Here is a 72,089-nt window from a genome sequence, read left to right as displayed (position 1 = left end):
TAATATTATTATCACTGATGATGTATTCGTTAAGCACTCACTGATTATTATGACATTTTTTAGCATTAACTCTGCTATTATTATGGTATATATTAAGCACTCACTATAGTATTATTATTATCGCATTTGTTAATCACACATATTGTTATCATTATGGCATTTGTTAAGCACTCACTATATTATTATTATGGGATTAGTTAAGCACTTAATACATTATTATTACAACATTTGTTAAGCATTTGCTATATGATTACTATTGTGGTATTTGTTAAGCACTCACTATCTTATTATTATGGGATTTAATAATAATAATAATAATTGTTAAGCTCTTACTATTTGCCACTAGGCACTTTTCTAAGTGCTGAGGCACTGTTCACTCACTGTATTATTATTATAGCATCTGGTAAGTACTCACTATGTTATTATTATGGGATTTGTTGAATAGCTAACGAAATTATTATTTGGACAAGCACTCACTATATTATTATTATGGAATTTGTTAAGCATTTACTATATTATTATGATGATATTTGTTAAGCACTCACTATGTTATTATTACATTTGTTAAGCAATTATTATATCCTTATTATGATGACGATATTTATTAAGCACACACTATACCATCATTATGACATTTGTTAAGCACTTACTGTATTGTTATTACCGGTGTGGAATCTTCTCTGAGGATGAAGGACAAGTATCAATCAATCAATGGTATCTACTAAGGAATTAAGTGGTTAATACAGTGCTCTGCACATGATAGGCACTTAATAAATACCATTGATTATAATGCAGAGCACTGTACTAATCGTTCAAACGCTTAGTACAGTGCTCTGCAGACAGTAAGCTCTCAAGAAATGCGATGGAATGAATGAATTCAATACAACGGGGTTAGTAGTTGTGATTCCTATCTACATTTAGATTGTAATCTGCATGAGGGACAGGGACGGTGTTTAATCTCCTACCTGTGTACTTTCTCCCATCATTTATTATTTATTCTGTTGTATTAATGTATTGACAAGCAGCGTGGCTCAGTGGCAAAGAGCCTGGGCTTTAGAGTCGCAGGTCATGGGTTCAAATCCCGGCTCTGCCACTTGTCAGCTGTGTGACTTTGGGCAAGTCACTTGACTTCTCTGGGCCTCAGTTACCTCATCTGTAAAACGGGGATTAAGACTGTGATCCCCCCGTGGGACAACCTGATCACCTTGTAACCTCCCCAGCGCTTAGAACAGTGCTTTGCACATAGTAAGCGCTTAATAAATGCTATTATTATTATTATTATTATTATTATTATTATTAATGGAGCTCTAACTATGTTCAGAGCACTACACTAAGCGCGTAGTTCAATTCTCTGCACACAGTAAGCACTTAATTAATTAATACAATTACGACTTCTACTCTGTACCTGAACGTGACTTCCAGTACTACTGGTTCAGTGAATTGTCCAAACAGCACTTAGAATAGCATTTGAGGCATAATAAACGCTTAACAAATACCATGAAAACAAACAAACAAAAGAACTGCAGGTGTGCCAGGAGATTAGCAAAGGCCTGGCAGGAAGTGCAGTGTCTCAGGTGGTTTCACTCTTGTCTCTGAGGTCCTTGGCTCTCCCTGGACTAGCACCCCAACTAGTAAAAGCGGTGGAGGCGGGGGGGGGGAGCACACAGTGATACAACGATGCCCCGCAACACCTCCCTACAGAGAGGGATAAAACAACCCACCCTCTCTATGGCTCGACTTTTCCAGACTCTCGTCGAACAGAGAGGAGGTGAAAATCAGAGATTTGCTCTTGGGGTTCCAACATTCGTAGAAGAGGAGGCTGATGAGATTGGACAATTCAACCCCTACCATCTCGGTGACTGGTATGTGAGAACTCTACGTGCTATTCTATCATTTGTCAGGTTGTCAGGAAAAGTGTTGGGTGTGAAGTTTAGGGACTACAGCGGAGAAGCAGTGTGGCATATTGGAAAGAGCCCGGGCCTGGGAGCCAGAAGGACTTGATTTCTAATCCCAGCTCTGATCTAATCTGTTCTGTGCCTCAAGTACCTCAACTGTAAAATGGAGATTAAGACCGTGAGCCCCGTGTTGGACAGGGACTGTGTCCAACTTGATTAGATTGAATCTTCTCCCGTGCTTAGTATACTACCTGGCACATAGTAAGTGCATAGTAAGTAAGAAGCAGCGTGGCTCAGTGGAAAGATCCCGGGTTTGGGAGTCAGAGATCATGGGTTCTAATCCCGACTCCGCCACTTGTCAGCTGTGTGACTTTGGGCAAGTCACTTCACTTCTCTAGGCATCAATTCACTCATTTGTAAAATAGGGATTAAGACTGTGAGCCCCCCGTGGGACAACCAATTGGAAGAAGGGAGCAAAAGATGGATATAGATCCCATTCAACTGCTCAGATCCCTCTCCTCTCATCTAATCATCTATCCATTCATCCATTTATTCATCCATGATCGCAATTCATTGAGCACATCTTGTGTGCCAAGTGCAGTAGCCAGCTTTTTGGAGGCTTCATGACCTGCTCCACCCAGAAGACCAGAGTTCGGGGCCCCTCAGACCCACTCTGTCCTAGTGAGAGTGACCATGGTGGAAGGGGGTGGAGGGACAGGGAGGGACAAGGAGGTGGATGGAAGAGTCTGAGCCAGTCGGGGGAAATGCTCACACTCAGGAACTACGTTGGTGTTCAGACAAGGGCCGTGTCCCCTGACCGAGCAGGGGGCTTGCAGGACGGGGGCACTGTCAACTGCAGTGACCCCAACCATCAAAACCCCCTCCATCCTGATTGGCTTGTATCCAACCCAGTGCTTAATAGAGTGCCGGGCACATAGAAAGAGCTTAACAAATACCATTATTTGTTACCACCAATCCACTGCCCAACCATGGCTACCAGGCAGCTGCCTGTTGGGGTTTGGCACTGTGGCATAGCCTTGACAGTTTGGACGAGCTTACATTCTACCCAGGCACTCTGACAGTACTCTGCATACAGTAAGTGCTCAATAAAACGATTGATTGTATTAATGAATGACTCTTAGGCCCATGCTGTTTTCACTAGATCACACTATTTAACTTCACAAGTCACAGCACTGACAACACGTTCACTCTCAGAAAGGAAAAGTAACAAGTCGGATAAACGTTATTCAGAAGATTTAAGGAATACAACACAAGAAGGGAATTTTTCCACATCATGTGAGACAGATAGATTTTGGAGTGCTTCAGTGGTCTGGGAAGGAAAAATACTTTTGCTAATTATGAAGGTTAAATGACTCACCCAAGAGAAGCAGCGTGGACAAGTGGATAGAGATCAGGCCTGGGCGTAAGAAGGACCTAAATGATAATCCCGGCTCTGCCACGTGTCTACTATGGGACGTTGGGCAAGTTATTTCACTGCTCTGTGGTTTCAGTTCCCTCTTTTGGAAAATGGGATTGAATATCGAGCCCCTTATGGGATATAAACTGGGTCCAACCTGTTAGCTTGTATCGACCCCAGTGCCCTCTGAGGCGGGATTATCGATCACACTGATTTTACCGGACAACCCTTCAGAACCTGAGAAAGCCTCTTTCAGCCAGATAACTGTTCACATGCGCACCTCTGTAGGGTGCCTTAGTGATGTGAGAGATGACAACAGCAACACAAGGTGACTGGTTTTTTTCAGAGAAAAGGGTGGGAAATTCTCCCCCTTATGACTCTCCCTATGGCGGCCTTCATGTCCTGGTTCCTCAGGCTGTAGATGTGGTGGTTCAGGGTGAGGGGCACGACGTTGTAGAACACGGACACCAGCAGGTCCGGCGACAAGGGGGAACCTGACGGGGGCTTCAAATAAGCACAGAAACAAGTCATGACAAAGAGAGTGAGGACGAAGAGGCAGGCAGGCAGGCAGGTGGAGAAGGCTTTGGCCCAATCCTCAGAGGCCGGCATCATCAGCACGGCCTGGAAGATGAGCATGTATGAGATGACGATAGAGACGAAGCAGACGATGGCTAATGCTATCCCGACGGTCACTCTCACGTCAATGGTGAAGTGGCCTTCGGGGCAGGTGATCTTCAGCAGGGAAGGGACGTCACAGAAGAACTGCTGAATGACGTTGGAGATTCAGAAGATCGAAGCTGAAAATAGGATCCCTAACAGGCCTCTGTACATCCTGGAGGCGGCAGCCATCTTCTCACAGGCCCCTTGGTCCCTGATGGCCTCGTGGTGCAGTGGGCGGCAAATGACGGTGTAGCGGTCACAGGACATCGCCATGAGGACAAAATACTCCTAAGGGGCAAACAGGATCACCAATAAGAGCTGAGCCACACAGCCCCGGAAGGAGATGGAGCTGTTATTAGTCAAGGGGATGGTGACAGATTTGGGGACGGGGACGGAGATGAGAAAGAGGTCGAGGACAGACAGGTTCCTGAGGAAGAATTACATGGGGGTGTGGAGTCGCCGGTGGAAGGCAGCGTCGACGACGATGAGGAGATTCCTCGTCAGAGCCTCCAGGTAGACCAGGAGGAACAGCGCAGCGTGGACCAGCTGCAGCTCCCGGACCTCCAAGAAACCCAGCAGTAGGAATCCCGTCACCGTGGAGACGTTGGACATTTTGGGGAGGCAACATTGACCTTCTGCAGTGGATGAGGGAAGAGACAAAGTTAGAGTTCATGGATGGGATGAGGGAAGAAATTGACAGGATATTTGCTAGTGATTCTCTATGGAGAGGAGACAGAATTCAAAATGATCTTTGAGTTCCTTATCCGGCGGCGAAAAAGAAAGGTACAGATTTTCACAGTATCTTGGTGGATTTAAAGGGACTTCCTGATATTTTCTCCCCTCCTCCACCTCAACAGAGTTCGTACACGTTGTCTTGGTGGATTTAAATCCTATCCCGTCTGGACTACTGCATCAGCCTTCTCTCTGATCTCCCATCCTCGTGTCTCTTCCCACTTCAATCCATACTTCATGCTGCTGCCCGGATTGTCTTTGTCCAGAAACGCTCTGGGCATGTTACTCCCCTCCTCAGAAATCTCCAGTGGCTACCAATCAATCTGCGCATCAGGCAGAAACTCCTCACCCTCGGCTTCAAGGCTCTCCATCACCTAGCCCCCTCCTACCTCACCTCCCTTCTCTCCTTCTACAGCCCACCCCGCACCCTCCGCTCCTCTGCCGCTAATCTCCTCACCGTACTTCGTTCTCGCCTGTCCCGCCATCGACCCCCGGCCCACGTCATCCCCCGGATCTGGAAGCCCTCCCTCTGCCCATCCGCCAAGCTAGCTCTCTTCCTCCCTTCAAGGCCCTACTGAAAGCTCACCTCCTCCAGGAGGCCTTCCCAGACTGAGCCACTTCCTCCTCTCCCCCTCCGCCCCCTCTCCATCCCCCCATCTTACCTCCTTCCCTTCCCCACGGCACCTGTATATATGTATATATGTTTGTACATATTTATTACTCTATTTATTTATTTATTTTACTTGTACATATCTATTCTATCTATTTTATTTTGTTAGTATGTTCGCTTTTGTTCTCTGTCTCCCCCTTTTCGACTGTGAGCCCACTGTTGGGTAGGGACTGTCTCTATATGTTGCCACCTTGTACTTCCCAGAGCATTTAGTACAGTGCTCTGCACAAAGTAAGCGCTCAATAAATACGATTGATTGATTGATTGATTTAAAGGAAATTACTGAGATTGTCTCCCCTCCACCACCTCAACAGAGTTTGTAGGCACATCCCTGCCCACATCGAGTTTACAGTCTGGAGGGAGATCTTTTTCTATCTTCATCTTTTCGTCTTCAACCCTCCTCACTGCCTGAACCTGTTCGCTGCTTCCACTACCCAATAATTTGTGTGTGTGTGTGTGCGTGCACACACACTTCACACATATAGAAACATGTATGCACAAAGACACACAGCTTCTAACACAGGGAACCTGATTGCAGCAGCTCCTGTAAAGTGGGAAATGAATTCCTTTGGTCATAGTTGTTGAGCACTTACTGTGTGCAGAGCACTGTACTAAATGCTGGGGAGAGTACAATAGAAGCCTAAACCGACACAGTCTCAGCCAACAACGTGCTTACAGTCTAGAGGAATAACGGATTGTAGCTGTGTTGACTTTAGTGAATGCCTGATCATTGGCTTCAGTGCCATCGAGCTGTTCCAGCTCCTCTTCTCATTATCTGCTTTATTCAACCAACCCTCCAAAAAGAACCTTCTTAGTGTGACTCGCTTTCAACACTTCCTCCTCCTACCTCTGGCTTCCACCCTTCCTTTAGCCTGGAAATCCACTCCTTTGAAATTCCCCAGCCGGAATATACCCCACTCTCAAAAACCCTCTGGAATTCCATCTTCTCAAAGAGGATTTAGCTAATTCACTTCTTTCTACCGTCTGTCAGTGACCGTCTCCAGACTTAATGCATCCGGAGACTCTCGGGATATGATACTGAAGGTAAGATACATTACTCTAGACTGTAAACTCCTGAAAACATGGAAACATGGACCGGAAAAATGCCTACCAACTCTTTTATATTCTATTCCTCCAATCATTTAGTATAGTGCTCTGCACACAGCAAGAGCTCAATAAATGTCTCTGATTGGTTTACTGATTAATGTCTGCTTCCCCCCTAGACGGTGAGCTCCTTGTGGACAGGGAACATGCCTACGAACTCTTTTATAGGGTACTCTCCTCAGCACTCAGGATAGTGCTTTGCACACACTAAGCACTCAAAAATATGATTATCAAGCACTAATAATAATAATGATAGTATTCTTTAAGTACTTACTGTGTGCCAAGCACTGTTCTACGCACTGGGGGAGATAGACGGTAATCAGGTTGTCCCACCTGGGGCTCACAGTCTTAGTCCCCATTTTACAGATGAGGTAACGGAGGCCCAGAGAAGTTAAATGACTTGCCCGAAGTAACATAGATGACAAGTGACAAAGTGGATTAGAACCCACAACCTCTGACTCCCACGCCTGTGCTCTTTCCACTGAGCCAGGCTGCTTCTCATCCATGTATCTATTGTTCCATTCTTTTCTCCTCCCAGTTGTAAGTGACATTTTGCTTATCTAGCCAATTAGATTGGGAAGTCTTTCAGGGCAGGTATCATGCCTTTTACCTCTCTTTTTATGGTATTTCGTAAGCTCTCATTAGGTGCCAGGCACTGTAATAAGCTCTGAGGTGAATCCAAGAAAATTGGGTGGGCCACAGTCTCCGTCCCACACAGGGCTTACAGTCTCAGTCCACATCTTACAGACGAGGGAACTGAGGCACAGAATAGCAAAGTGTCTTGCCCCAAATCACCGAGAAGAGAAGCGGCCTGGCCCAGTGGAAAGAGCATAGGCCTGGGCTCTATTTCCAGCTTTGCCAATTGCTTTCTGTGTGACTTTGGGCAAGTCACTTATCTTCTCTGTGCCTCAGTTCTCCTGTTCTCCCTTCTGCTCTGACTGTGAGCCTCATGAAATACAGGGATTGTGTCCAAACTGATTAAATTGCCCAGTGCTTAGAACAATGATTGATATATAATAAATGCATAACAAATACCATTAAAAAATAAAAAAGAGGTGGAGCCATTATTGGAACTCAGGGCTTCTGAGTTCCAGCCCATGCTCTATCCACTAGGCAACAGTGCTTCTCTCCTGTATCTGCCCAAGATTTGGTAGGGGGAGTCCTGTGAGGAGGAACTGGTAATGAAGCATCTGGCTGGTGCAGTCTCATTCATACTCTCTTGTCCGTGCCCGGAGGGCTGAGCTGTTGGTTGAAATCACCACGGCACGGGGCTGACGACATACCATAACATCCTAGCCCGGCAGCCATAGTAGCCAGGGTTTGGGGGGTTGATGGAGCAGGCCAGGGTGCTAACGTAGGAGCAAATGTTTTCTCTCCGCTTGTATACGGAGCCCTGGTTCCAACTCCACCTTGGACCCCGGGCATGAACAACTTCCCATAGTGACCGTCACACTCACATCGATTAGCCAAATGGTCCCTCCCTATCCCTCCCCACCCCTGGTCACTCTCACTGGGGCAGCGTGGGCTGGGGGACCCCAAACGCACTCTGGTCTGGGTCGGTCCCCCCTCTTCCCTCGGATTCCTGGATGCAGCGGCCAAGGGGGGACAGCGAGGAGCCGGCAGCCCCTCTCTGCTCTCCCGAGGACACTGAGATGCGCTCTCCAGATGGAGTACCCGTCCCCTTAGATAAAGCCGCTGCTGCTCCGAGGGGGGTCCCCGGAGGACCGGATCACGGCGGCTCTTCCCCACAGTCTTTGAGTGCCCACAGAGATGAGGATCCGATAGTGGCACTTGTCTGCGGGGTTCCCATGGCAACATCATCCTAACGGTTCCTGCTGTCAGTGACCATCTGGGTCAACGGGTGGGAACTTCAGCCTCTTTCTCTGTTCTTCAATGGTACCTGTTAAGCACTTACTATGTTTCAGGCACTGTAACTGCCTGAAACTGTAAAACCCCATTTTACAGATGAGGTAACTGAGGCACAGAGAAGTGAAGTGACTTGTCCAAAGTCACACAGCTGACAAGTGGCAGAGTCGGGAATAGAACCCATGACCTCTGGTTCCCAAGCCCATGCTCATTCCACTGAGCCATGCTGTTTCTCATGTTATTGACTGTCTCCCCCTTCTAGGCTGTGAGCCCGCTGTTGGATAGGGACCGTCTATACATGTTGCCGACTTGTACTTCCCAAGCGCTTAGTACAGTGTTCTGCACACAGTAAGCGCTCAATAAATATGAATGAATGAATTAATTAATAATAGCTTTCTGTTTCAACTCTGGGGATTGGAGATGCATCGTGGTAAGGAGAATAGGCACCCTAGCCCATTTGGTTAGTCATGGTTGTATCCAATATTCAGATTGACATGGCAAAAAAAGGACCCCAAGATTTCATTCCAGTTCTGACACTGAATGGCTGTGTGTCACAGGCACCTGTAATGCTTTTGAAAAGTGTAAGCTCCTTTTGTGTAAAGAATGTACCTTGGACTCCTGTTGTACTTCAATTTGGTTGATTGATTGAGTGATTGAATTAATACTTAAATATTGAAGTATATTATACAATAAATACTAATAATAGCAACAGTAGGAGTAGGAGAAGAAATCATAATGGTGTTTATAGAGTGATAACTGAGAGCAATGCGTTAGAAAAATTCAACCTGTACCCCTGCTCCTAGCTTCTGGGGCTTTTGATTTTAGGATCAAAATTAAGTCTAAAATACCCTTCTGCATCTATCCCTTCAATTTTATTCAATAGTATTTTTAAGCTCTTATTATGTACCAGGCACTGTAGTAACCACTGGGGTGGATAGAAGGTAATCAGGTTGGACATAGTCCATGTCCCACATGGGGCCCACAGTATTCATCCCCATTTTACAGATGAGGGAGCCCAGAGAAGTGATGTGACTTGCCCAAGGTCACACAGTAGACAAGTGGCAGAGCCAAGATTAGAAAACAGGTCTTTGTGACTCGCAGGCCCGTCCTCTACCCACTGCTGGTGGTAAATAAAGTGCAGGGATCCATCCCCAGACATAGGAACTAGATTTGTGTACCAGTCAAGAGCAGCTGGATAAAAAACTCTTCTACCAAACTAGTCAAAGCCATTGAAAATAGTCAGTGTTCAGGAAGGAAACGCCTCTAAGAACAAATATCTCGGATCTTTGCTGCAGGCCCAGTCTGTATAGAGTCAATCCACGGGGAGAGGAATAACAGGGTTAGAGTATTGAGTGAAACTTTCTATCTATGGAGAAAGACTCATTCATTTATTCATTCAATCGTATTTATTGAGTACTTACTGTGCTCATAGCACTGTACAGGACCCGCCCCATCACCATCTTCACTTCCCTGTTCCGCAAACTGTAATAATAATAATAATGACATTTATTAAGTACTTACTATTTGCAAAGTTCTGTTCTAAGTGCTAGGGAGGTTACAAGGTGATCAGGTTGTCCCATGTGGGACTCACAGCCTTAATCCCCATTTTACAGATGAGGTAACTGAGGCCCAGAGAAGTGAAGTGACTTGCCCGAAGTCACCCAGCTGACAAGTGGCGGAGCCAGGATTTGAATCCATGACCTTTGACTCCAAAGCCCGTGCTCTTTCCACTGAGCCACGCTGTTTCTCTGCAGAGTCATCTGCAGTGCTCTGTACTACGAGGTCATCATGAAGCACAGGACCTGTCTTGAGATGGCAGTCGGGTCCTGGCTTATCGGGGGAATGTTAGGAGTCTTCGGTTTAGCTGTGACATTCTCCCTAGCTTTCTTCCGGTCCCATGTGATCACACAGTTTTTCTCCAACGTCCTATCTGTCATAAAACTCTCCTGCTCTAAAGCCTATGCAGCCTTCAAGTTGGCTGTTGCCATTGGTGCCTGTTTCAGTGTCTTCTGCTTCGTCTCCATTGTAGTTTTATTCGTGCGCATCTTCTAGGCCATGCTGAGGATGCCGGCCGCCGAGGGTCGGGCCAAAGCCTTTTCCACCTGCCTGCCTCATCTTGTCGTCGCCACCGTTTTTTTTTTTTCTCCACGGCTGCCTTGTCCCACTTAAAACAGACTTCAGCTATGAGGAGGAAGCTATTTCAGAACCTCAACAGACAATGACAGTCCAATGACAGTCCAATTGTATTTATTCAGCAGTTACTTTGTGCAGAGCACTATACTCTGCAGATGGCTCTGCAGAGAAGCAGTGTGGCTCAGTGAGTTTGGGAGTCAGAGGTCATGGGTTCAAATCTTGGTTCTGTCGCTTGTCAGCTGTGTGACTTTGGACAAGTCACTTAACTTCTCTTTGCCTCAGTTACCTCCTCTGGAAAATGGGGCTGAAGACTGTGAGCCCCACGTGGGACAACCTGATCATCTTGTATGCACCCCAGAGCTTGGAACAGTGCTTGGCACATAGTATTCACTTAACAAATGTCATTATTATTGCTAGTAGTAGTAGTAGGATGGCCAAGTATCGGTCATAGGACATCACCGTGAGCATAGAGACTCTGTGCCAGCAAATAGAACCACGAAGAAGACCTGGAAAAAAAGCAGCCCAGGAAGGAGATTTCTCTAAGGTCGTTCAGGGAGTTGAGAACGGATTTGGGAATGGTGATGGAGATGTAGCAGAGGTCGAGGATGGACAGGTTTCTGAGGATGAAGTACATGGGATGTGGAGGCGCTGGTCGAGGGCGGCGACGGCTACGATGAGGAGATTCCCCTTCAGGGCAGCCAGGTAGACCAGGAGGAACAGTGCGGCATGGACCAGCTGCAGCTCCTGGATGTCCAAGAAACCTAGCAGGGGGAATCCCGTCACCACGGTGAGGTTGGCCATTTCCCAAGGATTGCTGAGACCACATACAAAAACAATGAGGAGGAGGCTATTTTAGAACCTCACAGACAATGACAGTCTAATCAATCCATCTATTGTTTTTATTGAGCAGTTACTTTGTGCAGAGCACTATACTAAGGAATTGGGAGAGTTTAATATAGCAGAGTTGGCAGACATATTTGCTGCCCACGAGGAGTTTACAGGCTTGAGGGGGAGGCATACATTGAAATAAATTACATAAGTGCCGTGGGGATGAGAGTGGGAAGAATAAAGCCTGCAAATCCAAGTGCAATGGCAAGGCAGAAGGAAGAGAAAGTACGGGAAATGAGGGCCTATTTGGGGAAAGCCTCTTGGAGGAGATGTGATTTTAATAAGTCTCTGAAGGTGGGGAGAGTGATGGTCTGTCAGAGTTGACAGCAAAGCCTAGTGGAAAGAGCAAGAGCTTGAGAGTCTGAAGGACCTGGGTTCCAGTCCTGGCTCTGCCGCTTGCCTTCTGTGTGACCTTGTGAAAGTCACTTCACTTCTCTGTGCCTAAATTCCCTCATCTGTAAATCGGTGATCAAGGCCATGAGCCACATTTGAAGCAGAGACTGTGTCCAACCTGATAACCTTGTATCTACCCCAGCGCTTAGGGAAGTGCTGTTAAATACGATTATTTTTATTATTATTATACGAATAGGGAGGGAGTTCAAGGCCATTGGAAGGGCATGGGCTAGGGGTCAGTAGCCAGATAGATAAGACCGAAATACAGTGATTAGGTTGGTTTTAGACGTGCCATATATGTGGACTGGGTGACTACGAGAAGCTGCCCCTCCTAACCTTCAACCTTCAGGCAGAAGGAAACAAAAATCAATCAGTCCATCAAATATCTCGAGCACTAACTACGTGCAGAGGGCTGTGCTGAAAGCAACCAAATACATTTTCTCTCACCAGATGTAGCGTCCTATTTCATGGCAAATCTGGGGTAGAGGAGCCTTTATCTCCCATGTGAGCTTAACCCTCATCTCGTTGTCCGTGCCTGCCCTCTCAAAGGACCGTGTCTAATATAGCCACCATTGATCTCTTCCTCAGAACTGAGCACGGTGCTCTTCAGATAGTAGGTGCTTAGGAAACATCACTGAGTGGCAGACATTACCAGCTCTGACCATGTTTCCCCATTCATCAAGAACAACCAGTAGTTGTCCATCCACCTATGTGTCCAACAGAAACTTCTCACCATCATCTTTAAAGGCTCTCAATCACCTCACCCCTTCCTATCTCACCTCGCTACTCTCCTACTACAAGCCAGCATACACACTTTGCTCCTCTAATGCCAACCTATTCAGCTTACCTCCATCTTGCCTCTCCCTCCAACGACCTCGCATCCGTGTCCTGTCTCTTTCCAGGAATGTCCTCCCGCCTCATATCCAACAGACGTTCCCTTTCCCCACCTTCAAAGCCTCATTAAAATCACATTTCCTCCTAGAGGCCTTCCCCCGATTTCCTCTTCTCCCACTCCCTTCCGTGTCGCCCTTCACTTGAATTTTCCCTCTTTCTTCACCGCTCTCGATCCCACAGCACTTATGTATCGATCCAGAATTTATGCATTTCTATTAATGTTTGTCTCCCCTTCTATCAATCAATCAATCAATCCTATTTATTGAGTGCTTACTGTTTGCAGAGCACTGTACTAAGCGCTTGGGAAGTACAAGTTGGCAACATATCGAGACGGTCCCTACCCAACAATGGGCTCACAGTCTAGAAGGGGAGACAGAGAACAAAACAAAACATATTAACAAAATCGATCGATCAATCAATCAATCAATCGTATTTATTGAGCGCTTACTGTGTGCAGGGCACTGTACTAAGCGATTGGGAAGTACAAGTTGGCAACATATAGAGACAGTCCCTACCCAACAGTGGGCTCACAGTCTAAAAGGGGGAGACAGAGAACAAAACCAAACATACTAACAAAATAAAATAAATACGATATGTACAAGTAAAATAAATAAATAAATAGAATATTAAATACGGACAAATATATACCTATATACAGGTGTTGTGGGGAAAGGAAGGAGGTAAGGCGAGGGGATAGAGGGGGAACGAGGGGGAGAGGAAGGAGGGGGCTCAGTCTGGGAAGGCCTCCTGAAGGAGGTGAGCTCTCAGTAGGGCCTTGAAGGGAGGAAGAGAGCTAGCTTGGCGGATGTGGGGCGGGAGGGCATTCCAGGCCAAGGGGATGACGTGGGACGGGGGTCGAAGGCAGGACAGGGGAGAATGAGGCACGGTGAGGAGATTAGCGGCAGAGGAGCAAAGGGTGCGAGCTGGGCTGTAGAAGGAGAGAAGGGAGGTGAAGTAGGAGGGGGCTAGGTGATGGAGAGCCTTGAAGCCGAGGGTGAGGAGTTTCTGCCTGTTGCTTAGATTGATTGGTAGCCACTGGAGATTTTTGAGGAGGGAAGTAGCATGCCCAGAGAATTTCTGGACAAAGCCAATCCGGGCAGCGGCGTGAAGTATGGATTGAAGTGGGGAGAGACAAGAGGATGGGAGATCGGAGAGGAGGCTGATACAGTAGTCCAGACGGGATAGGGGGAGAGCTTGAACGAGCAGGGTAGCCCACTGTTGGGTAGGGACTGTCTCTATATGTTGCCAATCTGTACTTACCAAGCCCTTAGTACAGTGCTCTGCACACAGTAAGCGCTCAATAAATACGATTGATGATGATGATGAGAGACAAGAGGATGGGAGATCGGAGAGGAGGCTGATACAGTAGTTTAGAGGGGATAGGATGAGAGCTTGAACGAGCAGGGTAGCGGTTTAGATGGAGAGGAAAGGGTGGATCTTGGCAATGTTGCCGAGCTGAGACCAGCCGGTTTTGGTGACGGCTTGGATGTGAGCGGTGATGTAAGCCCCCTATGAGCAGGGAATATGTCTGCCAATCTTATATTTTACTCTCCCCAACACTTACTACGGTGCTCTAAACACAGTAAGTGCTCGATAAATATGATCGATTGGCCACCCAGATGGTTTATCACCGTTCCATCGCCGTCCATCCCCGCCATCCACCGAGTAGATCCAGCGGATGCAGAGCCGTGGAGAAGCCGTGTGGAGAGATCGCTTTTACGCATGAAGACATGAGGATATTCTTGTTCTCTGTCACCGCCGGCTCCCCTATAAGACCCCAACCCATCCATATTCTCCCCTGCCCAGACTCACTGGTCAGAGTGGAGCGAACGGGCTCCTTCAACCATCTCCCATCTCCTCAGGCTCCGGACGTCGGCCACAGGGATAATCAAACGAGCGTGGGTCTCCTGGGGAGAACCACTTGAGTAACTCCAGAGATGACAATGAGGTGTCCATCTTGGATTTATTTTGTCAGTAACCCACTGGCTTCATCCACTTCACGGATGTGGGGCAGCAATTTTAACATGGTTTGGATATACCACTCCTCTCTCCTCCAGACCTTGCTTTAATGCTCCCACTCCTGATCCCACTTGCTACCCTACCTGCCCTGTCTGAGACTACGCTCATTCTGTCAACTGCCACTCTCATCACTTCTCCCCCCCCAACCACAGCTCCATTCACTGTCCTACACGAGACCCTCTTTCGCTCCTGCGTCCAATTATTATTATTATTATTGCTATCATTATTATTATCATTATTATTGTTCTTGTTAAGCACATACTATGTGCAAAGCACTGTTCTAAGTGCTGGGATCTGGTTGGAAATAGTGCTTATCCCACTAAGCGTTCATAATCTTCATCCCCAATTTACAGATGAGTTAATTGAGGCACAGAGAAGTGAAGTGACGTGTCCAAGGTCAAACAGTATTAACTCATTCGTTGCCGTGAGAATTTCGGCTGGTTAAAGGACACCGAAGTGCAGGTAGGTACAGACTTCCAGCTGTCTCTCGGGGCTATTTACACCTGACTTTCATGGTCAAGGCTGGAGTCAGACATGTCCATCCAATCAGCTGTCAGGAGACCGTGGCTTAGTGGCAAGAGTACGGGCGTGGGAGTGAGAGGACGTGGGTTCTAATGCCGGCTTCACCACTAGTCTGCTGTATGGCCTTGGGCAAGTTATTGAACTTCTCTGTGCCTCAGTTATCTCTTCTGTAAAATAGGGATGAAGACTGTGAACCCCGCATGGGACAACCAGAATACCTTGCATCTACCCCAGCACTTAGAACAGTGCTTGGCACATTGTAAGCGCTTAACAAATAGTATTATTATTATTATTGTTATTATTATTATTATCATTATTATCATGTTCCATAGAATCCTTCCCTGAATCACAACCTCATAGTCATGACAACCTAGGCTGCTGTTATTCAATTCTCACCCTCATTGTAAATCTTCAACTCCACTGCTACATATAAGGCAAATGTCCTCCAAGTGGCTTTCTCCGGCTAAGCCCTCATTTCCTTTTCTCCCACCCCTTTCTGTGTCACCTTGATTTGCTCCCTTTTTCGTCCGCCCAGACCCAGAACACATATGTGCATATCTGTAATATATTTATTGATATTAATGTCCGTCTCAATGTCTAGACTGTAATTTCGCTTTGGGAGGGAATGTGTTTATCATATTATACTCTCCCAAGTGCTTAGTACAGTATTCAGAACACATTAAGTACAGTTAATTGTACAGTAAGTACAGATGCGTACAGTTCATTAATTGATCAATTGATTCAATCGTATTTATTGAGCGCTTACTGTGCGCAGCGTACCACTAAGCGCTCAGTATGATTGATCCTGCCTGGAGGGGTGAGAGGAGAAAAATGACCAAGCACAAAAGGGTACCCTGAAAGATGGGGGTAATAATGATAATAGTATTTGTTAAGCGTTTACTGTGTGCCATGGACTGTACTAATTTCTGGGGTAGACACAAGATAGTGGAGTTGGAGACAATTCCTGTCCAAGTTAGAGTCTAAGGAAGAAGGAGTACGATTTAATCCCCACATTACAGATGGAATAACTGAAGCCCAAAAAAGTTGAGTGACTTGCCCAAGGTCACACAGTGAACACGTGACAGAGTCGGGATTATAACCCACGTCCGCTGACGCCTAGGCCCGTGCTCTTTCCACTAGGAAACTGTCTGTCCAGTTTAAAGAGACAGTGTACATATTTGCTATTCTATTTTTTTTATTTTGTTAATATGTGTTGTTTTGTTGTATGTCTCCCCGTTCTAGACTGTGAGCCCGCTGTTGGGTAGAGACCGTCTCTATATGTTGCAAACCTGCACTTCCCAAGCGCTTAGTACACTGCTCCGCACACAGTAAGCGCTCAATAAATGCGATTGAATGAATGAATGAATGAATTGAAGAGCCTTGCTCAGAGTCAATCCAAGGAGAGAGAAACCAAAGGATCAAGACATCACTAGGAACTTTCTATCCTGGATGAAAGGACTCCCACCTAGGACCCTCCCCAGGGCGGCCTTCACGTCCTGGTTCCTCAGGCTGTAGACGAGGGGGTTCAGGGCGGGGGGCACCATCGTGTAGAACACGGAAACCAGGAGGTGCAGAGCTGAGGAGAAGTTCAAAGGTGAATGTAAGGTACTGAAGGCAGCCGTGGTGAAAAACACGGTCGTGACGGCAAGGTGAGGCAGGGCGGTGGAGAAGGCTTTGGTCCGGCCCTCGGCGGCCGGCATCCTCAGCATGGCCGAGAAGATGTGCACGTATGAGATGATGATGAGACTGACGCAGCTGACGCCCAAAAGTGCCCCGGTGACTACGATCACATCGATGACGAGGTGCGTTTCGGAGCAGGAGAGTCAGACCACAGAGGCGATATCACAGAAGAACTGTCGGATCAGTAAGGAACCACTGAAGGACACGGAGAACGTCCCGGAGGATGACATCATTGCAAACAGTCCCCCACAGCGCCATGAGGTGGTGGCCACCTTCCCACAAGCCCCTTGGTCCATGAGGACCTCGTAGCGCAGGGGGAGGCAGATGGCTGCGTAGCTGTCATAGGACCTTGCCGTGAGGACGATCAGCTCTGAACCATCAAACAGAACCACCGAGAAGACCTGGGTGGCACAGCCCAGGAAAGAAATGGATCTTCCAGTGAGGGAGGGAGTTGAACACGGAGTTGGGGACAGTGACAGTGATGAGGCAAAGGTCTAGGACGGACAGGTTCCTGAGGAAGGGGTACATGGGGCTGTGAAGACGCCGGTCGAGGACGGTGATGGAAACAGTGAGGAGATTCCTCATCTGGGCCGCCAGGTAGACCAGGAGGAACAGCGCAGCGTGGACCAGCTGCAGCTCCCGGACCTCCGAGAATCCCAGCAGCAGGAATTCTTTCACCTTGGTGACACTGGCCATTTAGGTGGGATTGCTGAAACCACCTATGGAGAACAGGAGGTGGAATTTCAGCTCCACAGCATTTATTTCCATAGCCATAGTTTATTTATTCATATTAATGTCCATCTCCCCCATTAGACTGAGCGCTCACTATATGCAGAGTACTGTATTGAGCACTTGGGAGAGAGCAATTCAGCAGAGTTTGTAGACATATTCCCTGCCCACAGTGAACCTACCGTCTAGAGGGCTTAGCCTGTCAATCAGTGGTATTTGTTGAGTGCTTACTGTGCGAGAAGCACTGTATTAAGCACTTTGTAGAGTACAATACAACGGAGTTGACAGATACAATTCCTGCCAACAATGACTTTACAGTCTAGAGGGGGAGACAAGCGTTAATACAAATAAATAAATTACAAATATGAACATAAGTCCTGTGGAACTGGGGATGGAGTGGCTATGGAATGCTCAAAGGATACAGAACCAAGCAGCCATCAGTAATGCTACTTACTATGCACAAACCTCTATAGGAAGTGCTTGGGAGAGTAAAATAGATTTAGTAGACATGATTCCTACTCTCAAGGAGCTGACAGTCCAGTGGGGAAGCCAGACCCTAAAACATATTACAGATAAAATATATTGGAGAGGCAGCATGTGTAGTGGATAGAGCATGGGCTTGGGAGTCAGGAGGTCATGGTTTCTAATCCCGCCTCTGCCACTAGTCTGCTATGTGGCCTTGGGCAAGTCTTTTTACTTCTCTGTGCCTCGGTTACCTTATTGGTAAAATGGGGATGAAGACTGTGAGCCCCATGTGGGACAGGGGCTATGTCCAACCTCACGTGCTTGTATTCACCCCAGCATTCAATCATTCAATCGTATTTACTGAGCGCTTACTGTGTGCAGAACACTGTACTGAGTGCTTTGGAAGTACAAGTCAGCAACATATAGTACAACACTTGGTACAGTGCCTGGCACATCGTAAGCACTCAAAGAATACAACAATTAGTATTATTATTGTTATTATAGGAGGAAGAAGGAAAGTGACTACGTAAGAGTGAGGTTTAAAGAAATAGGGTGTATGCTACAGGATATTCAGTGTAAATAATTGTGTGATTGGCATAACGTGTGAGGTGGTAATTTCGGGATTAAAGCCAGGGGAAAGTAAAAATTAACCAGGGAGGTCTTCCTGTAGGAGATGTGATTTTAAAAAGGGGTAGGAGCTGGGAGACAGGAGAGTGAAACCCAGGAGTAGGTGGGCTTGAAAGGGTCTAAGGCTATTAGCTGGGGCTACTGGGACAGAAGAGTGTATCGGAAAGGGAGTACATATCTGATGGTGGACCCTTAAGGTAGTATGTGGTCGTCCAACACACCATTTTGTAACAATCACCCCTACAACGTGTCACCGGGGGACAGCTGTTAATCTTCTGCCACTCGCTTCCAAATCAGTAGTTCTCCATCCCGGCATCTTGTCCGAACTGCAGATGTAAGCAGCGGTATCAGAGGCAGAGCGAGGCTGAAGCTGGAATTAGACACTCGGGACAGAAGACTGCTTTCTCTCATGTCCGTACCAGGCACGGGGCAAACTTTAAACCATAAGAACAGCCACCCCAATCCCATCTCTATATTTTCTTCTGTTTGGGAAAGTTCCCCCATGTCTCTCATGCTTCAATTTTAGCCACTTTCTTCTGCTCGACTTCATGGCTTCAACTCCTGCTTTTACATAGATGATTCCCAAAACTTTCACTCCCTTCTAAGCCACTTACCTGCTCCTTCATTCACCCTCCCTCCCATCTCCATGGCACAGATGTACATTCCCAAATCTGTATTCCACCCCACCCCATCTCTCTCCTTCTCTTCAGGTTGCACTCCTTCAGGGCATCTTTATTTGGATGTCCCACTCCCACCTCAAATTTAATATGTCTTAAACAGAGCATCTCATCTTCCCTCCCAAACCCTGTCTTCCCTCAGACATTTCAATCACTGTTGCCTTCAGGACATCTGACTTGGATATCCCACTCACACCACAGACTTAATGTCTAAAACAGAGCTTCTCGTCTTCCCACCCAATCCCAGGTCTCCATCAGACTTTTCAATCATTGTAGACAACACCAGCATCCTCCTTGTCTCACAAACTGGTAACCTTGGCATTATTCTCCACTTATTTTTCTTCAATCTGTCACCAAATCCCATAGGTTCTACCGTCAAGAAATCCCTAGAATTCCCCCATTCCTCTCCTTCCAAACTGCCACCTCGTTAATCCAAACACTTATCCTATCCCACCCTGATTACTGCAACACCCTCCTCACTGACTTCCTTGACTCCAGTCTCCCCCTCTCTGGCCCATACTTCACTCTGCTGCCCAGATTACTTTAATAAAAATGTTCTGTCCACGTCTCCCCACTCCTCAAAAGCCTCCTACAATTGCCCATCGTCCTCCATTGCCCATTGCCCATCAAGCAGAAACTCCTCGCTATCAGCTTTAAGGCACTCGATCAGCTCGCCCATTTCTACCTCACCTCTTTGATTTCCCACACACTTCACTGCATAAACATCACCCTACTCACTCTACCTGGATCTCGTCTGTATCACGACTGACCCCTAGCTCACCTCCTCCCTTTGGCCTGGACCTCCCTTCCACTTCATATCCTTCAGACCGCCACCACTCACCCCATCCTCAAATCCCTACCCAATGCACACTTCTTCCAGGAAGCCTCCCCGACTACCACCTCATTTCCCTGCAGGATTAGCCCACTCTTCCTTGCCGCCTATGCAATCGGGTCTATAACGTTTCAGGATCTCGATACCCATCACCTCCCAGCCTTGTAGCACTTGCATACGTTATTCCTACACTCTGCTGTCCCTTCTCAGTAATTCATTTAAGACCTAACCCCCTGCACTAGATTGTCAGCTCCTTGAAAGCGGAGGAGGTCCAGAGGACACTGTGTCTGTCCACAGACAATGCGAAGAAACATAGCTTAGTGGATAGAGCCCCAACCTGAGAGTCAGAAGGACTTGGCTTCTAATTCCGGCTCTGCCACTTGTCTGCTGTGTGACTTTCAGCAAGTCACCTCACTTCTCTGTGCCTCAGTTTCCTCATCTGAAAAAAGAGGATGAATACCGTGAGCCCTATGTAGGATAGGGACTGTGTACATCCTGGTGTTTGCATCTAGACCAGTGCTTAGTACATAGTACTAGCACATGGCACACTATAAGTGATTAATAAATCCCTGCCCTCTACCCGGAGATCTGGAGGATGGAGACCAATTGAGGCGCCGGGGATGAGGGGGGGATCTGTTTTACATGTGGAGACGTTAAGAGACATGAGAACCTCGTCTTGTTCTCTGCCGCCGACGCCCCTGTGAACCCTTTTCCATCCGTGTACTCCCCAGCCCAGACTCACTGGTCAGAGTGGGGCAAGCAGGAGATGGTCTCTGCTGTCTTACAACCAACCCCGTCCCTTCAGCTCCCGGACGTCGGAGTCAGGAGGGTCTCCTGAAGGCATGTAGGGCCAAGGCTCTTCTTTCCTCGTACTCGGAGCGTGATGGGCTCTCGGTGAGGCCGGGACTTTCCGGACAAGCTCTCTGCCACTCCGTGTGGGATTCCTCCCAGGGGATGGGCTACACATTGAGCTGAGAGGCCTCATGCATCCCGTTCCGGGTTGGCTTCCCGGGGGTCTGGCATCGCTCAGACCCTGGCCCCAAGAGTAGGGTAGTGGCCCTGCCCCAGGTGTCAGCCCCATGGTGACCACGTGACCCCCAGCCGGCTGTCTCTCACAGGGATGGGGTCCAGTCAAACTGTGAAGACTGTGAAGCGTCCAACGTGGCTGCTACGTAGGGAAGGACACATTTCATCATTCCCATTTTACAGCTGAGGTCTCTGAGGCCCGGAAATGTTATGTGAGTTCTTTAGCAGGCTACTGGCTGGGCCAGAACTAGAATCCAGGTTCTGGACTCCCTACCTCGTTAGGTTTTCCCCAAGCTGTACTGGTGAGTGAAGGCAGGCATCTTAGAAGGATAAACGAGGCCTCTCCATTCTTGGTCCAACACCTCTAAAATTCCCTTTCTAGCTACACTGACCACACCCTGCTCTTTCCACAGCTGTCCTAAACAATGATCCCTCTGCCATGTACTACCCCTATGCCCCTTATAATAATCATAATTATAGTAATGGTCTTTGTTAAACACGAGAACTAAGCCATGGGTTGGCTACAAGCAAATCAGGTTGGACACAGTCCCTGTCCCACGTGGGGCTCACCGTCTCAATGTCCATTTTACAGATGAGGTAACTGAGGCATAGAAAAGTTAAGTGACGTGCCCAAGGTCACGCAGCAAAGTGGCTTATCCTCCCTGTCTTCCATAGACAAATCCATCTCTCCTCCTTCACTAACCTCTCTTCCTCTCCCTCACCAACTTCTCAGCCTTCCAAACCAATCGATTGAAATTATTGAGGGCTTATTTCTGGTTTTTAAATGTTTTGTAAGCACCTACTAAGTGCCAGGCACTGTACTAAGCACTGGCGTAGTGGAATGAGCCCGGGCCTGGGAACCCAGAGGTCGTGGGTTCTAATCCCGTCTCTGTCACCTGTCAGCTGTGTGACTTTGGGCAAGTCACTTCACTTCTATTTGCCTCAGTTACCTCATCTGTAAAATGGAGATTAAAAGAGTGAACCCCATGTGGGACAACCCGATTACCTTGTACCTCCTCAGTGCTTAGAACAGTGCTTGGCACATAGCAAGAGCATAACAAATGCCATCATTATTATTATTATACAACCTAATCCTGCTGGACACAGTTCGTGTCCCACATAGGGTTCACAGTCTTAATCCCCGTTTCACAGATGAGGGAACCGAGGCCCAGAGAAGTGAAGTGACTTCCTTTAGGTCACACAGCCCAGTGGCAGAACTGGTATTAGAACCCAGATCCTTTCAACTCTTAGACCCAAGCTCTGTCCATTAGACCATGCTGCTTCTGCTTATTGTGTGCAGAGCCCTGAACTAAATGCTTGGGAAAGTACAATAGTTGGTAGTTGTTAAGTTGGAAAGTTGATAGATATGTGCCCTACCCACATGGAGTTTATAGTCTTCAAGGGGAGAGAGACATTAATATAGATTAATCTATATTAATATTATTATTAATATATTAATAAATTATTAATATATTAATCTATATTAATACCAGGGGAAATAGTAGATTATTGGGGAAAATTGTAGAGTAGTAATTATAGAATAATAGAGTAATAGGGGAAATATCCTCTTTCATATTCCTATTCCAGATCCCAGAAGCATGAAGCAGTGTGTCTTGATGGATAAAAGCACTGGCCTCGGGGTCAAAGGACTTAGGTTCTAATCCTGGCTCTGCCACTTATCTTCTGTGTAATCTTTGGCAAGTCACTTCACTTCTTTATACCTTAGTTCCTTCATCTGCGAAATGGGGATTTGATCCCTCCCATCTACTTAGACTGTGAGCCCCATGTGGGATCTAACGATATTGTGCCTTCAGTAATATTCCAGTGCTTAGTACAGTGCTTGGAACATGGTAAGCGCTTAGCAAATACCATTATTACTATTATTATTATTATTTATGGAAGTTCGTTGTGGGCTGGGACTGAGTCTGATAAATTGTTGTTTTCTACTGTTCTAAGCGCTCAGTGCAGTGCTGTGCACATAGTGAGCACTGAGTAAATATGATTGATTGAATGATTATCTCTCCCTCTTATATCTCCTCCCTCTCCTACTCTGACACTTATCCATTCCCGAGCTTTCAGAAGGTCTCTCCCACTCCTGTCTCCCTACCGTCGGCCTCTCATGCCATCTCTCCAGCTCCCGCCCAGCTCCAACGATCACCCCTCGTTCTGAGGAAATAGGGCATCTTGGTTTCCACGATCACAGACCCTCCTCTATAAACTCCCGCTCTGGGCAGAGTCTGGGCCTGGCTAACATCCGATAGCATGTCCAGAGAGGTGGACCACTTCCAAATTTTCCCTTCCCGGTCTTCACTTCCAATCCACGTTAATCAGTCAAACCATCCAGCAATCACTGGCATTTAATGAGCACTATTCACCTACCCTGTTAGTCAGTCAGTCAATAGTATTTATTGAGTGCTTGCTATATGCATAGCACTGTACGAAACCATTGGAAGAATCCAATGTGACAGAATAGGTAGACACACTCCGTAGTCATAACGAGTTTACAGTCTAGAGGGGGAGACATTATCATCATCATCATCATCATAATAATAATAATAATAATAATGATATTTATCAAGTGCTTACTACATGCCGAGCACTGTTCTAACTGTTGGGGTAGATGTAAGGTAATCAGGTTGTCCCATGTGGAGTTCACAGTCTTAATCCCCAATTTACAGATGAGAGAATTGAGGCACAGAGACGTTGTGATGCCCAAAGTCACACAGCTGACAAGTGGCAGGGACAGGATTAGAACTCAAGACCTCTGACTCGCTCGCCTGTCCTCTTTTCACTAAGCTACGTTGCCTCTCTAAGTATTAATATAGATTAATATAACGACATTGGTGCAAATGAATTAATTTTCTATAATTAATATTAATGAATAAATAATCCTCCACTGGTTAACTCTGGGTAATAATAATGGTATTCGTTAAGCGCTTACTCTGTGTCAAGCCCTGTTCTAAGCACTGGGGTAGATACAAACTCATCAGGTTGGACATGGTAAGCGCTTAGCAAATACTATTATTATCATTATTATTATTAGTAGTAGTAGTAGTAGTAGTAGTACTAGTAGTAGTAGTAGTAGTAGTAGTAGTATTTATTATGGAAGTTCGTTGTGGACAGGGAATGAGTCTGATAAATTGTTGTTTTCTACTCTCCCAAGCGCTCACTGCAGTGCTCTACACATAGTGAGCACTCAATAAATATGATTGACTGATTAATTATCTCTCCCTCTTATATCTCCTCCCTCTCCTACTCTGACACTTATCCATTGCCCAGCTTTCAGATGGTCTCTCCCAATCCTGTCTCCCCACCTCCGGCCTCTCACGCCATGTCCCTTGCCCTATCCCCCATGGAGCTCACAGTCTTAATCTCCATTTTACAGATGAGGGAACTGAGGCACAGAGATGTGAAGTGACTTGCCCGAAGTCACAGAGCAGGCAAGTGGAGGAGCGGGATTAAAACCCAGGTCCTTCTTACTCCCGGGCTTGCGCTCTATCTACTAGGCCATGTGGTTTCTCCTGTAGACTATAAACGTATTGTGGGCAGGGAACATGTCTATCATCTCTGTTGTATTGTAATTTCCCAAAGTGCTTAGTATAGTGCTTTGAACACAGTAAGCGATCGATAAATACCACTGCTGATGGTGATTATGAGGAGGTGTTACAAGGGAGTGGACAGACATAAGCCTGAAGAAAATAGAGTACCAACCTGCCCCAGGAAATCCTAAGAACAACCAAAATTACATAGGCCACTTAGATGTCAGGGATGCCACTGGATTCTGCTACCTAGGCAGTATGTTGATGCAACCAACAATCCAGGGGGTGAGAAATGGCAGTCAAGGCAGAAGGAGAAACTTTCTACCCTGGGTGAAAGAACTCCCACCTAAGACCCTCCCCACCGCTGCATTCACATCCTTGTTCCTCAGATGAGGGGGTTTATGGAGGGGGCACCACGACCTGAACACAGAAGTACCATATCCAGAAAAGAGGAGCCTGATTGTGATTTTAAATTAGCGAAGGCAGCCGTGGTGAATAAACATAGTCGTGACGGCAAGGTGAGGCAGGAAGGTGGAGAAGGCTTTAGCGCGGCCCTCGGTGGCCGGAATCCTCAACACGGCCCGGAAGATGCGCACGTACAAGATGAGGATGCAAAACAGGCTGAAGATACCAAAACAGGCGGTGATGGCTATGGTCACATCGAAAGCAATGTGACATTTAGAGCAGGAGAACTTGATTATGGCGGAGAAGTCGCAGAAGTATTGGGGGATCTCATAGGAACCACAGAAGGGCATGGAGAAGGTCTCAACTGAGGGCATCACTGCTATGAGACCCCCACTGAACCAGGAAGCTGTCACCATCTTCCACAGGGCCTTCGGTTCTTGATAACCTCGTAGCGCAGGGGATGGATGATGGTTACGAAGCGGTCATAGGACATCACCGTGAGGATGAAAGCTTCTGAACCAGCAAACAGGACCACCGAGAAGACCTGGACAGCACAACCCAGGAATGAAATGGATCTACGGTTCCTCAGGGAATTGTGGATGCATTGGGGGTCCGGTGATGGGAATGAGGCAGAGGTCGACAAGGGACAGGTTCCTGAGGAAGAAGTACATGGGGGTGTAGAAGCGCCGTTCGAGGGCGGTGATGGTGACGATGAAGAGATTCTCTGTCAGAGCCGCTAGGTAGATCAGGAGGAACAGAGAGACGAGGAACAGCTGCGGCTTCCGGAGCTCTGAGAATCTCGGGAGCAGGAATGCCATCACCTTTGTGACACTGAATATTTCCTGGAGATTTCCGAGACTGTCTACAGGAACAAGGAACAGTTTAAAATCTGGCTGGGGTGACAGGAAATAACAAAAGATACTCAGATGAAGGAAAAGTGTTTTGCACACAGTAATCGCTCAATGAAGACGATTGAGTGAAAGAGTGAATTCAAACAATCAGCGGTATTTATTGAGGGTTTATTGTATGCAGAGTATTGTACTAAGCGCTTATAAGAGTACAACACAACATTCCCTCCCCACATGGAAAAGTAGCATGGCCTAGTGGAAAGACCATGGTCCTGGGAGTCAGACGACCTGAGTGCTATTCCCAACTCCACCACGATTCTGCTGTGTGACCTCAGGCAAGTCACTACTCACTACACTTCCCTGTGCCTCAATTACCTCATCTTTGAAATAGGGTTTAAGACTGCGAGCCCTAGGTGGAAATGAAACTTTGTCTGACCCGATTATATATGCCAGCACTTAATATAGTGCCTGCCACATGCTTAGCAAATGCCATTTAAAAAGGCCTCCCTCCTCACAGACCCAGTGAGGTATAGAACCTTAGTACAGTGTTTTGCCACAGTAAGGGCTCAATAAATACGGTCGAATGAGTGAAAAAGCCAATGTTCCGCTCAGGCCCCTCAGCATCCTGAGTTGCTTTCAGAGCTTTGAACATTGGCGATAGAGGCAGGGGCAGAGGAAGTCTGAGATCTGAAAATTAAAATAAACCCTACGTGAAGGAATCCGACCAGGAGGGAACAGACCAGCTGAAAATGGTCATGGGTAAAGAGGCAACTCCAGGTTCTTGTCTTAATTTCCTATGTCAGAGATATTTTCTGGATTAGAGAAGCAGCTTGCCCAGTGGATAGAGCATGGACCTGGGAGTCGTAACAACCTGGTTCTAATCCCGGCTCTGCCTTATGTCTGCTATGTAATCTTGGGCAGGTCACTTCACTTATCTGTGCCTTGGTTCCCTCATTTGTCAAATGGGGATTGAGACTGTGAGCCCCACGAGGGACAGGGACTGTATGCAACCCAATTTTCTCTGATCCATCCAAGTGCTAAGTACAGTGCCTGGCATATGGTAACTACTTAACAAATTCCGCAATTATTATTATTATTATCATATTTTTTATTATTAAGTCCAAGAGGCCCATGCAGTATGGGGTCTGAATTGACAAAATTACCCTAAACCCACCTAGATCCACTCTGCCTTCCACCACCCAAGCAGGAACAAGGAAAATCAGATAGGTGTCAGATTCCCCTTCACCCCTTGTTTATAGATTGTGAGTTCCTGTTTGGGTTGGGGACTTACCCAATCTTTTCCTTCAGAGCTTTTTGTACAATGCTCTTCAAATAGTGGTGGCTCCATAAAGCCATTATGTGGCAGAAATAACCAGCCAGACAAATCCCCTGTTAGGGGATTTGGAGACTGTTCTCGGAACATTTTTTACTGATCCGACCCCGTCCATCCCCACCACCCACCCAGGAGATCCGGCAGATGGAGAGAGATGCAAACACCGGGGGCGGGGGGCGGGGGGAGAGAAATGAGTTACTCGTGGAGATGTGAGGAGATGGGGAACTTTCTATCGTTCTCTGTCGTGGACACCTACCCCGGTGAACACTTTTCCATCTGTCTTCTCCCCGGCCCAGACTCATCGGTCAGTCTGGGTCAAGTGGGTGCTGGTCGCTGCTGTCCTTCAGACACCCCTGTACCCTCAGCTTCTGTTCATCCGCCACAGGAAGTCTTCGGGAGATGTCAAGGTTCCTGGCTCCTCTTCCCTCCCGTTCAGAACGCTCAGGAAAGCCGGGCCTTTCTGGAAAAACTCCCTGACCCTCCTGGGGGATTCCCCCCGGAGTACGGGCCACACGTTGGGCTGAGCGGCCTATTATGTTCTGTTCGGGGCTGCCTTCCCTCGGGGCTAAAATCTCTGGGGCCTGGCCACAAGGGCAGTGTAGCGGCCCTGCCCCACGCAATCTCCCCATGGGGAACATGTGACCCTTCACACTGACGTGTGTCTCGCACGGAGAAACTCCAGTCAGCCTCACTAGAGTCACTACTTTCTGTCTCCAATCATTTTTCCTAGTCTAATCTGGGGTTCACTCTTTGTCTCGGCCATTAGCTTCCTCTCCCTCCTCATCCCCATACACCATGACCTACTCCGGGATATGTCCAGTCTCCATCTCCCAAATTCCCTCTCCCTACGACACCACCTCCTTCCCCTCGCCTTCTCACCAACATTCCCCAGGTATAAAATCCCATCTCCTCCAAGAGACCTTCTCAAAATAAATCCTTATTCCCTTTACTCTTTCTCTCTCTGCATCACCTGTGAGCTTGGATCTGTCCCCTATGAGCACTTGATTGTTTTTACCCCACCCTCATCCCACAGAATTTATGTCCATCTCTGTAATTTATTCATTTATTCATTCAATCGTATTTATTGAACACTTAGTGTTTGCAGAGCACTGGACTAAGCGCTTGGAAAGTACAACTCGGCAACAGAGACAATCCCTACCCAACAAAGGGCTCACAGTCTAGAAGGGGAGAGACAGAAAACAAATCAAAACAAGAGAGACATCAATAGAAACAAAATACATAAATAGAATTGTAGATATATACACATCATTAATAAAATAAATAGAATAATAAATACGTACACATATACACAAGTGATGTGGGGCGGGGAGGGGGGTAGCGCAGATGGAGGGAGTAGGGGCGATGGGAAGAGGAGGAGGAGCAGTGGAAAGGGGAGACTCAGTCTGCAAACGGCCCCTGGAGGAGGTGAGCGCTCAGTAGGGCTTTGAAGCGGGGAAGAGAGCTAGTTTGGCGGATGTGAGGAGGCGGGAGGGCATTCCAGGCCAGAGGTAGGACGTTGTCCAGGGGTCGACGGGGTCGACGGTGGGACAGGTGGGAACGAGGCACAGTGAGGAGGTTAATAATAATAATAATTTTGGTATTTGTTAAGTGTTTACTGTGCGCAAAGCACTGTTCTAAGCGCTGGGTAGGATAAAAGGTAATCAGGTTGTCCCGTGTGGGCCTCACAGTCTTAATCCCCATTTTACAAATAAGGTAACTGAGGCACAGGGAAGTGAAGTGATTTCCCCAAAGTCACACAGCTGACAAGTGGCAGAGCCGGGATTTGAACCCATGACCCTTGACTCCAAGGCCCGGGCTCTTTCCACTGAGCCACGCTGCTTTCCCAAACAACAGAGGAGCAGAGTGTGCAGGCTGGGCTGTAGTTTATTTTAATGCCTTTCTACCCTTCGAGGCCATAAGCATCTTGCGAACAGGGAACATGTCTACCAACTGGCATAATGAATAGTGCACGGGACTAGGAGTCAGAAGGTCATGAGTTCTAATCCCGGCTCTGCCACTCTTCAGCTGTGTGACCTTGGGCAAGTCACTTGACTTCACTTGACTTCGGGATAGCTCTCATCCTATCCCGTCTGGACTACTGTATCAGCCTCCTCTCCAATCTCACATCCTCTTCTCTCTCCCCACTTCAGTCTATACCTCAGGCCACTTCCCGGATTGTCTTTGTCCAAAAACGCTCTGGGCATGTTACTCCCCTCCTCAAAAATCTCCAGTGGCTACCAATCAACCTACGCATCAGGCAGAAACTCCTCACCCTCGGCTTCAAGGCTCTCCATTACCTCGCCCCCTCCTACCTCACCTCCCTTCTCTCCTTCGACAGCCTAGCCCGCACCCTCTGCTCCTCTGCCGCTAATCTCCTCACCGTGCCTCGTTCTCGCCTCTCCCGCCGTCGATCCCCGGCCCACGTCATCCCCCTGGCCTGGAATGCCCTCCCTCCGCACATCCGCGAAACTAGCTCTCTTCCTCCCTTCCAGGCCTTACTGAGAGCTCACCTCCTCAAGGAGGCCTTCCCAGACTGATCCCCCTCCTTCCTCTCTCCCTCCTTCCCCTCTCCATCCCCCCTTCCTTACCTCCTTCCCGATTTGCTTGTCTCCAACCCAGAGTGTAGTACAGTGTAAGCACATAGTAAGCACTTAATAATTGCCACAATTATTATTATTACTCTCTCAAACCCTTTTTATTGTGCTCTACACAGAGTAATCACTTAATATATACCTCTGACAGATTATTTAGGAGACTGTGGTTCTAATTCCAGCCCTTTCACTGAAGCAAGCTTTGATTTCCCTCTCTGGAAATTGGGGACAAAATACCTGCTTTTCCTCACTCCTAGACAGTGAGCCCCATGGACGGGGGAATGTCTGTGATCTCAGTATCCTGGATCTACCCTAGACTTTAACACGGTGAGTATTTGTAGAGTACTTACTGTGTGCAGAGTACTGTATCAAGCGTTTGAAAGAGCACAATACAACAGAACCAGCAGATACGTTCCCTGTCCATAAGAAGTTGACATTCTAGAGATAGTAGGTAGATATAGGGATAGATATACATATAGATATAGAGATAGGTATCGATAGAGATAAATATAGATATCTATCTATACAATACTATATCCTATACTAAGAAGCAGCATGGCTTAGTGGCAATAGGACTTTGGAGTAGGAAGATGTGGGTTCCATTCTCGGCTCTGTCACATCTCTGCTGCATGACCTTGGGCAAGTCACTTAACATCTCCGTGCCTCAGTTACCTCATCTGTGAAATGGGGATTTGGACTGTGAGCCCCATGTGGGACAAGGACTGTGTCCAGCCTGATTAGCTTGCATCTATCCCAACACTTAGAACAGTGTCTGGCACATAGTAAGCATTTAGCGAATACCATAACAAGGTAATGCTCTACCCCACTCCCTGCCCCACAACACTTGTGCATATATGTATGCATTTATACTAATTCTATTTATTTTTCATTAATATTGTGTATATAGGTATACTTCTATTTGTAATGAAGCTACCTGATGCCTGTTTACTTGTTTTGAGGTCTATCTCGCCCATTATAGACTGTGAGCCCATTGTGGGCAAGGATTAAAAAAATGACGGCATTTGTGAAGAGTTTACTATGTGCGAAGCATTCATTCATTCATTTAATCGTATTTATTGAGCGCTTATTGTGTGCAGAGCACTGTACTAAGAGCTTGGGAAGTACAGGTTGGCAACATATAGAGACAGTCCCTACCCAACAACAGGCTTACAGTCTAGAAGCACTGATCTAAGCGCTGGGGGGATATAAGGTGATCAGGCTGTCCCACGTTGGGCTCACAGTCTTAATCCCATTTTACAGATGAGGTAACTGATTCTCAGAGAAGTTAAGTGACTGTCCCAAAGTCACACAGCTGACAAGTGGCGGATCTCGGATTAGAACACATGACCTCTGACTCCCAAGCCCATGCTCTTTCCACTGAACCACGCTTCTTCTCTTGGATTGTCTCTATTGTGGAATTGTACTTCCGAAGCACTTAGTACAATGCTCTGCACACAGTAAGCGTTCAATACGATTGAATGAATGAATTAATGAATGAATGAATGAATTGTATTTATTGAGCGCTTACTGTATGCAGAGCACTGGACTAAGTGCCAGGAAGAGTACAATATTCATTCATTCAATCATATTTATTGAGCGTTTACTATGTGCAAAGCATTGTACTCAGCGCTTGGAAAGTACAACTCAGCAATACAAAGAGACAATCCCCTCCCACACAAGGCTTACAGTTTAGAAGGGGGAAAACAGACATCAAAACAAGTATACAGGCACCAATATAAATAAAAAGAATTATTTCCTTTGCTACGAGGTCCTGCTGAGCTACGAGGTCGTCATGGATCCAGGGGCCTGTGGGAAGATGCCACCACCTCCTAGTTCAGCGGGGGAGTGTTTGGAGGCTTGTTCTCAGCTGGCATCTTCTCCCTGCTCTTCTGCAGATCCACCGTGCTTCACCAATTCTTCTGCGATATCCCCTCCTTAGTAATGGTCTCTTGCCCTGTCAACACGCGGCCCTTGAAGTAATCATGACAACCAGTATCTCCTTGGGTTTGGTGTTCTTGGCCTCCCTCGTCGTCTCGTACGTGCGCATCTTCTGGGCCGTTATGAGGATGCTGACCACCGAGGGCCGGGCGAAGGCGTTCTCCACCTGCGTTTTCCACGTCGCCATCACCGCTGTTTACATCACCACGGCCTCCTCCTCCCACTTGAAGCCGCCATCCCTCTCCTCCTCGACGCCGGCCCTGCTGGTGTCCGTGTTCTATATCGTGGTGCCCCCCACCCTCAACCCCCTCATCTACAGCCTGAGGAACCGTGACGTGAAGGCCACCTTGGGGAGGATCCTGAGTGGGTGATGACTTTCTCGGAAATAAAACCGGATCCCACCATAAGTGAATTATTGAAGAAGCCGCGGGCCTGTATAGGCAACTGGGCACCGGGAAGGTCATTGGCGTTTGAGACTGCCACGTTTAGTTGGCACCTCCAGTTGACACTATGGGCCTTATTATCTCAACTGCCCCGAGGTGAGATTCATTCCATTGTATTTATTGAACACTTACTATGTTCAGAGCACTGTATTAAGCGCTTATGAGACTATTCATCCCCCTTTGGCCACCTGCTCCGGCAGAATCATCACCGCATCTGCACCTCAATCAATCAATGGCATTTTTTGACTGCTTACTTTCAGCAGAGCTCTGAACTGAGCATTTGGGAGAGCACAATGCAGTAGAGTAATAGACACATTCCCTCCGCACAGTGAGATAACAGCGCAGAGGAATCAGTCAATCAATTGTGTTTATTGAAAGCTCACTGTGTGCAGAGCACTGTACCAAGTCCTTGGGAGAGGACAACATAACAATGTAACAGACACATTCCCTGCAATCAACGAAAAGTCTAGAGAGGGAGACAGACATAGAACCCACGTTTCCTGACTCTATTTCCTGTGCCCTCACCACTGGGCCGTGCTGCCTGCCTATCTACGTCCAGTGCTTAGCACGGTGCTTTGGAAATTGGTATAGAAGCATCGAGGCTTAGTGGGAAGAGCACGGGTTTGGGACTCAGAGGACGTGGGTTCTAATCTCGGCTCTGCCACTTAACAGCTGTGTTACTTTGGGCAAGTCACTTCGCTTCTCTGTGCCTCAATTACCTAATCTGTAAAATGGGGATGAAGACTGAGCCCCACGTGAGACAACCTCATCACCTTGTATCTACCCCAAGGCTTAGAATAGTGCTTGCACATAGTAAGCGCTAACAAATACTATTATTATTAGTAGTAGTAGTATTCTTATTATTATCATCATTGACTTCCTGGCTCTATCTCCCCCTACTTCTCACACGACTCCAGATGTCTTTTGTCTTATCAGGACAGTGACATGAGAGCAAACTGGTAGAAGGAGCGGAATAAAATTAAGGTGACAACACATCCTATCTGACTCTCTCTGACCTCATTATCCCCTTCCTGTCCATATGCCGACCTTGATTCTCTTCAACCTCCTCAGTCTCTTCTAGCTCCATCCCCCCCTTACGAATAGAAGCAGCGTGGTCTAGTGGATAGAGCTCGGGCCTGGGAGTTGGAAGCCCCTGCGTTCTAATCCCAGCCCTTCCATTTGTCTGTTGTGTGACTTGGGACAAGTCACTTAACTTCTCTCTTCCTCAGTTACCTCATCTATAAAATGGGGATTAAGCCTCTGAGCCCCATTCGGGACAGGAACCGTGTTCAACCTAATTTAGTTTATATGTATCCCGGAGCTTAGTACAGTTCCCGGTACACAGTCAGCACTTAACATACACCAGAAAAAGTTTGAAAAGCAGAGGGTGGGCAGAGGGGTCTCCCCAGTGTTTCGAACTGTGGAAGGGAGAAACTGGCCCTCCCACAGAACTGTTGACCAGCGGTCCCTGCCCCTTCCTGGTGTCATTTCGCTGACCTTCTGAACTATTTGTGAAAGATAAAATTGTTACATGTCGTGTGTTTTATTACTCTTTACACCCATTGCAGCTGTTATACTGCAGCAGCGAGGCCCAGTGGAAAGAGCATGGATCAGAAGGCCTGCATTCTGATCCCAGCTTCACTATGTGCCTGCCGGGTGACCTTGGGCAAGTATCCTCACTTCTCTGTGCATAAATTCTCTCATCTATGAAATGGAGATTAAATATCTATGCTTCTTCGAATTGTGAGCTCTGCATGGGAGAGGGACAGTGTCTGACCTGATTATCTTGTATTTTCCCCAACACTTCGAACAGTGCTTGGTAAATAGTAAGTACTTAACAAATACCTCAGTTTTGTGGAGTGTGGCCAGAGATTGGGTTTTAGTTTCCAAGCACTTCATACAGTCCACTGCAGAGTGTCAGCACCTCAAGGGTAGGAATCGTGTCTACCACATCAATTCTACTTTCCAAACCACCTAATATAGGTCTCTGCAAACAGTAAGTGCTTAGAAATCATTCACCAGGCCATATTGAGAAGTAGCATGGCCTAGTGGATAGAGACTGGGCCTGGTATCCAGAAGGACCTGAGTTTTAGTCCTGACTCTGCCAAATGTCTGCTGTGTATCATGGTGCAAATGGCTTGAAATCTCTGTGCCTTATCACTTCATCTGTAAAAATGGGGATTAAGACTATGAGACCCACGTTGTGACAGGGACTGATTCCGACCTGATTATTTTGTATTTACCCCAAGGCTTAGACCCGTGCTTAGCACATAGTAAGTGCTTAACAAATACTACAGTTATCATTACTGTTATTATCCCCTTGATTATAGCGGTGCTTGGTACAGAGTAAGATCTGCCAGGTCATGCTTTATTCATCTCCCCTCCCAGCCCCACCGCATTTATGTCTATACCTATAATTTATTTATTTATTTACATTAATGTCTGTCACCCCCTCTAGCCCAAAAGCTCACTGTGGGCAGAGAATGTGTTTGTTAAGTTTATGTTATACTATCCCAAGCACTTAGTACAGTGCCTTGCATACAATAAGCGCCGAATAAATGCGATTCAGTGAAAAATGAATGAATGAAAGTAAGTGCTCAGTAGAGTACTCTGCACATAATAAGCACTCAATAATAACAATAATGGTATTTGTTAAGTGCTTACTATGTACCTAGCACTTTTAGAAGCACTGTTCAGGTTGTCCTACATTGGGCTCACAGTCTTAATCTCCATTTTATAGATGAGGTTAACTGAGGGACAGAGAGGTTAGGTGGAATTAGAACCACGTCCTCTGACTTCCAAACCTGGGCACTTGCCACTAGGCCAGGCTCCTTCTCTTCACATCCAACAGACAATGCCTTTTCCCTCCTTCAAAGCCTTATTGAAGGCCCACCTCCTCCAAGAGGCCTTCCCTGACTAAATCCTCCTTTCCTCTTCTCCCACTCCCTTCTGTATTGCCCTGACTTACTCTCTTACTTGATACCCCTTCCCAGCCCCAAACCACTGATGTCCATAGTTGTCATTTATTCATTTATATCAATGTCTGTCTTCCCCTTTAGACTATAAACTCGTTGTGGGCAGGAAATCTGTCTGATTATTGTTATATTGTACTCTCCCAAACACTTAGTGCAGTGCTGCGCACATATCAAGAGCTCAATAAATACAACTGATTAACTGACCACTTTAAGAGGTAAGAGTAAGAAAAAGACCGGCATTCATTTATTAATTCATTAAATCGTATTTATTGAGTGCTTACTGTGTACAGAACACTGCACTAAGCGCTTGGGAAGTACAAGTCAGTAACATATAGAGAAGGTCCCTACCCAACAATGGGCTCACAGTCTAGAAGGGGGAGACAGACAACAAAATAAAACTTGTAGACAGTTGTCAAAATCGTTAGAATAAATAGAATTATAGCTATATACACATCATTAACAAAATAAATAGAATAGTAAATATGTATATGTAAAATGAATAGAGTAATAAATCTGTACAAATATATACAAGTGCTATTGGTAGGAGAAGGAGGTAGGGCGGGGGGATGGGGAGGAGGAGCGGAAAAAGGGGGCTCAGTCTGGGAAGACCTCCTGGAGGAGGTGAGCTCTCAGTAGGACTTTGAAGTGATGAAGAGAGCTAATTGGTGGATGTGTTGAGGGAGGGCATTCCAGGCCAGGAGAAGGACGTGGGCATCATATCGTGCTGAGAGTTCAACCCTCTCCCACTTGTCATGGGCCTGTAAGCCCCACATGGGACAGGGACTGTGTCCAACTCAGTTTGCTCCTATCCACCTAAGTGGATTAATACAGTGTCTGACACGTAGTAAGCGCTTAACAAATACCATCCTTATTATTTTCAATAGCACTGATGGTCACATCGCCCAATTCCGGTCCAGTCTCCCCTCAGCCTCTCCCAGAGTCCTCGGCTCTGGGGACTGGGAACTAGAAGAAGACAACAGCCAACCAAGAAACTGAGGAAATCCCAGGACAAAATCTGATAATCCCACCTCCTAATTGTCCCCTGAGGCCAACCCTGGAAGCAACAGACCCATCCCGAATAGGGGCATCCCCAGGCCTTGCCTCTGTACTCCGGAAACATCTCATCCATGGTGAACACATCGGTCGGTTACTTAAGCATGTTCCTGACAGGTGGGCTCTGTGGTCAATGCCAGAGGAAACCGAGACTCTGATTTATTCACTTTTATTCTCCCACAGCAATTAGCTGCAAATTAGCCGGCACTAAGGAGAGCATGTATGTAGCTGCTTTTTTTAAATGGTATCTGTTAAGTTCTTACTATGCGCCAGTCACTGACTAAATGCTGGGGTAGATGCAAGATAATCAGATTGGGCACAGCCCCTGCCCCACAAGGAACTCACAGAGATGGGGACAGTCACTGAAGCCCCATGTTAGAGAAGAAGAAGAAGCAGGTGCACGAAGAAGTAAATTGACTTATCCAAGGTCGCAGAGAAGGCAGGAAGCAGAGCTGAAATTAGAACCCAGTCCTCTGACTCCCAGGCCTGGGGTTTTCCCACAAGGCTATACTAGGAATGATAGTTCCTCCCTCTTCCTCGCTCACAGGGATATTGTAAGGTCAAGGATGGGATGAACAACGAGAAAAGGCTTTGGAAAATAAAAGTACTATGCAATATCCATACTAATTGCTATATACTTTATATAATAATATAACAGTGACTTTTATGCAGAAAAATGACATTTATGAAGCACTTATTAGGGGCTAAGTGCTGAAATAGATGCAAGGGAAAAATGCAATCTTAGAGGAAGGCATGGAGGTTGTCTAATCTTTTTGTGTGTGTTTATGTGGTATGTATGAAGCACTTGATATGTTCCAGGCATTGTACTAAGTGCTGGAGTAGGTTCAAGTTAATCAATTTGGACACAGTCCCTGTTCTACATGGGGATCACAGCCTTAATCCTCATTTTACAGATGAGGGAACTGAGGCACAAAAAATGGCCCAAAGTGAAACAGTAGGTAGGTGACAGAGCTAGGATTGGGGCTAGAACCCTAATCCTCTAACACTAATCCTCTGACTCTCCAGCTCAGGCTCTTTCCACCGGGCCACCCTGTAATTCCTGCATTTATCCCAGACAGTACATTGTGCGCTTGTGTGATTGGGAGAACATGAAGGACTTAGAAGATATGAATCCCCGTCCTTATCACCCCACTCACACACCTCGGGGAGTTATAGCCAAGTAAGTAATTACCTCTGTAGCCCCATTTCCCACAGTGCTCTGCACCCAGTAAGCTCTATATTATACAGTATAAATTGATTGATTAATCAGAGGATTTGGGGACTGTAGCAAGAATCAGAGTACCTGGGTTCTAATCCCAGATCTTCCACTTGTCTGCTGCCTGATTTTGGGCAGGTCGCTTAACTTCTCTGGTCCTCAAATACCCCACATGTAAAATGGTGAGATTAAGTGTGTGAGCCCCAGGTGGGATAGGGACTATGTCCTACCTGATTAGCTCATTTCTGCCCCAAGCACTTAGTTCCATGCCTGGTGCTTAGTAAGTGCTTAACAAATACTATGAGAAGAATGACTTAATTTGCATAAAATCTTTTGGTGTTTAGAGAAGTATCCAGTCCATAAAATTACCTACGTTTAGTATTGTTATTTTTTTATTACTTGGTAGAATTATTAAAATTTTGGTATTTGTTAAGCACTGCCTATGTGCCAAGCACTGTGCTATGCTCTAGAGTAGAAGCAAGATAATCAAGTCAGACACAGTCCCTAACCTACATGCAGATCGCCTATCTAAAGGGAAAGGAGAGAAGGTTTGGGGGGGCTTTTTTAAGGTATTTGTTTGCTAAGCACTTACTATGTGCCAAGCACTGTGCTAAATCATGGGGTAGAAACACGCTAATCTGGTATATTTAATCCCCATTTCACAGATAAGAAAACTTAACAGCTGGAGTCATGGTCATGTGGGGAGAGGTTGGAGGACTTAAAATAAAATGTCTCCTATTGGAAAGAAGATAAGACATGAAATCATGAAACTTGGCCTCTAGTGTCAGCTCCGCTAGCTCTGCGTGACCTCGGGCAAGTCACTTAAATTCTCTGGGCCTCAGGTTCCTCACTTGTATAATGGGGATAAAATCAGATAAAAGAACTGCTTTCCCTCTCTCTTCTGAGCCCAGTGTGGGACAGGGATTGTGTCTGACCTGATTTTCTTGTATTTATTTTAGTGGTATTTGTTAAGTTCTTACTACATGCCAGGTATTGTTCTAAGCGCAGGGATATATAGAAGGTAAACAGGTTGGACAATATCCATGTACTGCATGTAGCTCATTTTACAGATGAGGCAACTGAGGTGCAGAGAAATGAAGTAATTTGCCTAAGGTCACACAGTAAACAAGTGATGGAACCTGGATTGGAACCCAAATCCTTCTGACTCCCAGGCTGCTTGACAAATAATGAATGTTTAACAAATACCGCAATTATTCTTACTATAAATGTATTCTGGGGCCATATCTTTGCAATACCTGATTATCTTCTATCTTCCCCAATACTCAGTACAGTTCTTAGCAGAGAGTAAGTGCTTAACAAACACCATATTTATTATATCATCATCAACATCAATGATTTTTTATTGAGCACTTATTGTGGGTGCGGCACTGTACTAAGCACCTGGGAGAGTACAATTTAACAGAGGTGGTGGACACATTCCCTGCCCACAACGAGCCTACAGGCTAGAGGGGAAAGCAGACATGAATATAAATAAATTATTTATAATACATAATTAATAGATGTGTATGTAAGTGGCAAGAGTTGCCCAGAGGTCACAGATCCAAGGGCCTAGAGAATGAAGAAGGGAGAGGGAGGTGGGGAAAAGAGGGCTTAATCAGGGAAGGCCTCTTGGAGGAGATGTGCCTTCAGTAAGGCTTTGAAGGTGGGGAGAATAGGGGTCTGGAGGGGGACGGAGTTCCAGGAGAGGGGGAAGATGTGGAAAAGGGGTCGGTGGCGAGATAGATGAGATCGGGGCACAGTGAGCGGCGCGGCGGTAGAGGAGCAGAGTGTGCGGCCTGGGATGCAGTAGGAGACCCATTAGGTCAGGTTGGGTGGGGTGAGTTGACTACATCAATGATGAGAGGTTTCTGTTTGATGCCGAGGTGGGTGGGCAACCACAGGAGGTTCTTGAGGTGTGGGGAAACATGGCCTGAAGGTTTTTGTAGAAAAATAATCCGGGCAGCAGAGTGAAGTGTGTATTGGGGAAAGACAGGAGGCAGGGAGGTCAGCGAGGATGCTGAAGTAGGATCAAGGCAGGGTGCGTAGGAGGGTCCCAGATGCTGACGTTGTGGGGAGGGGCAATAGGTGGCCTGGGGCAGGGAGATAACGTGGGTCCCGGACTCTTGCAGTTTAGACCGTAAACTCACCATTCGGCTCTTCAAAACAGCCCCGTGATAATCATCCATCAATCAATCAAACGTACTTATTGATGGGTTCTCTGAGCCCGTTGTGCGCAGGGAATGTCTCTGTTGCTGAATTGTCTTTTCCAAGCTATTAGTACGATGTTCTGCACACATTTAGGTTCTCAATAAATACGATTGAATGAATGAATGCTTGCCACTATTGTGGAGAGCTTTGGGAATCTCGGTTTGGGGGCTGGTGAGGGACACATACATACACACACTCATACTCCCTGTACACATATATGTTCATACGTGCACACCCTCACTCTCACACATTGTCTCTCACACACACATTCCCAAACATCCCACACACTTCTCATGCTGATACCCGTAAATCCACAGACGCACATACCCACACACATAAACACCAACAGTCAACCTCACCAACACATATACATACTTTGAAGCTCAGAGAAGTGAAGTTACTTGCCCAAGGTCGCACAGCAGACGAATGGCAGAGCCGGGATTAGAACCTGGGCCTGTGCTATACCCACTAGGCCTCGCAGCTTCATGGAAGGGCATAAGAGACAACTAAATATTTTCCCTTGAAGTCCATGGAAGAGGATGATGATGATACACTGGCCATTATACTAATAATAATGATGTTATTATTAAATTCTTACTATATGCCCAGCACTGTTCTAAGCGCTGGGATAGATACAAGGGAATCTGTTTGTCTCACTTGGGGCTCACAGTTTTCATCCCCAATTTATAGATGAGGGAACTGAGCTACAGAGAATGAAGTGACTTGCCCAAAGTCACGCAGTTTATAAATGGCAGATCCGGGATTAGAGCCCACGAACTCTGACCCCCAAGCCAGCACTCTTGACACTAAGCCACATTGGTTCTCTATAATTATTGTATTTGTTCATTCATTCATTCATTCATTCAATCGTATTTATTGAGTGCTTACTGTGTTCAGAGCACTGTACTAAGCGCTTGGGAAGTACAAGTCGGCAACATATAGAGACGATCCCTACCCAACAACGGGCTCACAGTCTAGAAGGGGGGATTTGTTAAGCGCTTACCATGTGCCAAGCCCTGTTTTACAGATTGGGGTAGATACAAGGTACTCAGGTTGTCCCACGTGGGGCTCACAATCTTAATCCCCATTTTACAGGTGAGGTGACTGAGGCACAGAGAAATTAGGTGGCTTTCCCAAGGTCACACAACTGATAAATGCCGGCGCCGGGATTAGAACCCACGACTTCTGAACCCCCGAGCCCGGGCTCTTTCAACTAAGCCACGCTGCTTAGTTCACCCACCTCGCCTCAACAAGACTGTCAGCCCATTGAGGGCAGAGACTTTGCCTTCCTCAGGTGATCTACCCCTTCCTCAGCCACCCTGTTTAGGGCAATCCAAAATCACTTCCTGTTCACCAGCTGGAGGGCCTGAAGAGTGCAAGAGATAATTTCCATATCGGAGGGCAAACGAGGGGAAAATTTGCATATTTAGTTGTCACTATGTGACAACTTCATCACGTTTGCACCCACGTTCTCCCATAGTCCTTTAGAACGCCGCCATTTTCATGACTACTTTAGCCATCTTTTCCTCCTGTATGCAAATTAATGAATTCCAATATTCCTTCACTGTTAAGCACTTACTAGGGTCGAGCACTATTCTAAGCGCTGGGGAAGATCAGGTTGGACACAGTCCTTGTCCCACAATAATAATAATTATTATGGTAATTTTAAACACTTACTAACTGCCAAGCACTGTTCTAAACTCTGGGGTAGATATAAGATAACTGGAGCCCAGAGAAGAGAATCGGCATGCCCAAGGCCACACGGCAGACAAATTGCAGAGCTGGGATTAGAACCCAGGTCCTTTGACTCCTAGACCCGGGCTCTTTCCACTAGGTCACACTGCTTCACACTGCTCACTGCATATCTGCCATCCCCTTTAAAGTGGAAGCTCCTTGGAAGCAAGGATCAGGTTTTCTACCTCTATTGTACTCTCCCAAGTGCTCAGTATATTGATCTAGACCCAGTAGCTGTTTAGAGCAGTTCTTGGCACATAGTAAATGCATAATAAATACCAACATTATTGATTAATACTATTAGAATGTAAGGTCAGGGATCAGATCTTCTACCTCTGTTCTACTCCCCCAAATGCTCGGTAGAGTGCTCTGGACACAATAAGTGCTCCTCCTATTAAAGTGTAAGCTTCTTGAGGGTAAGAACCATTCATTCATCCAATCATATTTACTGAGAGCTTACTGTGTGCAGAGTGCTGTATCAAGCGCTTGGAAAATAGAGTTCAGCAATAAAGAGAGACAATCCCTGCCCACAGTGGACTTACAGTCTGGAAGGCGGGATGGGGGTGGAGAGACAGACATCAAAACAAGTAAACAAGCATCAATAGTATCAATATAAATAAATATAATTATAGATCTATATACATCAAAACATGTGAACGGCATAGTTATAGATATGTACATATGTACACAAGTGCTGTGGGTCAGGGAGGGGGGTAGAACAAAGGGAGCGAGGTGGGGCGATGGGGAGGGGTGGGGAAGGGGAGGAAAAGTGGGCGCTAGGTCCTCTTCCTCTACTATACACTCCCAAGCTCTTACTACGGCCTAGCCGCAAGATCCCGGGCTTGGGATTCAGAGGTTGTGAGTTCTAATCCCGACTTTGCCACTTGTCTGCTATATGACTTTCGGCAAGTCATTTCACTTCTCTGTGCCTCAGTTACCTCATCTGTAAAGTGCTATTTATGTCTGCCTACTTTTTTTGTCTGTCTCTCCCTTCTATCCTGTGAGTCCGTTGTTGCGTAGGGATTGTCTCTCTGTTGCCAAATTGTACTTTCCAAGCACTTAGTACTGTGCTCTGCACACAGTAATCACACAATAAATGTAATTCAATGAATGAAATGAATGAATAAAATGGAGATTGAGAATATGAGCCTAATGTGAAACAGGGACTATGTTCAACCTGATTGCCTTGTATCTACCCCAGCGCTAAGAGCAGTTCTTGGCACACAGTAAGCGCTAAACAAATGCCATAATTCGTGGTAGTAACAAAATCCTCTGTATATAGTAAGTTCTCAATAAATGCCACTGATTACTTGACCCTGAGTCTTGTTTCTATTTATTCTCCCAAGCATTTAGTGTGGTGCTTAGCACTCAGTAAACACTACTGGTCATTGATTGATTCATTGATAGATTAATTGAAGGACTGATCGAGCCCAAGAAGCCCTGTCGACGAGAAGCAGGGCATGGGTAAAGCATACCGAGTCTACAGCACTGAGCTCATTGTAGTTTCGAAGTGAACATTTCCTGCTCCAGTGCGAATAATGACTATGGTGTTTCTTAAATGCTTACTATATGCCGAGCACTGTTCTAAACGGTGGAATCAGTGTGACCTAAAGGATAGAGTACAGGCTTGGGAGTCAGATGGACCTGGGTTCTACTCCCGGCTCTGCCACTTGTCTGCTGTGTGAGCCCCTCTAGATTGTAAGCTCATTGTGAGCAGGGAATATATTTGTCAACTCTATTATACTCTACTCTCCCAAGTGCTTAGCACAATGCTCTTCACACAGGAAGTGCTCAATAAGTACAATTCATTGATTGATTGGTATAGCCGAGGAGGGAAATCAACGTGGACAAAAACGTCAAGGGAGGTTGTGATTTCCACAGTGCTGAGGAAGCTGATCTTTATTAACAGTAACTTAATAAGTACCTTTTTATGATCGATAAGATTTAATAATAAATCATTTCATAACAATAACAATAGTAGTGGTATTTGCTAAGCGCTTAGTCTGTGTCAATCATCCTACTAAACATTGAGAGAAGACAATCAAGCTAGGCACAGTTCCCGTTTGACATGGGGCTCACAATCTAAGTAGGAGGGAGAATCCTTCAATCAATCAATCAATCAATCGTATTTAATGAGCGCTCTCTGTGTGCAGAACACTGTACTAAGCGCTTGGGACAGTACGATATAACAATTGGTAGGCACATCCCCTGCCCACAATGAGCTGACCGCAGTCCAGAGGGGAGAACAGTTATTCAATCCCCATTTTACAGATGAGGAAAATGAGGCCCTGAGCAATGGAGTGACTTGCCCAAGGTCGCGGAGCAGAAAGAGTCATGATTGGAACCCAGAGCCTTGTACTAACCACTGTGCTCCAGTTGAACTTTCCCAAGCCCAATATACATTGTATTGTCCATAATGGGCACTTAATAAATACATTTAATACCACAGAAGAGAACCGGAGTCAGTGAATTCAATTTCAAAGACTTCCTAAAAAATCCCATCTCCTCCAAGAAGATTTCTCAGATTAATTCCCAACCTTCCGTTCCAAAAACTCTTTGCACTTTTGTACTTTTTTCCTTTCCTCAGCACATGAACCTGTGCAATTTTTATAGCAATGTTATTTATGGGCCCAACACTGTGCAATAAGTTCTGAAATCGATACAAGATAAACTGATTGAACACAGTCCCTGAACTCATAGCTTACGAGGGCAGAAAAATGGGTATTGTATCCTAATTTTACCAATGAGGAAACTGAGGCACAGAGAAGTTAAGGGGCTTTCCAAAAGTCACATGGCCTAAAATATCGGAGCTGGTTCTCACACCCATATCTCATGTCTTTCAGTACTGAAGTACACTAGGATTTGTAGAGTCCTATATGACAGTATCACAAAGGATAATCAGTTAGCGAATCAATGAAATGGAATTTATATTTATTGAGAGCTTACTGTGTGCAAAACACTGGACTAAACATTTGGGAGATTACAGCATAACAGAGTTGACAGTCACTGTTAAGCACTTACTATATACCAGGCACTGTACTAAGAACAAGGGTAGATAAAGGCTAATCAGGTTGTGACCGGTATTAATCCCCATTTTACAGACGAGGGGACTGAGGCACAGAGATGTGACATAGCCAAGATCACACAACAGACAAGAGGAGGATCAGAATTAGAACCCAGGTCCTTCTGACTCCCAGGCCGGGCTGTAGCCACTAGGCAAAGCTGCTTCTCATGCTCCTCCTCCACCTCTCAGTCAGGGTGTGAGCTGGGGGGTACATCCTCTAGGAGAAAATAAAATCCCTCCTGCTGACCCAGGTGTGCCGACAGGGTCATGTGATCTGAGCAACATGGGGGGCAGGCCGGAAGCAGGCCCGAAAAGGAATCAGGATAAAGTGCAGCATTCTTTTCCATCCGCTGTTCATTTCCCCCGCCTCTCCCTCCTCACTGTGTGAGAACCGGGCCTTCGTGTGAGCTGATTTCTCTCTCGGGAGCGGGACTAAACATTTCCCGGCAGGTGCCATCTCCTTTTTTTGTTTCCCTCAGCCCTGGGCAGCCTCCTTCAATTGCTCTGTCGAGTTGATAGGCACCTGAGACCTCGTTAGTAAATCCACCCACTGGAAGGTTGAGGCTGCCAACTGCCTAATCTCCTTCCTTTCTTCTTATTAATAACTTTTTGAAGCGCTCCACGCGTTGCACTTTTAACGAGTCCCCGAGACCCTCCCTGCAATGGATAATGCTTGATTGCTAATTTCCACCGAGCTCGTTTTAGCCTGGGGAGAGCCAAGTGTCAGGGCAACATAGATGCTTCTGGTTGCTCTTGGGCCTCTGGGATGGAGGGAGGGGGAAAGAGTCCTCGGGAGGGCCGAGGAGGGGGGCGGCGGATGCTGACATCCTCCTCCCTGTCTCCTCTGTGTCCTAGAAGTGACACCGGACACGGTCCCAGTAGAAACGAGGCCGAGGATGGAGTCGGCAGGGGAAATCAGCCGGCTTCACTCCTGTTTGGAGCAAAGTCTTACCGGCTCTCAGTTCGCAGACAAAGCCTCTTCGGATTCTTTTCCTTGGCTGATGAGTTGGATTCTCATCTAGGCCTCGGGGTTCTGTTAAAATGCGGTGGATGAGGTTATTGAAAACACACACATGCACGCATATACATACATTAACATTTTTATCCATATGTGCACAGTCAAATACTTGCACACACACACACACACACACACATACACACACGGTGTACCTATGTGATGTACACATATTCATATGCATGTGTGCAGCCATACATACGGGTACATAATAATGATAATAGCAGTTGTTAAACGCTTACTATGTGCCAAGCACTGTTCTAAGCACTAGAGTAGATACCAGGTAATCAGGTGGTCCCATATGGGGCTCACAGTCTTCATCCTCATTTTACAGATGAGGTAACTGAGGCACAGAGAAGTGAATTGACATTTACACATCTACACGCACACATTTGTGTACTTTATATGCAGGATGTGTATAGAACTATAATTCTAGTTATTTCTATTGATGCTATTGATGTCTGTTTACTTGTTTTGATGTTTGCTTCCCCCCTTCTAGACTGTGAGCCTGTTGTTGGGTAGGGATTGTTCCTATTTGTTGCTGAATTGTCCTTTTGCAAGGGCTTAGTACAGTGCTCTCCACACAGTGAGCACTCAATGAATATGATTGAATGAAATGTGATTGGATTAATTTGTGCATATGTGCATGTGCACATATGTACAAGCATCTATATGCATATGGGCAAACACATATCCACACGTATATGGGCATGCATGTATGTTCATATGTATCTATATATGCATGCACACTCACTAAGGCACGTAACTACACTCACACATATACATGAACACATATGCATATGTTTAATCTTATACCTATGTGGGAGAAGCAGCCGTGGCTTAGTGGCAAGAGCCCGGATATCGGAGTCAGAGGTCATGGGTTCTAATCCCAGCTCTGGCACCTGTCATCTGTATGACCCTGGGCAAGTCAGTTCACTTCTCTGTGCCTCAGTTTCCTCATCTGTAAAATGGAGATAAAGACTGTGAGTCCCACTTGGGACAACCTCATTACCTTGTATCTCCCTTAGCGCTTAGAACAGCACTTGGCACATGCTAAGCGCTTAACATATACAATTATTATTATTATTATTATTACCTACACTCTCACACATACATATGCATATACACATGTATACATGCACTCTAGGGTGGCCATTCACCAAACTTCTATACAGGACAAGTTTGTTTTCCAGGTCGTTTTTCCCCTGTACAATCAATCAATCGGTGATGTTTATCTAGAGCCAACTGGGTCCTTAGCACTGAGTTAAGTATTGAGTTCTGTACCGCACTAAGCATACAGCACTAAACACTAAACACTGAGAAGAGTTCAGGAGAAGCAAGAGTCCCTCCCTTGCCCTCAGGGAGCTTATAATTTAATGGAGGGGGAGAGATCAAAACTATTTAAAAGAATAAGAGCAGAAGGGGAAAATGAGGATGTAACAGGAAATGTGTCGGGATGAAATAGTTGAATAAAAAATTGAAAGTGTAAGTATGTATAAGGATAAATATAACAATTAATAAACATGGACATAAGTATCAATCAATTGATAGTATTTATTGAATACAGTACTATTCGGTACTAAAGGCTTGGGAGAGTATCGGTCTTCCCCTCGAGGCTGTTAAAGTTACTGTGGGCCTATGTGGGACATGGACTGTTCCAACCTGATTAACTTGTATTTACCCCAGCGCTTAGTACAGTGCCTGGCACATGGCAAGCACTCAGCAAATGCCAATTAGGAAGAAAAAGCATGGAATCCAGATTTCAACATTCCCTAACCGTGATAAATATTCCCCACAATCCTACAGGACAACACACTCTCTGTGTTAGCCATTTTTATGGTATCTGGAGCTACCACAATACACAATCGATCACTTTATGGCATTTATTGAGCACCTACTGAATGCTAGCCCTATACTAAGCACATTATTATTATTATTAATTATTATTATCATTATCATTATTACAATCATTATGGTCTTAGTACTAAACAGAGGGGTAGATACAACTAAATCAGGTCGGATGCATTCCCTGTCCCACACTGGCTTCACAGTCTATTTAAGTTTCTGCTTATTTTATGGTATTTGTTATACAACTACCACGTGCCAGGCACTGTACTAAACTCTGGGGCAGATGCAAGATAATCGTATAGGAAATTGTCCATGTCCCACATGGAGTTCACAGTCTTAATCCCCATTTTACAGATAAATTACCCGAGGCACAGGGGAGTTAACTGACTTCTCTGTCTAGAGGACAGGGAGAATAGGGCTGGAATCTCCATTTTACAAGGAGTAGACTGAGGCAGAGAAAAGTGGAGCTACTGGTCCGAGGTCACGCAGCAGACAAGGGGAGGAGTGGGATTAGAACCCAGTTCCTCTGACTCCCACTAGACAGTGCTGCTTCAAATTCTTGAGGCACATGCAATAATAACGATCAATATAATGCTCTCCACAGAGCAAGCGCTCAACAAATATGATTGAATGAATAAAAAGTCATTCGTTTCCTTCCTCGAGTAGTTCAAAGTATAATAGAGACCCATGCCTTCAATCTGTCACTGGAAGTTATTGATCACCAACTCAGTGTTAGGTACTGTACTAAATACTTGGAAGAGTACAGGACACTTTTCCCACGCCCCCAAGAAGTTTACAGGCCAAAGGAAATAGCATGCAATCAATTTTGTTCTTTTTATCCTATCACAGACCTACTGAGTGCTGGGCACTGTACTAAGTGCTGAGGACATGTCCAAGACTGAACTCCTTGTCTTCCCTCCCAAACCCTGCCCTCTCCCTGATTTTCCTATCACTGTTGACGGCACTACCATCCTTCCCGTCTCACAAGCCCGCAACCTTGGTTTCATCCTCGATTCCGCTCTCTCGTTCACCCCTCACATCCAAGCCGTCACCAAAACCTGCCGGTCTCAGCTCCGCAACATTGTCAAGATCCGCCCTGTCCTCTCCATCCAAACCCTACTCGTTCAAGCTCTCATCCTATCCCGTCTGGAGTACTGTCTCATCCTCCTCTCCTATCTCCCATCCTCTTGTCTCTCCCCACTTCAATTCATATGTCACGCCTCTGCCAGGATTGTCTTTGTCCAGAAACGCTCTGGGAATGTTACTCCCCTCCTCAAAATTCTCCAGTGGCTACCAATCAACCTACGCATCCGGCAAAAACTCCTCACCCTCGGCTTCAAGGCTCTCCATCACCTCGCCCCCTCCTACCTCACCTCCCTTCTCTCCTTCTACAGCCCAGCCCGCACCCTCCATTCCTCTGACGCTAATATCCTCACTGTGCCTCGTTCTCGCCTATCCCGCTGTCGATCCTTGGCCCACGTCCTCACCCTGGCCTGGAATGCCTTCCCTCCCCACATCCGCCAAGCTAGCTCTTTTCCTCCCTTCAAGGCCCTACTGAGAGCTCACCTCCTCAAGAAGCTCTTCCTGGACTGAGCCCCCTCCTTCCTCTCCCCCTCATCCCCCTCTCCATCCCCCCGCCTTACCTCCTTCCCTTCACCACAGCACCTGTATATATGTATATATGTTTGTACGTATTTATTTATTTTACTTGTAAATATTTATTCTATTTATTTTGTTCTGTTAATGTGTTTTGTTAATATGTTTTGTTCTCTGTCTCTTTCTCCCCCTTCTAAACTGTGAGCCCACTGTTGGGTAGGGACCGTCTCTATATGTTGCCAACTTGTAGTTCCCAAACGCTTAGTACAGTGCTCTGCACACAGTAAGCGCTCAATAAATAGGACTGAATGAATGAATGAATGAGGGTACATAAAAGAGTAGCAAAACACGTAATAATAATAATAATAATAATAATAATAATAATAATAATAATGGTATTTGTTAAGCACTCATTATATACCAAGCACTGTTCTAAGCACTGGGGTGGATACAATGACAAGGACTGGCGTTCAAATCCTCCAGAGTTACCATTAGAGGGCAGCTGTCCGGATTCATCTGGCCCCCAGCCGGCTCCTCTGGATTCCCAGAGCATCGCCGCCATTGAAACAACCTGGCACCACCCTCGAGAAGCAGCGACGCTAGTTGGAATGTGGCAGACCTGGACCAAATACAGCTTTTGACGCTTTTATGTTGTCAGACCTTAGCCAAGGCACTCTGGAATCTGTGTGCCTCAGCTGCCACACCTGTCATCGTGAGGAAGAACTGTGTCAACCGTCTTCCACAGGCTGGGATCCCCCAGTGATGGACGTACGGTCCGTGTGCCCGCGATTGGACAAGAGTAATCGCTGAATCAATAGCACTGCGAGAAAGCGAAAGCGACAGAAGCCAACCCAGGCCCCCACCTAAACAATGCGGGCGTGTCGTGGTGGGAGGGAGCGTGGAGTGGAGGATCGGAGCACAAAGACGTCTGGGAGTCGTAGTCTGACGCTCTGTCTTGACTGGAGTTCGCCTCCGCCTCCCGAACTCCCGAACTCCATCATGCCCCGAGAGAGGAAGGCGGAAGGTGGAAGGCGCGGGCGGCCATTGATTAGAACGTTTTCCGCTTGGTATTGATAGTGATTATGGTATGTTTTAAATACGTGCTACCACACCCTTTGAGATGTAGGGCAGAAAGTAGGGAGACCCCAAACTCGGTCCAGATCGGGCTCATTTCATACCATTCGTTCTCGGAAGTGTTTACCACACAAAAAAAGCAGTCAAGGCCCTTAGCGGCGCCACTTACTGCAGTCTGGCCCCTTCAATCGGGAGGGGTATTTATACATCCTTTGGTTGGCATGAGCCCGTTTCCAGCTGGTCCAGGCAGCTGCCCTTGGCCATCACCAGAATGCTCCCACGGGAGCGTACCCTCATTAGTTCCCGGTGGCGTGGGTCACAAAGTCTTCCGGGCTTTGTAGTGTGATGCTCGTTCTAGGCAGGGTTCACCTCCGTCTACCGATCTACCACTCCCATCATGCCCCGCGGGAAAGCCGCGGCCAGTTTGCGGAGTGCGGAAGGCACGGGAGGCGGATGTTCCGGGCGTTTTCACATTCATAATGATAGTAATTATGGTATTTGTTATGAACGTGTAGCCACTTCCTGTGAGGTTTCGCACAGAGAACACGGAGACCCCAATCACACTCCAAATCAGGTTCCTTTAATCTCATTCCCTCCAGAAAGAGTTTACCACTGAACCAAGTGTCAAGGCACTGAGAGGTTCCACAAACCTTATTCGGTCGTTTTACACGGGCTGGGTTATAACACGTCTTTGCATTTGATTATCCTGCTCCAAGCTGTCAATTGCAGTTGGCCTTATCTCTCCTGAAGATGCTTCTGCAAGAACTTGAACTTGGCTCTTGCATTGGATTTTGAGAAGCAGTGTGGCCTAGTGGAAAATGCTTTGGCTTGAAGTGTCAGAGAACCTGGATTCCAATCCTGTCTCTGCCATTTTTCTGCTGTATGACCGTGGACAAGTGCCTCAGTTCCCTCATCTGTAAGTGGGGATTCAATAACTGTTCTCCCTCTTATTTCTACTGTGTGCCTCGTGTGGGAACTGATTATCCTGTATCTAGTAGAGTGCTTAGTAAAGTGCTTGACACAACAAGGGATTTACTCCCTTTTTTCACCCCACACCTCAAACACACTGCACTTATTGTACAAACCTCTTATTAATTTATTAATTTTCTATTAATGTCTGTCTCTCCTTTTACACTGTAAATTAATTGTGGACATTCTCCCAAGCAGTTTCTAAGTTGTTACTCTCAATAAAGTGGTTGATTAATAGGGTCATAAACAACCGGAGTTATCTTAACACTAGGGCTTTCATCCCAGGAGTCAGAAGACCCTCACTACCGTTGCTGTTTATATACTGGCCCACAACCTAAGACCCTCCCCGGAGGTGTCTGGGTGCAGAACCAGGACCCAAAATACATGGGCCGGGCCTTCCCCACAGGTGCTGGGGTGTTGGTCTAAGTCCAAAAGCTCAACACGTACATGTCAAAGTTCTGAAAAAGGTCTAATAATGATAGTAATAATAATGACAACAATGGTATTTGTTAAGCACTTACTACGTGTCAGGCACTCTTCTAAGCACTGGGGTATATACAAGAGAATGGGGTTGGACAAAGTCATTGTCCCACATAGAGTTTGCAGTCTTAACCCCAATTATACAGATGAGGGAACCCAGCCAGAGAGGCGTTAAGTGACTTGCCGAAGGTCACACAGCAACCAAGTGGCAAAACCGGGATTAGAATTCATGACCTTCTGACTCCCAGGCCCATGCTTTATCCACTAAGTCATGTAGCTTCATGTCCATCCCTGTTAGAGCTGTGCTGCTAAACCAGGTCTCCAAGCCCTCCCTACCACTTCTGGTTTGGTGACCCAAGGCCAAGAATCTTCCCCATAGGTGCTGGAACACTGGCCCAAGCCCAAGACTGTATTCATAAATTCTGAAGTGCTCACCAGGTCCCAGCAGTCAACCAATGATATGTAGACCCAGGTCCCAGGTTCCTCCTTTTATGGAATTGCAGTGAATAATAATCATAATAATAAAGGCATTTATTAAGCGCTTACTATGTGCAAAGCACTGTTCGAAGCGCTGGGGAGTTTACAAGGTGATCAGGTTGTCCCACGTGGGGCTCACAGTCTTAATCCCCATTTTACAGATGAGGTAACTGAGGCACAGAGAAGTTAAGTGACTTGCCCAAGGTCACACAGATGACAAGTGGTGGAACCAGGATTTGAACCGATGACCTCTGACTCCAAAGGCCGTGTTCTTTCCACTGAGCCACAACCATTCCTAAAATTGCTGAGTTTCTGACCCAAGTCCCACGGCCTACTGTACAGGTCCTGGGCCACTGGATCAGGTCCCCTGCTCTTCCTCATTAGTTCAAAGGTGGCACTGAGGCTCTGACCCACTTTCTAGAGCTCTCTTCCAAGGTACCACGTGGCTGAACCATAAACCATATCATGGGTGCCAAAATCTGACCATAGGTTCTCGCTATTAAAACAGGTCAATCAATCAATCAATCGTATTTATTGGAGCGCTTACTGTGTGCAGAGCACTGTACTAAGCGCTTGGGAAGTACAAGTTGGCAACATATAGAGACAGTCCCTACCCAACAGTGGGCTCACAGTCTAGAAGGGGGAGACGGGGAACAAAACAAAACATATTAACAAAAAAATTAATAGAAAAGATGTGTACAAGTAGAATAAATAAATAGAGTAATAAATACGAACAAACATATATACATATATACAGGTGCTGTGGGGAAGGGAAGGAGGTAAGACGGGGGAATGGAGAGGGGGACGAGGGGGAGAGGGAGGAGGGGGCTCAGTCTGGGAAGGCCTCTTGGAGGAGGTGAGCTCTCAGTAGGGCCTTGAAGAGGGGAAGAGAGCTACCTTGGCGGATGTGCGGAGGGAGGGCATTCCAGGCCGGGGGGATGACGTGGGATGGGGGTCGACGGCGGGACAGGCGAGAACGAGGGACGGTGCGGAGATTAGCGGCAGAGGAGCAGAGAATGCGGGCTGGGCTGTGGAAGGAGAGAAAGGAGGTGAGGTAGGAGGGGGCGAGGTGATGGAGTGCCTTGAAGCCGAAGGTTAGGAATTTCTGCCTGATGCGCAGGTTGATTGGTAGCCACCTGAGATTTTTGAGGAGGGGAGTAACATGCCCAGAGCGTTTCTGGACAAAGACAATCCGGGCAACAGCATGAAGTATAGATTGAAGTGCGGAGAGACACGAGCATGGGAGATCAGAGAGAAGGCTGATGCAGTAGTCCAGACTGGATAGGATGAGAGCTTGAAGGAGCACGGTTTGAATGGAGAGGAAAGGGCGGATCTTGGCAATGTTGCAGACCTGAGACCGGCAGGTGACGGCTTGGATGTGAGGGGTGAACGAGAGAGAGGACTCGAGGATGACACCAAGGTTGCGGGCTTATGAGACGGGAAGGATGGTAGTGCCGTCAACAGTGATGGGAAAGTCAGAGAGAGGGCAGGGTTTGGGAGGGAAGACAAGGAGTTCAGTCTTGGACACTTTGAGTTTTAGGTGGTGGGCAGACATCCAGATGGAGATGTCCTGAAGGCAGGAGGAGATGCGAGCCTGGAGGGAGGGGGAGAGAGCAGGGGCAGAGATGTAGATTTGGGTGTCATCAGCGTAGAGATGATAGCTGAAGCCGTGGGAGCAAATGAGTTCACCAAGTGAGTGAGTGTAGATCGAGAACAGAAGGGGACCAAGAACTGAACCTTGAGGAACCCCTACAGTAAGGGGATGGGATGGGGAGGAGGAGCCTGCAAAGGAGACTGAGAATGAATGAACGGAGAGATAAGAGGAGAACCAGGAAAGGACGGAGTCAATGAAGCCAAGGTTGTATAGCGTGCTCAGGTGAAGGGGGTGGTCCACAGTGTCGAAGGCAGCTCTGAGGTCGAGGAGGATTAGGATAGAGTATGAGCCGTTGGATCTGGCAAGCAGGAGGTCATTGGTGACCTTTGAGAGGGCAGTTTCCGTGGAATGTAGGGGACGGAAGCCAGACTGGAGGGGGTCGAGGAGAGAGTGGTGTTGAGGAATTCTAGACAGCGTGTTGAGACGAGTCGTTCAACGCGTTTGGAAAGGAATGATAGGAGAGTGACGGGGCGATAACTAGAAGGTGAGGTGGGGTCAAGAGAGGGTTTTGTTTGGATGGGAGAGACATGGGCATGTTTGAAGGCAGAGGGTAAGGAACGAGTGGAGTGTGAGCTTTTGAAGATGGAAGTTAAGGAGGGGAGAAGGGTCGGAGCAAGAGATTTCATGAGATGAGAGGGAATGGGGTCAGAAGCACAGGTGGCCGGAGTAGCATTTGAGAGGAGGGAGGAGAGCTCTTCTGAGGATACTGCTGGGAAGGATGGGAGAGTAGCAGAGAGTGTTGAGAGCCGAGGGGTTGGAGAAGGGGAGGGGGAGTGACTTTGGGGAAGTCAAACCTGATGGATTAATTTTATTAATGAAGTAGGAGGCCAGATCGTTGGGGGTGAGGGAAGGAGGAGGAGGAGGAACCGGGGGCCTGAAAAGGGAGTTGAATGTACGGAAGAGCTGACGGGGATGATGAGCATGGGTGTCAATAAGGGAGGAGAAATAGTTTTGTCTGGCAGAGGACAGGGCTGAGCTAAGGCAGGAAAGGATAAACTTGAGGTGAACGAGGTTGGCATGGTGTTTAGACTTTCGCCAGCAGCGTTCGGCAGCTCGAGCGTAAGAGCAAAGGAGGCAGACAGTGGCAGTGACCCAGGGCTGTGGGTTAGTGTTACGAGAGCGGCGAAGGGAAAGGGGAGCGAGTGAGTCTAGCTGAGTATAAAGGGTAGAGTTGAGAGCAGTAATCTCATCATCAAGATTGGGTAGAGAGCAAAGGGAGGCGAGGTGGGGTGTGAGGCGCTCAGATAGATGGACGTGGTCAAGAAAGCGAAGATCTCTATGAGGGAGTTATATGGATTTACAGGGGAATGGAGTGTGAGTGAGGAGGCAGGTGAGAAGATTATGATCAGAGAGAGGGATTTCAGAGTTGGTGAGGGTGGACACAGTGCAGCGGTAGGAGATTATGAGGTCGAGGGTATGACCAAGTTGGTGTGTGGGCGAGGTGGGGTGGAGCAAGAGGTTGGCAGCGTCAAGCAGAGATAGAAGGCGGGCAGCAGAGGAGTCACCAGGGATATCCATGTGGATGTTGAAGTCTCCGACGATCAGAGTTGGCATGGAAAATGAGAGAAGGAAGGTGAGGAAGAAAGGTCAAGGCTCCCCAGTTATGGCAGGTTGCTAACCCAGGTCCCATGGCTCAACTCACAGGAGTCACTGTGCTGACGTAAGTCGCAGGAAACTCCACCTTGAAGATAGGGTGATTACCTGAGTCCACGGACTCTCTCTCCAAGTTCCGGATTATTGCCTGAGGTTTTAGGGCTCTTCCCACAGGTAAATGGGGCAGACAACCTGTCCTGTGGCTCTTCCCACACTCCTTTGGATGTTGACAGACTTCATAGACCGCCTACATACTTGTTTATATGATCTGACCGAAATCCCAGGGCTTTGCTCCAGTGGACCAGTGGACCCTACCGGCCATACCACTGATGTTGGGTGGGCATCTATATCCTGGTGTAGTCTGAGGCCTCTCCATATTGGTTCTGCCGGCACACATGCTAGGGCTCTGTCTCCCTACGCTTCTCAGGTGTTAATCTCAGGACTCTATCCACGTGTGCCAGAGAAGTTACCTGAGGCCCGAAGCCCTCCTTTCTAGTGTTGGGATGCCAAATCAGGGTCTAGAATAATCACCACAGGTGCTTTGGTGCTAGCCCAGATCCTATGGCCCTCACCATAGAAGCCTAAGATGCTGAGGCACGTACAAGGCCTCTCACTACAAATGCTCAGGTTGTAAATAAGGTCGTGGGAACCCAGCTCATAGGTACCGCGGTTTTGCCTCAGGTGCCATGGTTCTCCTGCTAGGTTCCAGGATGCTGAATCATGTCCATGATCCTCCCTATAAGTGGTGGGGTGCTGAGCCAAGTCCCTGCGCCCTTTCAACATGTGCTGGGTGCCAGAGCCCTTCCCCCAGGAGTCAATGTGTTGTCTTGTGTTCCAGGTCTCTCCTCCCAGGTTTTGACAGCTTAAAGCTGTTGCTGTAAATCACCTATAATCAATAATGTCTTGGGAGAGAACCACTCCTGACAAAGGAAGGAACCTGCCGATCACTGAACCGCCAACCAAAGAACGAGGTCTCATGGAAAGAAATTCCCGAACAATACCCATGATAGGCCAAGAGAAATCGTTGAAACAACACCACCGCCGTAATGTGGGTACAATCGAATGCAGCCCCAGGCAGCCCCTAGAGCCAATCAGGTCGTGACGCGTGGGAAGGAGGGTGGTGAGGGGTCACGGGGCACGAAGACTTCTGGGAGTCGAAGTCTGACGCTCGAGCTTGACGGCGCTCACCCCTGCCTCCCGAACTACCACTCTCATCGTGCCACAATCTGCGGCCCGCGGCCATTGGCCAGAGCACGGAAGCGTGAGTGGCGGTTGTTCAGACCATTTTCCGGTTGAGATTGAAGGTAATTACGGAAGTTTTTTAAGTATTTTCTACCAATCCCCGTGGGGTCTAGCGTACAGAATACAGAGACCCCCCAGACCGGTCCAGTTTGGACACCTTTCATCCCATCCCCTCTCGGGAGAACTTACAACAAACTCAACTGTCAAGGCACTAAGGGGCCACACGTACCGCGGGCGGGCCTCTTAAAAGTGAAGGGTTCTTAGACATAATTCAATTAGGACGAGCCCACTCTGAGCTGGTCCAGTCAGCTGCCCTTGGCCCTCCCCAAAATGCTCCCACCGGAGTGAAGCCACCTGAGTCCCCACGCTCTCCATTGGCTCCTCATGGAGCCCTACCCAGGCACCGACCCAGCCAATCAGACCCTGTCGGGGGGTTCTGTGGAGGCTCGAGGCCCAAAGCCTTCCGGGGGTTGGAGTCTGACGCTCGCACTGGACAGCTTTCGCTTCTGCCTACTTCCATTCTCATTGTGACCGGCGGCCTAGTTCGCGGATGGGATGTGCTCAGAGGGCGAGGGAGAGCCTTCCGAAAGCTCACCTCTGCCAGGAGGCCTTCTCAGACAGAAACCCCGTTTTCCTTTGCTCCTCCCTCCATCCCCATTGCCCCTACTCCCTCCTTCCGTTCCACCCGCCTCCTTGCTCCACAGCACTTGTGTATATATGTACATATTTATTATTCTACTAATTTTATTAATGACATGTATATAACTATAATTCTATTCATTTATATTGATGCTATTGATGCCTGACTACTTGTTTTGTTTTGTTGTCCGTCTCCCCACTTCTAGACATTGAGCCCATTGCTGGTTGGGGATTGTCTCTGTTTTTTGCCGAATTGTACGTTCATGAGCTTAATATAGTGCTCTGCACAAAGTAAGCGCCCAGTAAATATGATTGACTAAATGAATGAATATTCGGACTGGCCAAGGATGGCTTTGTGCAGCTTTGTTGCCGTTCTGAGCCCCTCCCTGCAACTCCCAGCCACGCAGAATTTCGTCTACAGACGCAAAGAATCGATTCCTATTGAAATTTGTCTCCTCCTGAAGAATGAAGGCTCGTTTTGACAAGTGAATGTGTCTGTTTTATTGTTGGTTTGTACTCCCACAAAAGCTAATTACAGGGCTTTACACTCAAAATGCACTCAATTTACATTCCTCGATAGGTAAAAATTGATTGAGTGAAACACAACACCAAAATTCAGATTTGTGAAATAGAAAGAAATGTGGTACTGTCTACAGTGATGGGAAAGGAAAGCAGCTGGATGTAGTGGAGTGAGCTCTAATTACGGGTTTCAACTATGTCACACTGTTGGCAAGTATCCTCTCTGAAATTGATTGATTTATTTCAGTTTTTATACTTTATCTATTTCTGTATATTAAAGTCTGCCTCACCCTCTAGACTATGAGCTCACTGTGGGCAGGGAATGTGTCTGTTTATTGTGGTAATCATCATCATCATCATCAATCGTATTTATTGAGCACACACTATGTGCAGAGCACTGTACTAAGCGCTTGGGAAGTACAAATTTTCAACATATAGAGACAGTCCCTACCCAACAGTGGGCTCACAGTCTAAAAGGTAATGTACTATCCCAAGCTATGAGGACAGTGTTTGGCATACAGCAAATGCTGAACGGACACGATGGAATGAATGTTAGCAAACTAACACTCCAGTCATGCCCCGCGGCGGGGCCCGAGGTCATGTCTGGCCCGTCGAGTGGAGAGGAAGAGTAGCATAGCCACACGGGGCACAAAGACTTCTGGGAGTCTGATGCTCGTTCTAGACAGAGTTCACCGCCGCCTAAAGAACTACCACTGTGGGATGGCCGACGGCCATGTCTAGTCCAGTCGCGAGGAGAATGAGAGTGGAAATTTGGCTCAAGCCAAAAGACTTCTGGGAGTAGTAATGTGATGCTCGTTCTGGACAATGTTCGTATCCGCCTACCAAACTACATTCTCTTCATGGCCCACGGCGGTGCCTAACCCCATGTCTGGCCCTGTCGCGTGGAGAGGGAGAGTGGCATGGCGGCATAAAGACTTCTGGGAGTTGTAGTGTGATGCTCGTTCTAGATAGCTTTCAACTCCGCCTACCGAACTACCACTCCCTTCATGCACGATGGGGGAACCACAGCCATTTTGCGGAGCGCGGAAGGCACGGGAGGCGGATGTTCAGGGCGTTTTCTCATTCATAAAGATAGTAATTGTGGTATTTATTAAGTACTTGTGACCACACTCCGTGAGGTATCACATAGAGAACACGGAGACCCCAATATCTCTCCGAACTACCACTCCCGTCATGCCCCGCGGCAGCCCACGCGGATATGTCTGGCCCTGTGATGAGGTGAGAGAGTAACATGGCGTGTCTGTGAATACTGATCTCCGGGAATTATAGTGATGCTCGCTCTAGACAGCGTTCACCTCCGCCTAAGAAAAAACTATTCCCGTCATACTCCGCGGCCATGTCTGGCCCTGTCCCGAGGTGATTCAGAGTGGCATTCTGGCTCCGTCTAAAAAACTTCTGGAGTTCTTGTGTGATGTTCGTTCTAGACAGCGTTTACCGCTTACCAGACTACCACCCCCATCATGCCCCTCAGAGTGGCTCGAGGACATGTTTGGCCCTGTCCCGAGGAGAGGGAGAGGGGCATGGCAGCTCTGGACCAAAAGACGTTTAGGACTTGTAGCTTTATGCTCGTTCTAGGCAAGGTTCACCTCCGCCTACAGAACTACCACTCCCCTCATCATCTGCTGGGGAGCAGCGGCCATTTTGCCGAAAGCAGAAAGCACGGGAGGTGAATGTTCAGGGCTTTATCCCATTCGTCATGATAGTAATTATGTTATTTGTTAGGTACCTGCTACCACTCCCAGTAAGGTATCACATAGATAACACGGAGACCCCAACATCTCTCCAAATCAGGCTCCATTAATCCCATTTCCTCCCGAAAGAGTTTATCACACAACCAATTGTCAAGGCACTGAGTGGCCCCATATACTATGTTCGGACATGTTACCCTGGCTGGGTTATAACACATCCCTGCATTTGAATGAGCCCGCTCCGCGCTGTCAAATGCAGATGGCCTTGTCTCTTTCGAAGATGCTCCTACAAGAGCGAACCTTAATTAGTCCCCTCCTTATCCATAGGCTTCCTATGTATTCGAGCCCGGCCATGAACAAAGACATTCAGGACCAATCGCGAGGTGAGGGAGAGTGGTTTGGCGGTTCGAGAGAAAAAGAGTTCTGAGAGTTATAGTCTGACTTTCATTCTTGACAGCGTTTACCACTGCCAATGAACTAACATTCCCGCCATGTCCCGAGGATAGGCCTGCGAACATGTCTGGCTGAGTGACGAGTTGAGGGAGAGTGGCATGGCGGCTAGGTACATAATGTCTTCTGGGAATTTGAGCGTGATGCTCGTTCTAGACAGTGTTTACCTCAGCCTACCGAACTACGACTCCTGTCATGCCCCGTGGTATGGCCCCCGGCCGTGTCTGGCCCTGTCCTTGGGAATGGGAGAGTGGCATCCGGCTCATTGCACAAAGACTTCTGGGAGTTTTAATGTCATGCTTGTTCTAGACAGCCTTCATTTCCGCCTACTTAACTACCACTCCCGTTCATCCCGTGGGGGAGCCACAGCTACTTTAGGCACTGTCACGTGGAGTGGGAGAGTGGCCCGGTGGATAGGGGCACAAAGATTTCTGGAAGTTATAGTGTGATAGTCATTCAAGACACCGTTCACCTCCACCTACCGAACTCCAATCATGCCCAGCAACGGGGCCCGCCACCAAATCAGGCCCTGTCAGGAGGAGAGTGAGAGTGGCATGTCCTCTCGGGGCACAAAAACATCTGGGAGTTGTAGTGTGGCTCTGCTTATAGGGAGCGGTCATCTCTGCCTACAGAACTACCACACCCATCATGCCCCCTGAGGGAACCGCGGCCATTTTGTGGAGCACGGGAGGAGCGGGAGGCGGATATTCAGGGCGTTTTCTCATACACAATGATAGTGATTATGGTATTTGTTAAGTATCTGAGACCACTCGCCATGTGGTGCCTCATCTTTGAATTTGCATGAGCCCGCTCCGTGCTGTCCAATGCAGATGACCTTGTCTCTCCTGATGACGTCCCCACAAGAACAAAGCCTCGCCTCATTAGTCCCTGCACTATCCATAGGGTTCCTATGTAGTCGAGCCCAGTCACCGATACAGATATTTAGTCCCTGTTGCAAGGTGAGGAAGCGTAGCTTGGTGGCTTCTGAGCCTGGGCTTCAAGGCTGTCCATCACCTCGCCCCCTCCTACCTCACCTCCCTTCTCTCCTTCTACTGCCCAGCCCGCACCCTCCACTCCTCCACTGCTAATCTCCTCACTGTACCTCGCTCTCACCTGTCCCGCCATCGACCCCCGGCCCACGTCATCCCCCGGGCCTGGAATGCCCTCCCTCTGCCCATCCGCCAAGCTAGCTCTCTTCCTCCCTTCAAGGCCCTGCTGAGAGCTCACCTCCTCCAGGAGGCCTTCCCAGACTGAGCCCCTTCTTTTCTCTCCCCCTCGTCCCCCTCTCCATCCCCCCGTCTTACCTCCTTCCCTTCCCCACAGCACCTGTATATATGGATATATGGTTGTACATATTTATTACTCTATTTATTTATTTATTTATTTATTTTACCTGTACATTTCTATCCTATTTATTTTATTTTGTTGGTATGTTTGGTTCTGTTCTCTGTCTCCCCCTTTTAGACTGTGAGCCCACTGTAGGGTAGGGACTGTCTCTATGTGATGCCAATTTGTACTTCCCAAGCGCTTAGTACAGTGCTCTGCACATAGTAAGCCCTCAATAAATACGATTGATTGATTGATTGATTGATTCTGAGACAAAGAGTACTGAGATTTACATTCTGACTTTCATTCTGAGCAGTGTTTACCTCTGCCAATGAACTACCACTCCCGCCATGCCCCACGGCGGGGCCCGCGGCCATGTCTGGCCCTGCCAAGAGGTGACGGAGAGTGGCATGGCGGCTTGTGGCACAAAGACGTCTGGAAATTGTAGTGAGATTCTTCTTCTAGACAGCGTTCACCTCCACCTCACAAACTACCACTCCTGTCATTCCCCACGGCCTTGTCTGGTCCTGTCGGGAGGAGAGGGAGAGAGACATGGCGCCTCGGAGCGGAAAGACGTCTGGGAGTTGTAGTGTGATCCACGTTCTAGACTGCGTTCACCTCCACCCAGCGAACTAACATTACTGTCACGTTCTGCGGCAGGGCCCGTCTGGAGGAAAGGGAGAGTGGAATAGTGCCTCGGGGTACAAAATTCTCTGGGAGTTGTAGTGTGATCCTTGATGTAGACAGCTTTCAACCCCATCTACTGAACTACCTCTCCCGTCCGCCCCGCTGGGGAGCCACGACCATTTGGGGTCCTGTCCCAAGGACTGACAGGACAAGAGTCACAAGAGTCACAAGAGTGGCCTGGGGGATCGCGGCACAAAGATTTCTGGAGTAGTAGTGTGATGCTCGTTCTATAAAGTGTTAACTGCCGCCTATGGAACTACCACTTGTGTAATGCCCCACGGCAGGGCCCGCGGCCATGTCTGGCCAGGTTGCGACTCCTCACAACGTCAGATTGACATTCTGGCTCGGCACAAAAGACTTCTTGGAGTTGTAGTGTGATGATAGTTCTAGGCAGCGTTCACCCCGAAGTAACCAGCTACCACTCCCATCGTGCCCCACTGGGGAGCCGCGGCCAGCCCCCTGTCTCTCCCCGCTTCAATGTAAACTTCACTCTGCTGCCCCGAAAAAGCCCATGGCATGTCACTCCCCTCTCAAAAATCTCCAGGGGTTGCCCATCAACCTTTGCATGAAACACAAACTCCTCACTACTGGTTTCAAAGCTCTCCATCACCTTGCACCCTCCTACCTCACCTCCCTTCTCTCCTTCTACAGCCCAGCCCGCACAGTCCACTCCTCTGCCGCTAACTTACTGTGCCTCGTTCTCGTCTGTCCCAGCATCGACCCCTGGCCCATATCCTACCTCTGACCTGGAATGTCCTCCCTCCTCACATCTGCCAAACTAGCTCTCTTCCTCTCTTCAAAGCCCTAATGAGAGATCACCTATTCCAGGAGGCCTTCCCCTTCCAATAATCCCTACTCCTTCCTTCTGCTTTATCCCTTCCCCTCCCCACAGCACATGTGTATATTTGTACATATTTATTACCCTATTAATTTTGTTAGTGATGTTATACTATATTTATATTTATCTATTTTGATGTTATTGATGCCTGTCTACTTGTTTAGTTTGGCTTTCTGTTTCCCCCTTCTAGACTGTGAGCCCGTTGTTGGGTAGGGATTGTCTCTGTTGCCATATTGTACTTTCCAAGCGCTTAGTACAGTGATCTGCACACAGTAAGCGCTCAATACATACGATTGAATGAATTAGCGAATTTTGCGTAGCCAAAAGTCACGGGAGTCGGATGTTCAGGGCGATTTCCCTTTCATAATGATAGTAATTATATTATTTGTTAAGTATCTGTTACAATTTCCCATGAGGTGTCAAATAGAGAAAACGGAGACCCCAACCTCTCTCCATATCAAGCTCCTGTAAGCCCATTTCCTCCCGAAAGAGGTTATCACACTATCAAGGGCCAAGGCACTGACTGACTCTACTGTGTTTGGGCGATTTACCCGTGCTGCGTTATAACATATCCTCGCATTTGAAGGAGCCAGTTCCGATCTGCGAAATGCGGATAGCCTTGTCTCTCTCGAAGATGCTCCCACAATAGCGAACCCTCACCAGTCGGCACCCTACCTGTAGGTTTCCTATGTAGTCGAGTTCAGTCACCGACAAAAGTCTATCAGGCTCTGTCGTGAGGAGAGGTTGAGTGGCTTGGCGGCAGATGGGACAAAGGGTTTTGGCAGTTGTAGTGTAATACTCGCTCGAGTCAGCATTCAGCTCCTTCCTACGGAACTACCACACCTGTCATACTCCGCTGCGGTGCCCTCGGACATGTCAGGCCCATTCGCGAGAAGAGAGAAAGTGTCGTGGCAGAACGGGGCAAAAGACCTCTGGGATTTGGAGTGTGATACTCATTCTAGTCAGCGTTCAGCTCCGTCTACCGAACTGAGTTGTAAAGGGAGCAGGGCTGGGAAGTGGCAGTCCTGGGACCAAGTCCCGGTTGCAACACGCTTGTGCTGTGTGACTTTAGCCAAGGCACATTGGAATCTGTATTACTCAGCTGCCACACCTGTAAACCTGAAGATGAACTACTTGTTTGAGATGGCCAGCCTCGAGGCCGTTGGGGGGCTCGCAGTAGCAGGTATTCAAACTGGCTAAGGGGGTCTTTGTGCAGCGTTGCAGCAGTGCTGAGCCCTTCCTGGCAGCCCCCATTCCCCCAGCACTTCCGTCTATAGCAGCAATGAATTGATTCTTATTGGTGTTTGTCTCCCCCTGGAGACTGAAAGCTCGTTGTGGCTAAGGAATGTGTTTGTTTTATTGTTGCGCTGTACACCCGCAAAATCTTATTACATTGCTCTACAAACAGAATGCACTAAATTAACATGACTAATCAATCGATCGATTGATTAAGTCAAACACAACACCAAAGATTCAGGCTTGTGAGACAGGAAATAAAGTGGGATGGTGTACAGTTATGGGAAAGGAAAACATCTGGATCTGGTGCAGAGAGCTCTAATTCCAGCTCTTGAGTGTGTCACGTTGTTGGCATGTCCCCTTTCTATAATTGTCTGATTGATTCATTTTTTTCTTTCCTTCTTCATTTATTTAGGTATATTAGCATCTCTCTGCCTGTCTAGGGGCTCACTGAGGGCAGGGATTGTTTTCTGTTCATTATTATGAACAGTGTTTTGCGTATAGTAAGCTCTCAATCAATACGATTGAATGAATGAAGGAAGGAATAAAGGAATGAACTCTCGGGGCCTCAGTTACTTCATCTGTTAAATGGAAGGTGAAGACTGAGAGTCCCATGTGAGACAGGAGTGTGCCCAACCAAATTAGCTTAAATCTGCCACAGCACCGAGGGCGGTACCTGGCACATAGTAAGCACGTATGAAGAAATACCAGGAGAAGAAAAAAAGATACCAATCAAAAAGCAGGTGCGGGGACAGAGTTTGAATGCGAAGAGAAGTGCTCTGCACACAATAAGCGCTCAATAAATATGATTGAATGAATGAATGATTAAGTACTATTTTAGACATGTGTAGTTGGAGGTGTCGGACGGCTGTAGTATACATGGTCCCTGGCTCAGGAAACTGGACAATATAGACCGGAGCAGGGACATAAATAGATTTTCCAGTAGAAGGACGTCTTGGAGGATGACGAAGTACAAAAGGATTGAAGCATCGGTTGAGCACCGATGGAATATTCCAGAGTTGTCACAAGAGGGCAGCTGCCCTGAATCGGCACCTCAGGATTCCAAACACCCGTCGTCTTGAAACAACCTCGAAAAACCCTCGAGAAGCAGTGAAACGTGCTGGAAAGGGTGCAGGACTGGGATGTGGAAGACCTGGGACCATGTCCCGGTTGTGACATTTTTATGCTGTGTGACCTTGGCCAAGGCACTTAGGAATTTGTGTGCCTCAGCTGTCACACCTGTAAATCTGGGGAAGAACCACGTGATCAACTTCTTACGCAGGCTTCGGGCCCCGATGTGGGATGCAGGCTGCCTCTGTTCTGGTGGCACGGTCTCCACACCCGAGATTGGCCAGAGTAATCACTGAACCAACAACACTGCGAGAAGGCGGAGGCGACATTGGCCAGACCAGGCACCCACCCAAACAATCAGGCCCTGTCGCGGTGGGAGGAAAAGTGGCGTGGCGAATCGGGGCACAAAGACATTTGGGAGCTGTAGTCTGATACACGCTCTTGACTAGCGTTCACCTCCACCTACCGAACTACTACTTCCATCGTACCCCGCGGCGGGGCCCGATTGCATCGGTCAGAGCGCGGAAGGCGCGGGCAGCATTTGCTTATATCGTTTTCCGATTGAGATTGTTAGGAATTATAGTATTTTTAAGTATTTGCTGACACTCCCTGTGGGGTGTAGCGCAGAGAACAGAGATCCCAATCTGTCAAATAGGGCTCCTTTCATCCCATTCGCTCTCGGATCGGTTTACCACACAACCAATCGTGAAGGCACTGAGCGGCCCCATGTTCCTCACTCTCGGCCTAAAGGCTCTCCATCATCTCGCCCCCTCCTACCTCACCTCTCTTCTCTCCTTCTATAGCCCAGGCCACAACCTCCGCCCCACTGCCACTAACCTCCTCACTGTGCCTCGTTCCGGCCTGTCCCGCTGTCGACCCCTGGCTCACGTCCTTCCCTTGGACTAGAATGCCCTCCCTCCACACATCCGCCAAGCTAGCTCTCTTCCTCCCACCAAAACCCTGCTGAGAACTCACCTCCTCCAGTAGGCCTCTCCAGACTGAGTCCCCATTTTTCTCTCCTCCTCCCCATCCTCCCGCCCTACCTCCTTCCCCTCCCCACAGCACTTGCATATATTCGTACAGATTTATTACTCTATTTATTTTACTTGTACATACTTACTATTCTATTTATTTTGCTAATGATGTGCATATAGCCATAATTCTATTTGTTCTGATGATTTTGACACGTCTGCATTTTTTGTTGTTGTTGTCTGTTTCCCCCTTCTAAACTGTGAGCCCGTTGTTGTGTAGGGACTGTCTCTATATGTTGCCGACTTGTACTTCCCAAGCGCATAGTACAGTGCTCTGCGCCCAGTAAGCGCTCAATAAACATGATTGAATGAATGAATGAATATTCTGAAAGCTAGTCCCTTAAATCGAGAAGGATTTTTACACATCCTTTCACTCTCATGAGCCCGTTCCCCGCCGATCCAGGCGGCTGCTCTTGGCCCTCCCCATGGAGCTCCCATGGGAACGAACCCTCTTTAGTACGCCACGCTCTCCATCAGATCCCCATGGAGCCCAGTCCAGGCACCGACCCAGCCAAACAAACCCTGTGTTCTGTGGAAACTCCAGGCCCAAAGACTTCCGGGAGTCATATTCTGATGCTCGCTCTGTACAGCGTTCGTCTCTGCCTACGGACCTATCAGTCTCGTGTGCCCCGTGGCAGGCCGCGGGGCCTATGAGGGGCTCGCACAAGGCCTGGGATGCCAATATTCATCCCAGCAAAGAGCGGCATTGCACGGCGCCTCGGCTGCGCTGAGCCCCTTCCCGCAATCCCCAGCCCCCCAGCACTTCCGTCTTTAGCCACAGTGAATTGATTCCCATTGGTGTCTGTTTCCAGCTGGAGACTGAAAGCTCCCTGTGGCCAGGGAATATGTCTGTTATATTGTTGTGTTTTACTCCCCCAAGAGCTGAGTACAGTGCTCTACACAGAGAATGTACTCAATCAACATGCTTGATTGATTGGTTGATTGATTGAGAGGATCACAACCCCCAAGATTTAGGCTTGTGAGACTGGAAGAAGAGTGGTGCGGCCCACAGTGATGGGAAAGGAAAACAGCTCGATCTAGTGGAAGGAGCTCTAATACTGACTCTCGACTACTTGACCCAGTTACTAATTTATCCATTGTTTCTTTCCTTCTTTATTTCTGTATATTTATTTCTGTCTCCCACTGTAGACTGTGAGCTCACGATTGACAGGAAATGTCTGTTTATTGTTTCAGCGTACTCTCCCAAGCTCTGAGGACAGTGCTTTGTGTACAGTAAGCACTCTATCATTAAGATTGTATGAATGAATGAAGGACAAAATAAATGAATGATTTCTCGGGGCCTCAGTTATCTTGTCTGTTAGAAGGAAGATGAATAATCTGAGTCCCATGTGGGAAAGTAATTTCTTCAACCATATTAGCTTGAATCTACCCCAACGCTTAGTAGAGTACCTGGTACATTGCAAGCGCTTATGAAGAGATAACAGTAAAAGAAAAAAATAAAGAAATAAAAAGGAAAGTGCCGGGCCAGGGTTTGAATGGGGAGAGAAGTTCTGTTTAGGACATGGGTAGTCAGAAATGTTGGTAGGACGCACTGCACATGTTCCCTTCCCCAAGGAATTGGATAATGCAAATTGGAGGAGTACTGGTGCATCAGTTGATCGCTGATGTAAAACTCCAGAGATGCCACAAGGGGGAAGCTGCCCTGATTACTCTTTCCACGACCCGCTCCTCAGTCCCAAGACCCTGCCGTAGTCCAAATAAACCCGCACAAACTTCAAGAAGCAGCGGGGGAAGCGAGTGAATAGTGCTCGGGCTGGGAGGTAGTATACATGGGTCCTAGTCACGGCTCTGCCACGTTTGTGCTGTGTGACCTTGGACAAAGCACTTTGGAATCTGTGTGCCTCAGTTGTCACACCTGTAAAACTGTAGATGAGCTACCTGTTCTCCCTCTTCGTCCGATGTGGAATGCAGGCTGCCTATGTTCTGTACCCTCCCTTACACCCGCGATTGACCAACAGTAATCCCTAAACTAACAGAGAAGCAATGTGGCTCAGTGGAAAGAGCATGGGCTTTGGAGTCCGAGGTCAGAGTTTCAAATCCCGGCTCTGCCAATTGCCAGCTGTGTGACTTTGGGCAAGTCACTTCACTTCTCTGGACGTCAGTTCCCTCATCTGTAAAATGGGAATGAAGGCTGTGAGCCCCCCGTCGCACAACCTGATCACCTTATAACCTCCCCAGGGCTTAGAACAGTGTTTTGCACACAGTAAGCGCTTACTAAATACTATTATTATTACTATTACCATCACAAAACTGTGGAGACGACGGGGTCCAGCCCAGGCACCCACCCAACCAATTAGGCCGTTTTGCAAAGGGATTCTGGAGGATCGGGGCACAAAGCCTTCTCGGAGGTGTAGTATGACGCTCTGTCTTGATGGCCTTCACCTCCGCCTACCTAACTACCACTCCTGCGGTGCCCCACGGCGGGGCATCGTGGCCCTTGGCAAGAGCACAGGCAGAAGGCGCTGGCGGCGGCTGTTAAGGCCTTTTTCTGATTATTAATGATAGTATTTGTGGTGAGCCCACAATCTGCCTTATTAATGACTTTTTGTGATCCCGCGAACAGCAAAAAGAAGAGACTTTGCAAAGGCACTGATGCGCTCTATCTGAGGCAGATTATTGCTAGCCTGTGGAGACATGGAGATACGCGGGATTTTCTCTCCCTGTAACGGGACAGTTCTTCCCAATAACGGACCTGTACCAATCAATGACTGCCACGTAGATTAACAGGTGCCATGCCTAAGGCAGATAAAAGGCAATTACTTTGAGCCACGCAAGGAGCACCAGGGACAGAAGCAAGAAGGAATCACACTGAGAACAACAGAAGCAGTATAAGAGCAGCAGACAACAGCAGCAGAAGGCAGCAGCTCTTGGAAACGGAAAGAAACATTAGCAGAAGGGTCTTCTTTGACCACAGACTGATATTGGAACCTTGGGTAGTGGAGTGAGTGAGTGTATGTATGTGTCACGCCCTCGCAGGTTGGTAAAACTAAATAAAAAAATCTTTTCACTGTAACTTTGGTGATTAGAGGTGTGGTTTGACTTCTATTACGTGTAACCGAGGCTCCCCCGGTCCAGGAAGGTCCTGGTTGGTATGAACCGGGGGAGCGACAGTACTTATGGTATATTTTAAGTACTTGGTACCAATCCCTGTGAGGTGTGGACAAGAGACCACAGGGACACAAAAGTCGTTCTTGGTCAGGCACCTTATATCACACTCCCTCCCTGGAGGTTTAGCACACAACCGCCGGTCCTGGTATTGAGCAGGTCCACGTACTGAGTGTGGAAGTCTTACCCTAGCGCGGTTTGAGCATATCCTTTCATTTGCATAAACCCAAACGGTTTTATGCAGATCTCCTTGGCTCTCCCAAAGATGTTCTCTCAGAAACGAGCCCTTATTATTCCCCGTGCTGCCCACTCCCCGCCATTATCCTTGGCCCTCAACACTGATCCCAAAGTGTAACCAATCTCCCTCATTACTCTCAGCTTCATCCACCATTCCCAAGGTGTAACACCTCTCCCTTATTATTCTCAGCACCACCCACCAATCTCCAGATGTAGCACCTCTCCGTCATTATACTCAGCTCCAACCACCAGTACCTCCTGTCCCTCCTAACCTCGGCTCCTCCCACCAGTCTTCAAGTGTCACACCACTCCCTCATTAATATCAGTTCCACCCACCTGTCTCAAACTTTAACCCCTTTCCCATGTCATTCTTGGCCAAACCCATTAGTTTACAGTTCTAATTCCTCCCTCTTATTATCCTCAGTCCGACCCAACAGTCGCCAATTGTTACCTCTCTGCCTCATTATCCTCAACCCCAGCCAATGACCTCAAGCTGCAAAACCTCTCCATCACTATCCTTAGCCCCACCCACCGGTCATTCTTCATCATTATTCTCAACCTCACCAATCATTCCCAAGGTGTAACCCCTCTCCCCCATTATTCCCAGGTGTACCACCTCTCACTCATTATACTCAGCTCCAGCCATCGGTCTCAAAATGTAATCCCTCTCCCTCATTATCTCCCTCATTAACCATTGCCCAACTGTAACTCCTCGCTCAAATGACTTCGGCTCACCCAGCTATCCCGTTTGTAATCTTTCTCTTTCATTAGTCTCAGCTCCACCAACCTCTCTCCAAGTGTAACCCCTCACGTCCATGATCCTGTTTTACCAAGTGGTCACAAGCTGTTCCTTCTCTAGTTAATTATCCTCGGTTCCTTTTACCAGTCGGCAGATATAACCCCACTACTTCATTAACGCTGGCCTCAGGCACCGGTGCCCAGCTGAATCTCTCCTCACACTAACATCGGGCTCTCCCACCGGCCCCCAGGTGTAAAACCTAGCCCTCATTATCCTCAGTCCCAGTTACCGGTCCCCAGGTACAACTCATATCCCACAATATTCTCGGGCCCACCCAACGTTCCCCATTTATACCTCCTCTCGCACGTTAAGCTATTCACAAACCACATGTGCCAAGGCGTAAATCACCTCGCTCATTATCGTCCGCCCTAACCAACCGTTGCAAATTTGTAAAGACTTTGGTTTTACAAAACAATTGTCCTTAGCCCCAGACACCTGTCCTCAGATGTTAAATTGCTCAGTCATTACCATCAATAATAATGATAATAATAATAATAATAATAATAATAATAATAATAATAATAATAATAATGTTGGTATTTGTTAAGCGCTTACAATGTGCCAAGCACTGTTCTAAGGGCTGGGGTAGATACAAGGCAATCACGTTGTCCTGCATGGGGCTCACAGTCTTCATCCCCATTTTAAAGATGAGGGAACTGAGGCCCGAAGAAGTGAAGTGACTTGCCCGAGGTCACAAAGCAGACAAGTGGTGGATCCGGGATTAGAACCCACGACCTCCGAATCCCAAGCCCCCACTCTTTCCACTAAGCAACGCTGCTTCTTGTAATGATGGCATATGTTAAGCGTTTATTATGTGACAAGCACTGTTGTAAGCGCTGAGGTAGATGCAAGGTAATCAGGTTGTCCTACGTGGAGCTCACAGTCTTAATCCCCCATTTATCGATGAGGGAATTGAGGTACAGAGAAGTTAAGTGACTTGTCCAATGTCACACAGCTAAGTGGCAGAGCCGGAACTAGAACCCATGAATTCTGAATCCCAAGCCCGGAATCTTTCCACTAAGCCACGCTGCTTCTCCCCCTTCCATAGCTCCCCAGCAATAAACCCTCCCTTATCATCTTTTACCCCTCCCACCAATCCTCATCCTTACTCCCCTTGGTCAGCGGCGGGCACCAAAAACCAGCTTTAGCACCCGTGGTCATCCAAAACTCATTTGGCCCCTTGGCGCCCCAAAACTCCACTTGGGCACCTGTGGCGACCAAAAACCCTCTTGCTTCCCTTACTTTCCCAGAACCTTCGTTTGGGCCCATGAAGCCCCAGAAAACCATTTGGGCCTCTGAGGATACCAGAATCCCGTTAGACTACTGCAGGCACCCAAATCCCATTTGGGCCCAATTGCACCCCCAAGTCTCAGATGGGCCCCTTGGAGCTTCGAAGCCCCACCTCGTCTCCTTGAGGCCCCAGAATCCCTCTTGGGCACCCTGGGGTCCCAAAAAACTGCTTGAACATCCAAGGCCCCTAAAAACACGCACGGGCACCCACGTGAACTGAAAACACCCTTGGGGCCCCAAAAGCCCACTTGGACACCCGGGGCACCAAAACCCCTACCCCAGCATAAAGAGAGTCTGTGGCAGTGAAAGGCCTCAGCTGTCTTAGTGGAAAGAGTGTGGCCCTCAGTCTAAGTCAGGTCTGCCACTTGGCATTATCCTTGACTCCTCTATCATTCAACCCACATATTCAATCCTTCACTAAATACTGTCATTCATTCATTCACATTTATTGAGAGGTTACTGTGTACAGAACACTGCACTAAGCGGTTGGGAAATTTCAATATAGCAACAAAGCGAGACAATCCATGCCCTCAACGAGATAACAGTCTGGGGCGCGGAGTGAGACAGATATGAATACAACTAAAACAGACATCAATATAAATAAATA

The sequence above is a fragment of the Tachyglossus aculeatus genome, assembly GCF_015852505.1.
Source record: "Tachyglossus aculeatus isolate mTacAcu1 chromosome 12 unlocalized genomic scaffold, mTacAcu1.pri SUPER_6_unloc_2, whole genome shotgun sequence".
Classification (NCBI taxonomy): Eukaryota; Metazoa; Chordata; class Mammalia; order Monotremata; family Tachyglossidae; genus Tachyglossus; species Tachyglossus aculeatus.
This window is presented reverse-complemented; position numbering follows the sequence as displayed.